A 72,089-nucleotide genomic window follows, 5' to 3' on the forward strand; every position below is an offset into this window, starting at 1 on the left:
AAAGTGAAGCTCCCTCGTGGGCAATCAGGAGGGGGGGCTGTGGATAGCAAGGCTTTTCTGGCCACAGCCAGGCTCTGGCCTCCCCAGGCCACGCACAGAGGTTCCAGCATCGAGGGGTTTTATGGACCAGGAGGTGCTACAGGGAGTTCTTTTTCCCAGTCACAAAGCAGGGACAGAGAAACATCTTCATTGCCTCTTTGCCTGGTCTGCCCAAAGCATGATGTCAATTAACGTTGGATTCTAGAGGGAATGTCCCTATGAACTCAGCCTCCTATCCTATCTCTGGAAAATGCATCTTAACTCATCTGTGTCGCAGAGTTGTTAGCGGGTGTCAGAGCAAAGCAGTGTGGCCTTGGACACTGCCCCTACATCACGTGTGCCCTGTTTCCTCATTGGCAAAATGATGGCTGGGTTAAGATAACTCTCTCCCCTAGAAGTGATACGAGTTTAGAACAGAATCCTGTGCCTGCGAAGAGTAACTGCCCATCACAGTAGAAATCCAGCCTGATGGAAGCAGGATATGAAGGACTGCCAAATACTGGACAATTTCTATGTGCTGGGCGCGTGCTCCCATGCAGTTCTCACCTACCTGGCGAGGTGGGCACCACTCCCACTCCTTTTCCAAAGCTGCCATTCCCATCGCCCCATGGCACACAACCTGAGTCAGATCGGCCACATGAGGCTGACATCAGGGCCTTCACTCCTCCCAGGACAAAGGTGCAAGACTTGGCATAACATTTTGAGGCCATGAAAAGACTAAAAATTATCCTGTAACTCCAAGAACAACAAACTCTCAAACTGCGTTTCCTAGATGTCATTCTCAATCACGAGGGTAACATGAATTCCCCGACAGTGAGGCTGTGATGACAACCACTACTATCTATTTCAGTAAGACGCTTCAATTAGAACATACTTTCAAACCGAAGATAAAATTCGGCTCAGCTTCAAGTCTGAATTTACCCAAATCACTTCCTTCCACCTCTTAATGTATCTACAAATTGAACCTAGAAAGCAAAACCTGAAAATAGCTTTTTGTATGTGCCACTCACTGCCAGAAAACACTACCTTTCCTGGGAAAACTGAGAAAATACTGCAGCTGTTATTTCAGATCATGCCAGAGAGGGGATACTCTTGACTTTTACTTGCAGCCAACCCAGGGAAGGGGTAGGTGAGGAAGAGTGAAGGCTAAGCAGAGGCGCTGGAGGGTCCACAGACAGGCACCAGCGGCTTCATGTTCTGATCAGGCCTTTCAGCATGCACTCTCCCCAGGTCCTGGCTCAAATGATGTCAATGCAATGACCAAAGCAAAATGCCAGAGCCGTGTCCGCCCCTTAAAGAGAGAACGCACACATCTGCTTACAAACTAGATAGAAACCTTTATTTCACAACTTTATCATCATTCACTTTCTAAAAAGACAGACTGGGGGGGCGCAGCTGAAAACACTGGGAGGCCAGATGCTGGCATCTTCCAGGCGGGAGCATAGCCGTGGTCACTCTGGGGCCGGTGCTCTGGGGCTCTCAGGCGTCATGGACCAGATGCATCACTACTGTCCAACCCCAGTTTTATTTAGAGCCACCTCCTTTTTTGGGGCCATTAGTCCTTATTTCATGCCAGATTTTCACTAGAGGCTCCCTGTTCTTCCAAATCAGTTCATGACCATAAGTAACATACCATCTGGAGAAAAGAAAAACAAACCAGGTCTGACATTCAAACAGTGTGACATACAAATGGTAAGCAGCATGGTGATAGATACAAAGTTGACATTTTAAAAATCGAATGCCACTCACTATGTAGCCTATTAAAACTGACTCTCGTAGAGAAATGATTGAACGTTCACATTAGACTATGTAAAAGGCAGAAGTAGGATGGGACGATGGCTGAATGCTCTGCAATGTGTAAGTACTTCACATATACTACTTTTGATTCACCACTATCTGCAAGTTAAGTACCACTTTTCCCATTGGAGATATGAGGCAACCAGGTCTGAAAGAAAGTAGCTTGTCCAAGGTGCTAATAGTTTCTAAGCGGTCAATCAAGGCTCACTCGCAGGTCAGACTGACTCGATGTTCTGAAGTGTCAGAATCAGCACTGACCCAGAATGGCTATCCCAGTTGACATGCCTCCATCATCTTCCTCCTAGCTATAGGAAGGGTGGACAGCTCATCCAAACTCTGCCCCACTTTAAGATCCATAGTTCCGATCCCCACTCTCCTATTCACACAGCCTAACTGCTAACTGCGGCCTGAAGCAATGAGCCTGGGAGGCTGACACACAGAGAAGTTTAGTAACTTCGCCTGCTCAGGCTCCACAATGAGGAATCAGCAGACTGAGATTAGAGCCCGAATCTGCTGCTGAGGCCTGCGCTGCAAGCACTGGACTTTTCTGCAGCGTGTAGGGAGTATCTCCTGTGAGCTGAGGGGCACACTGAGCTCTGGGAAGGGCCTGCCTTGAGAAGCTCCTGAGGGCACTGGGGGTGTAGAAAGGCTTCCTGGAGGATGTGTGGTGGATTTCCAATGGCAGTTAGTGAGAGCTGGCTATTGAAACCTTTATTTTTGCTCTGGCTTCCCCAAACAGATTTCATGTTCCCTGAGGCAGAGACCAGATTTTGTTATCTTGCATCTAGCTCCCAGACACCTGACCGAAAAAATGCTGTTTGACTTAGAGCAGATCAGAATAGCAGTTTAATGTTTTAATATTTTAAAAAAATGTTTTGAATGTGTATGTTTAATTATAAAGGGCTTGATTTGTACCTGAATATTAATATTCACTAAATATAGTTAAAATCTGATTATACACATTAATTAATCAGCATGTAATAAAAATTCTGTGCTTAGTCTCTGAATTTAGAACAGGAGAAAAAGGAGCACCCTAATATTCCAATGCAATTGTAAAAATTCTCCCCCAAAAAATCACTTTGTGAGAAACTCTTCATTAATAAAGTGTTTTCCAAAATCTCTTTTGTTGTTAGACAGAGTCTCGCCCTGTTGCCCAGGATGGAGTGCAGTGGCGTGAACTCGGCTCACTGTAACCTCCGCCCCTCAGGTTCAAGTGATTCTCCTGCCTCAGCCTCCGAGTAGCTGGGATTACAGGCAAGTACCATCACGCCTGGCTAATTTTTGTATTTTTAGTAGAGACGAGACAAGGTTTCACCATGTTGGTCAGGCTGGTCTTAAATACCTGACCTCAAGTGATCTATTTGCCTCAGCCTCCCAAAGTGCTGGGATTACAGGCATGAGCCACTGTGCCCGGCCACCCACATCTTTTTAACCTACTTATTTCAAGCAAAGAGTCAAATACTTTAATTTCACAGGTATACTGTCTGACTATACTCATAAATCCAAATGGAATTTTTCATTTGGCTAAACTAAAATTGGGAAATGCAAGATGACTGATTTCTAGGGCACTCTTTTCTGCAGCGGCGGCGCAAGCCAGCACTCATCTGAAACTCCAGCTCTGCAATTCTTGTGTGACCTGGATAAGTTACTTTCTTTAAGCAGTTTCTTTTTCTGTAAAATAAAATACCTCACAGGATTTTAAGAGAATTAAATCCTTAGCTTAGGCACACAGCAAATATTCAGCATATTAATATGTTAGCTATTACTACTGCAACAGTACAATGTGAATACTATAAGATTTGGTCAGAGGCAAAGTCAGGGAAATGTATAAGTGGATAATAATGGAGTCTTTACCACCAACAAAATCAGGGCACTTTAACAAAAAAAAAAAAAAATATTTTAGATTTCTAAATCTAGATTAAAGCTTTTAGAAAAGATGAATTCTGGACATGACTGAGATCCAGTAAATAAAAAGGAGTTTAAATTAGAAACAGTAAAGAGAAAGGATTCCTCTGCCTTTCAGACCCTGGACTTTAAAATGCATTTGATCCAATTATTTTCAGAATGGAAAAAGGCCATCTAATTATAGTGCAGATGAATAAAAATCTACTGGGGAGAAGACCCTTGAAGTATACATGGAAGGATCCAGATAAATTTAGAGCTCATAAAACAGAACCCCTTCATGTTTCTCATACTGTAATATCAGGTCAGTTTCTACTATTTATACTGTACTGCTGTTAGAGCTAGACCTTGCATGTACTACACACTAATCACTTAAAATGATAAATGGCATAATCACATTTAGTCCTGCCACCTACTGGGAAAAACTGCTTCACTTAGAATAGATTTTTCTTTTTAGTAAAAAAAATTTAAGTTTTCCACTGTCACGGAACACAATAAAAACCAAGTAAGGGCAAAAGGCAACATTAATGAAGACAAGACAGGCCCTGAGGGGATCCAGCTCAACAGACTCATGCAGAAGGGTCTCCCACAGTCAGATGGTTGTCAAGAGTCCCGACCGCATTTCCGTGATAGAGTTGCTACTAACTACTAGTGTAGACAAAACCCCATTGTCTGAAGCACACGTGGTCTTGTAGCCACAATGCCATTTGCCGTGACCCAAGGAAGCAGTTTAGCAACCAATTCCACATGGTGTGATGGGGGTGGAAAGGGCTTACAGAGGTGGGTTTACTGCTCTGCTCTGCTATTGAAGAGCTGTTTGGCCTGGGGAAGATAATGTCTGATCCTCAGTTTCCCATCAGTAAAATGGGAGTAGTAACAGTGTAACATAAGGGAACTAGCTTGGTGCCTGCATACAGCAGGTGCTCAGCAAGTGTCCACACTGGTTTGCAGTCACCGGCCTCTACTCCAGTCATGCAGAGTAATGGCTCCGCCAACTCAGCATGTCTGCACAGCACTGGTGAGACCGAGGTCGGGGTAACAGAGTGGGATGCCAGGCAGGGGAGAGGAGGACAGGAAAGTCTGAAGGGGAAAAAGGAGATGACAGCACAGACTGGGGGCCAGGCGACAGTCTTCTAAGAGGGGGCTGGGAATAACAGGCCAGGAGTTGGGGCAACTTAAGGTTAAGGGTAGGGTAAAGGTACAGACTGTCTCTACGAATAAGCCAGCTAGGCTGGGTAAGCCCAAAGCAAGCCATGTTGAGGTTTCCTGACCCTCCCAAGCCCACCTGCTTCTGCTTCTGTTGCATAGCTCAATGTCTCACTCTGCTGTGGGGACTGGGGGTAGGAGGAGGGCATAACCCAAGGAAGCAGTTTAGCAATCAATTACACTCAAACTTACATTCCAAAAAGAGCTCCCCCAAGATGTGCTGCATGATCAAAAAATTTCCATCCCAGGATCATTCCTGCTGTATCCATGGCGATAATGGCTTTCAGGGCCTGAAAGGCAGCAAGAAACAAGAGAAGTGGCACAACTGTGATTCCTCCAGCACTGACGTTTCTAACGTAAGGGCAAGAACCCACTCAACATAAAAACATCACCACTATCCCCAGAACTGCACTTCATAAAAATACTTACATTCCCTGCTGTGAACGTGAACATCGGAAGGAAAATAATGGCAAGCCTCCCTTCTGGGATCTTAGTGCAGACAGCTGCGAGGACCGTCATGATGGCGCCAGACTGCAAAGCAACACAGCAGGGAGAATGGGAAACGCAACATGCAGCTGCTTATGGCTACAAGGTCTAAAGAGCAGCACATTTTCTAGAAAGTTTATATGCTGCACATTTCTAGGTGAGCACAAGGCTGAGGCAGACAGATTATCTGAGGTCAGGAGTTTGAGACCAGCCTGACCAATGTGGTAAAACCCTCTCTCTACTAAAAATACAAAAAAAAAAAAAAAAAAAATAGCCAGGTATGGTGGCAGGTGCTTATAATCCCAGCTACTTAGGAGACCAAGTCCTGAGAATTGCTTGAACCCGGGAGGCAGAGGTTGCAGTGAGCCGAGATTGCACCACTGTACTCCAGCCTGGGTGAAAGAGCGAGACTCCATCTCAAAACAAAACGAACAAAAAAGACTATATGGGAGTCCCTTGTACTATTTCCTTCAACTTTCCGTAAGTTTTTAATTATTTATGAATGTTAAAAAAAAAAAAAAAAAAGACACCTAAGAGCAAAATAACTTTTAAAAGAAGCCCCTATCATTAAAAAGAAAGGTTCCTACCTTTTCATATTAAGAAGGTTATTTCTGGAAAACAGCATCTACCTCTCTTAATCAATGTTTTCTTAATGTCTTCTATGTAACAGGTTGCTTCACAATACAAGATTATCTTACATTTGGGGAATTACTAAAACTTTAAAGAAAAGTATTATGAGTCCCAGAGATCTCAGATGTCCCCAGTCCCTCATATAACTGCCAAGTGGCCTCAACAAGGAAACAAGCTCAGGTTGCAATCTTAGAAGTTAGGGTAATTTCAAGATGGAAGGACAGCATGAACATTTCTCAAAAGGAGAGCCCAAGAAGACCTGAATTTTGACCAAGCTGGCTTCTGTGCAAGAGTCTATAATTGTAGCCAGGTACAGTGTCTCACGCCTGCAATCCCAGCACTTTAGGGGGCCAAGGCAGTTGGATCACCTGAGGTCAGGAGTTCAAGACCAGCCTAGCCAACATGGTGAAACCCTGTCTCTACTAAAAATACAAAAATTAGCTGGGCGTGGTAGTGTGCACCTGTAGTCCCAGCTACTTGGGAGGCTGAGGTTGCAGTGAGCCAAGATTGCGCCACTGTACTCCAGCCTGGGTGACAGAATGAGGCTTTGTCTCAAAAAAACAACCCCAAAACAAATCAAAATTACATTTTTCCCCAAAATGAAGCAAATATAATTTGATTAGTTGATATGAAAGAGCATTAAAATTCTATGAAGTTCTGCCTGGCGCAGTGGCTCACGCCTGTAATCCCAGCACTTTGGGAGGCTGAGGTGGGCGGGTCACCTGAGGTCAGGAGTTCAAGACCAGCCTAACCAACATTAAGAAACCCCAGCTCTGCTAAAAATACAAAATTAGCTGGGCATGGTGGTGCATGCCTGTAATCCCAGCTACTCGGGATGCTGAGGCAGAAGAATCACTTGAACTCGGGACGCAGAGGTTGCGGTGAGCCGAGATCGTGCCTTTGCACTCTAGCCTGGGCAACAAGAACGAAACTCTGTCTCAAAAAATAATAATAATAATAATAATTCTATGAAGTTCTTCTAAATTACCGTTCCATAGATGATTATTCTCCATCTGTTAAAAAAAATTGTCATTATCTGTACAATTCTATGTAACACTGGTTTTTTTTTGTGATTATAACTTATTGTAATTATTGCATATTAAAGAAGCAGTTCCATCATCCTTCTAGAATTTTCTCAATGTGGCTTTTATATAAATTTAAGTATTTATACATCTGAATAAATCATAACTTGTTTTTTGACAAATGTTTGGGCTTACTCCCATGAAGAGAGATTTTTTTCACTTTTTCTAGTCAGAAAGAAGAATTTAATGAAAATGAAACCTTATCTTCTCAGAAAACGTTCACGTTCATACACAGTTTCAGTACAGTGAGTCATGAACCCTGATCCAACCAGACCTAAGAGGTGTGCGTCCATGGGAAGAGGTGAAGGTCTTTTGTTCTCCATCAGTATTTTTAGGTACACTGGTTATATACTTGTTTTTTTTTTTTTTTGTTGAGACAGAGTCTCGCTTTGTCGCCCAGGCTGGGGTGCAGTGGCCAGATCTCAGCTCACTGCAAGCTCCGCCTCCCGGGTTTACGCCATTCTCCTGCCTCACCCTCCCGAGTAGCTGGGACTACAGGCGCCCGCCACCTCGCCCGGCTAGTTTTTTGTATTTTTTAGTAGAGACGGGGTTTCACCATGTTAGCCAGGATGGTCTCGATCTCCTGACCTCGTGATCCGCCCGTCTCGGCCTCCCAAAGTGCTGGGATTACAGGCTTGAGCCACCGCGCCCGGCCTATACTTGTAATCAATATGCACATCTGATTTTTTTTACTTATTTCATAAACATATATATATTTTTTTGAGACAGAGTCTCGCTGCTGCCCAAACTGGAGTGAGGTGGCACGATCTCACTGCAACCTCCGCCTCCTGGGTTCAAGTTATTCTCCCACCTCAGCCTGCTGAGTAGTTGAGACTACAGGTACACACCACCATGCCCAACTAATTTTTGTATTTTTAGTAGAGATGAGGTTTCACCATGTTGGCCAGGCTGGTTTCGAACTCCTGGCCTCAAGTGATCCACCCACCTCGGCCTACCAAATTGCTGGGATTACAGTTGTGAGCCACTGCGCCTGCGCTCATGAACATTCTTCTATATCTACATAATCTTCAAATCTATCATACTTATGTTTTTTAACTTTTTTTGGTATTATAATTTAAGTGAATCTGTTCCCTCTGCTTACAAAAGCTAAGCAGAGCTAAAGACCCGGGGTGTTACATATGAAACAAATATAAGACGACTCTGAAAGGGAGAGGAAAGCGGACCAGCTAGGAAGCCTGAGATTCAATGAATGTTGTGGTGGTGAGTTCCCTGGGCTTTCTTTTGGCCTCATACTGATCATCCCTCAAAATGTTCTCTCTAGTCAAGGACCAAAAAAGGATAGCCTAGCAAAACAGAGATCTTGGAGACAATATTTAGAGAAACGGCTGCCCCGCAAAGGCTGAGCAGAGCCTAGACTTCCACCCTTGCCACACTGTAATGAGGCATCCCAATATGCCTAACAGGCGGTGTCAGTGGAAAGAAGCACCCTTGCTCCTCCTAGCCAAAGCGACATTAGCAGAGGTAGGACACTAGGTAGCCTGCACGCCCTGAGCTCCCATCCCTGCCCTGCAGTGACAAGAGCCCCTATCCCTCAGGAGGCAAAGGTGGCTGAGTGAGCAACCTGGATGTCTACTCCTACCCAGCAGTAATGAGTCACGGCACCCCCTCTCCTCATCGGAACAGTGTCAGAAGACGACTACTAAAACACTAGATTTCAATATGATCCAAAGTCTCATGATATCCAAAATGATTAGGCTTCAACTGAAAAATCACTCATCATATCAAGAACCAGAAAAATCTCAACCTGAATAAGAAAACACATTAGCTGGGTGCAGTGGCTCACACCAGTAATCCAAACACTTTGGGAGGCCCAGGTGGGAGGATCACTTGAGCCCAGGAGCTTGAGACTAGCCTTGGCAATACAGGGAGACCCTGTCTCTACAGAAAGGTTTAAAAATTATCCAGGATAGTACCAATATAGTAATTTACAAACATATTTGAACAGTCCATTCAACTTTTTTTCTTTTGAGATAGGGTCTCACTACATTGCCCAGGCTGGAGCACAGCAGTGTGTTCATGGCTCACAGCAGCCTCAACCTCCTGGGCTCAGGCCTTCCTCCTACCCTCCCACCCCTCCTGAGTAGGTAGGATTACAGGTGCATGCCACCATCCCCAGCTTAATTGTGAAATTTTTTGTAGAGATGAGGTCTCACTATGTTGCCCAGGCTGGTCTCAAACCTCCTGGGCTCAAGTGATCCTCCTGCCTTGACTCTCAAAGTGTTGGGCCTACAGGCTAAGCCACTGTGCCTGGTTATCCCCTTCATCTTATAACATCTCACTAAACCAAGGGGACTAACACTTTACATTTTGTAGCAACACAACTTTGTTAATGGAGTTTTCTTTTCCAGATTTCTCATTAAAAATGCCATTATACCTGGTGATTTAATTTCCTTGAATTTTAATCAGATTCATTAAGATATTTGGGGATAGTTTTATCCTACCATGGTTCTATAGGATTTTGATGACTGAACAGGAACTACCATGTCCACATTTTTTACTATGTGCTTCTTATTGTGCTAAGCACTCTAAATGAACTTGCCTTGCACATCAGAAATAGATGGTGTTATCCTCATTTTATATGGGGAAATTGAGGTTCAGAGAAGTTCAGTAATATGTTCTAGAAATCACAGGTAAGTAGCAGAACCAGGATTCACCCCCATCTACTTCCAAATACCTTACTGCCATACTTCATTAATTTTGCACTTCAGTTTCTTATCTGTAAGATGAGGACAACAGTTGTCCAAGAGCACATCAAAAGGCCCTCGCAGGTCCTTTCAGCTAATGAGAAAGGTCTCTTCACCCTCAGAGCCCCCATAGTCCTCTAGAGAATCCTCATTCCTTTCAGTGTGTATTAGATGTGTATATGCTTTTTCCCCAGCTAAATTCGAATTCTGAGTCTGTGATTCATCCCAGTGGTCTTCACTGGCTTCCTATATTAGGTGCTTAGCTGTTGAAGGAGGTAGAGAATATGATTCGAAATACATAAATTATACCAGAGCGAAATTTCATAAAGAAAACAAACATTCCACGAAGGAAAAAAAGGGGGCTTAAGAAAGCGTGTCAGTCATAGGACAGAATACAGGCCTCACTAGGAAAATTAAGTGTAAACAAATTTGGGGAACACACAAATTAGGAAATGGTTATTTTACATAAGAATTCTTTTTAAAATTGAACCTTTTTAGAGTTCCTTTAAATAGAAAACCCCCTATTTGAATGCATTTAAGTGAATTAGTATTTAAATATGTACAAACTGAATGCGTAGTTTAAAGAAATATTACATAAAGATTTCCATGTGCCTAGAAATCTGCCATTAAACTCAAAACATGCTTAAAAAATTTTTCTTTTCTTTGAGACAGGGTCTTGTTCTGTCACCCAGGCTGGAGTGCAGTAGTGCGATCTCAGCTCACTGCAACCTCCACGCCATGAGTTCAAGTAATTCTCCTGGCTTAGCCTCCCAAGTAGCTGGGATTACAAGCGTGCACAACCACACCTGGCTAATTTTTGTATTTTTAGTAGAGACAGGGTTTCACCATATTGACCAAGCTGGTCTTGAACTCCCTGACCTTAAGCGAGCTGCCCACCTCAGCCTCCCAAAGTGCTGGGATTACAGGTGTGAGCCACTGCACTCAGCCTCAAAACACTTAAAAAAAATTATTTTTTTTTGAGACAGGGTCTTGCTATGTCACGCAGGCTGGAGAGTAGTGGTGCAATCATAGCTTACTGCAGCCTCAACCTCCTAGGCTCAAGCTATCCTCCTACCTCAGCCTCCTGAGCAGCTGAGACTACAGGCATGAGCCACCACACCCAGTTAATTTTTTAAATTTTTTGTACAGATAGGATCTTGGTATGTCACCCAGGCTGGTTTCGAATTCTTGGGCTCATCCTCCCGCCTTGGCCTCCCAAAGTGCTGGGATTACAGGTGTAAACCACTGTATCCAGTCTAAGAAAAAATGTTTTAAGCATCCAGAATATAAGAGCTCTGAGGGCAGGAACCTTTGTCGTTGTTGTTGTTCCCCACTTTCTAAAACCATCACAAATAATCGTGATCATCTTGCTCACTGGCTGTATCCCCAGGCTCTAGCATAGTACCTAGCAGGCACTCCAATATTGACTGAATAGAAGGATAAAGCACCAGATTCAAACCTGTAATTAGAATTTTCCAATACTGGATTAGGCTCTTTGGTTTATGAGGATTGCATACTTACTGTTCTGAGACATACTCTATTCTGGTAAACATATATAGAGAGAGAGCCAATGGTTAAAAGCCACAGCCAGAAATTTACAGAGCTTTACAAATGTGTAACTGAAAATTAGTCAACTGTATTGTTTCAATGTTAATTTCTTGGTTTCCATGTAGGGTGAAGGACATATGAGAAGCCCTTATCAATTTTACAACATTCTTCTAATTCTAAACTTATTTCAAAGTAAACTTAAAAATTAAATTTAAAAAAATTAAATAGAAATACTTACTGCACCGAGTGATGGTCCGTATCTTCCTGTGGCAACTTTACCCACGTAACTGACAAAATTGGAAATAACACCTGAGAAACAAGTCACATTACAATAACTTAAGTGAGGTATAAAAATGGTTTGCATTTTTTTTTCTTTTTTTTTTGAGACAGAGTTTCACTCTTTCGCCCAGGCTGCTGAAGTGCAGTGGTACAATTTTGGCTCACTACAACCTCCGCCTACCAGGTTCAAGTTATTCTCATGCCCCAGCCTCCGGAGTAGCTGGGATTACAGGTGTACGGTTTTCATTTCTGACTTCCACACAGATAAACAGTGTCAGGTTTCAGTCTGGATCACTGTGAGGATACAGGCATGAATACTTATGCTACCTATCATTTCAGCGACTTTACAGGGGATGAAAAGTCTGACCTACTGCATGATCTGCTGAGTGAGGGTCACTCACTTTACTTCTCAGTTACCATTTTCCTCAACTGTAACATGAAGACTCATTCTCAGGAATATATTCTCTGGGCTGTACTCTAGACACACTAAATCAGAATATCTGGGGTAGGACAACAGACTGGATACTCCCTTAAGTCTCTTTGGCTTCACTGTCATTTGAGTCAACTTGGCTCATTTTAAAAAACTTCCTATGGAGCAGGAATTAATGTATCTGAAACAGACCCACGGTAACTACAACATAACTAGTGCTTGGGAAAGAACTACACACTTACCTTACAAGCCAAAGACAATGCTCAGCTTTTTTTGAAGGACTAGGTACACATAAGTATTCGATGAACACTAATTAAGCATCTACTCTGGGCCTTGTGGTAGATGCTTTTATTTAGTGCTTTCTTTAACCCCTTATCATGAGGAGGTAAGTATCATGAGGTTTAGTCATTTCACACAGCTGGTAGTAGAAATAGGATCTGAACCTGGGTCTATCTCCAAGCTCAGTGTTTTTCACTACAGCACAGCAAAACTGCCAGATATACTGTTTCTAAATGTAGAGATTTTAGAAATTAATTTTTATATTGTATTAAGTAAGTACATTTTACAAACAGAGAGGTAAGTAAAATCTGACCAACTGTCACATTAGCAGCATCTAGGGACCTGTCAGGCATGAGAATTTCCTAACTGAAATAAGAAAACGATACCATCTTCAAGACCATGGCTAGGAAGTGGTTCCGTGCCAACATACATTCTTGCAAAGAAAGACAGAACAAGCTCATTCTTGACAATCATATTGCATAGCTCTGATTTAAAGCTTTCTGTGAACTGAACACACCGGGGGAAATGAGCTTGCTAAAGGTTATTTAACAAAGACCCAGGAGACTGAGGCAGCCGGGAAGACTGGGAACCACTATCTATAAAATGGTAGGCCTAAACTAAAGAAATCAAGGCCCAATGAGATTTTAAAAATGACGTGCTTAATCCTAACTTAAAATTAAGCATACCCACATAATTCATATGTAAGAGGAAATCAGCAAAATGAGAAGCAGAAAAGGCACACCTCCACCAATCTGTGGCACCCTTCTCTACATACACTGTGAGAAACAAATACATTCTGAGCACTCACTACGTGTAGAATATGGCAGTAACCATTCCCTGTGTCCCTTCTGCAGATAGGTTAGAGTGCTTATACTTTCAAAGGCCCTGAGATTAAAGCATATTACCTGCAGATAGGTACAATGCCATGAACTGCTCTTGACCCAGAATATTCACTATGCTGGAAGAGAAGCTCCACAAAACGTACATATTTGCCGCCATGTGAAATAAGGAGAAATGGCTGAATGTTGACAGCAACATTGGAGAACAAAGGACTTCTACAAGAGAAAGAAAAACACGGTCTGGTAATCATGGAACACACAGCCAATAAAAATTATCTATTTTAAACTTTTAAAAGTAGGCTGGGCGTAGTGGCTCATGCCTGTAATCCCAGCACTTTGGGAGGCCAACGCAGGCAGATCACTAAGTTGGGAGTTCAAGACCAGCCTGGCCAACGTGGTCAAACCCCATCTCTATTAAAAACATAAAAATTAGCCAGGCATGGTGGCACACGCCTGTAATTCCAACTACTTGGGAGGCTAAGACGGGAGAATCACCTGGACCTGGGAGGTGGAGGTTGCAGTGAGCTGAGATTGAGCCACTGCACTCCAGCCTGGGCCACAGAGTGAGACTATCTCAAAAAAACAAAAAACAAAAAACTATGAAACAAATTAAACATGGAAAACAAAAACAGCTTTTTTCTTTCTTTTTTTTTTTTTTTGAGACGGAAACTTGCTCTGTCACCCAGGCTGGAGTGCAGTGGCGTGATCTTGGCTCATTGCAAGCTCCGCCTCCCAGGTTCACGACATTCTCCTGCCTCAGCCTCCCCAGTAGCTGGGACTACAGGTGCCCGCCACCACGCCCGGCTAATTTTTTGTATTTTTAGTAGAGACAGGGTTTCACTGTGTTAGCCAGGATGGTCTCGATCTCCTGACCTCTTGATCTGCCTGCCTCAGCCTCCCAAAGTGCTGGGATTACAGGCGTGAGCCACCGCACCTGGCATCAACAGCTATTAAGACATTTTATTTTATTTTATTTTTTTCCTGGAGACAGAGGTGTTGCTGTGTTGCCCCAGGCTGGAATGCAGTGGCATGAACTTGGCTCACTGCAGCCTCAACTTCCTGGGCTCAAGTGATCCTCCCACCTCAGCCTCCTGAGTAGTTGGGACCACAGGTACGCACTCCCATGCCCAACTAATTTTTGTATTTTTAGTAGAGATGGGGTTTCACCATGTTTCCCAGGCTGGTCTTGAACTCCTGAGCTCAAGCAGTTCACCTGCCTCAGCCTTCCCAAATGCTGGGATTATAGGTGTGAGCCACTGTGCCCAGCTTAAGACATCATTTTTAAAAGCGGTAAAAAGCTGTCTTAGTAAATCTCTTTTCTACTTCGTAAGCAACCCATAAAGACTCTCAGTTCAATTAAAGCAACTTGTCCTTATGGCAAAAGTTGATAATAAAAAAAATAAGCAGTCTGGGCAACATAGTGAGACTTCATTTGCACTAAAAACAAAAAAATTAGCTGGGCATGGTGGCATGCGCCTGTAGTCCCAGCTGCTGGGAGCTGAGGTGTGAGGATCACTTGAGCCTGAGAAGCAGAGGTTGCGGTGAGGCAAGATTGTGTCACTGCACTCCAGCCTGGGCAACAGAGCAAGACCCTGTCTCAAAAAAATAAAATAAAATAAAAAATGAAAAAGTAAATTATGTTAATTATAAAGTTGTATGTAATATTTTCCTTAAAGAATAAACTTGTCGGCTGGGCATGGCAGCTCACACCTATAATCCCAGCACTTTGGGAGGCTGAGGTGGGCGGATCATTGAGGCCACGAGTTCAAGACCAGCCTAGCCAACATGGCAAAACCCGTCTCTGCTAAAAATATAAAAATTAGCCAGGCATGGTGGCATGCGCCCATAATCCCAGCTACTCAAGAGGCTAGCGGCAAGAGAATTGCTTGAACCCAGGAGGCAGAGGTTACAATGAGACAAGATTGCCCCCACTGCACTCCAGCCTGGCGACAGAGCTAGACTCTATCTCAAAAAAAAAAGAATAGGCTCTTCTTTTTGACAAATATAATTTGTCAAAAAATATTTAGATATTTGCTATGGGTGAGGTTCATTTTAGGTATCTAGGATATTACATTGAGAGAGATGAGGCTGGGCACAGTGGCTCATGCCTGTAATCCCAGCACTTTTGGAGGCTGAGCTGGGCGGATCACCTGAGGTCGGGTGTTCAAGAACAGCCTGTCCAACATGGTGAAACCCTGTCTCTATTAAAAATACAAAAACTAGTTGGGTGTGGTGGCGGGCACCTGTAATCCCAGCTACTAGGGAGGCTAAGGCAGGAGAATCACTTGAACCTCGGAGGCGGAGGTTGCAGTGAGCTGAGATTGCACCACTGTACTCTAGCCTGGGCAACAGAGCAAGACTCTGTCTCAAAAAAAGAAAAAGAAAAAGAGAGATGAGGTCCCAGTCCTCAATGAAGGAGCTTACAGCCTGTCCTCTGCATTTTGCTTGTAGCTATCGATAGGTAACTCGTCTTTTTTACAGCACTTTCATTAACTAAAGCATATTTCTTTCATATTATTTCTACCTTAAAATAAAATCAAACAAGTCCGACTTACTTGAGGCTGGATTCGATGTGAAATATCTGATCATTGTCCGCTGCAGAGAAGGTACTCTCCATAAACAGAATACAAGGACATTTGCAGCTATAATACCTACAAAATAAATATTTATAATTTAGGGAGGTTAAAAATAAAAGCAAAAAAGTCTTATCTAAATTACCGCCTTGTAAGATCTCTTCCACAATTATGTAAGAGTACTGTATACTTGGGGGATGGGGGTGAGCTAAAAAAAACCAAGTGAAATCAATGCTTTTAAAGTATCAACACTGCCTAGGGTTGGTAAAGTCACAGAATTCCTGAGAAATCGCAAATGCTCTAGGAGCTAACTTCCTTTCCCTAGATCCGTATTTTACTTCTTTAGAACAGTTTACTCTTCTCAATAATAATCAGATCAATAATTTATTGTCTATAATAGCCAAACCAAAGACAGAAGTAATATATAAAATTAGGTTCTTTGGCCAAGAGTAGAAAAGCTAACATTACTCCTTTTTCCTCAGGGCATGGTATGCTTCTTAAACTTACTGCCGGCTTATGGAAACATATGTGAGTCATCTGTGTAGGTGAAGGTCAACATGTTTGAGAAAAATACTCATGTGACAGGAATTCAGGGATAATTTAGAAACACTCTGCAACTGCTTCTGAAGTCTGTTTACATGTGGGAGTTGGGTGACTTTCCTTTTTCTGTAAGTGTTGATGTTGTTAGTACTACTATGAAATTGAGGTTTATTTGATAATAGAATTAACTTGTTAGATTTTAGATAAGAAATTAAGTTATTCTTGAAAACTACAAACTTTAAAAAATATATTAATTTTATGAATTGCCACAACTCCTTCACATAGCAGGTATTCATCTACTTGTTGAATTAAAATAATTTAAACAATTTTATTCCTCCAGTCTCTGTAAGCAACAGGCAAGTAGCACTTTCACCTTCTTCAATGCCAGTAAGGACTGATTTCAATAACATTCTGGTAAGAGGATTTACTTTAGAAAATATTCTTTGTCTAGTCCCTGGCAGCTGCTACGTCTCGGTGTTACCTGTGGCTTCTGCACTTGCTCATTCTGTAAGGCTCTCAGCTAGCCCCTGGCATTTCTAGTCTGTCCAGTTTTTGCTCTCCCACTTGAGAGGTGGGAAAGGAAGCTACATTTTTCACAGATCTTAAGACATTTTTCTCATTTTAATATCTGAAATCAGGATGCATCTTATAATTGGTGGTATGTGATAGCTTAATTGGTAGCATTTTTTCTTTCTCTGTAGTACATTAAATAAAATTTTATTGCATTTTGTTGAACTGATTCCATCAGTTGTATCAGATGTCTCACTAGTGGGGACTGTGACAGCCATTATACCATCTTTGGTAAATAATTACCCAGAACTCTTTTAAAGATGGTGAGAGGGACAGCATTTATGCAAAGATGGGAAAAGGGATCATACACCAGGCAATGAAGAGCGAAAAGCACTGTGTGCACCTCCCAGTGTGGAGCCTGGAACCCTGGGAAGGGTAGGCAGGCAGAGCCTCCTCAGAGGGACTGGAGTCTTGGGAGGGTTATCCTGCAGGAAGAGCAGTGATTCGTGTTGCCCAGGATTCTTTAGTTTCCTCTGGGAGAGTTAATCATCTTTACTATGCAGAGTGCACGCTTAGGTCTAGGCTGTCATACTCAGTGATTAAATATCTTAGGGTAAAGAAGACCTGAGAATAGTCTGGCCATGATCATAAAGATCGAATTGCCAAGATCATGATCTGTCAGGGCTTTGGTGTTTTACTCTAATTGTGGTTCAAGGCAAAGCGAGCAAAATGGGGGCCCTGATCCTGCCTGCTAGGCTGAAAAATGGCAACGAACGACTACTCTGCTTCCACTGTCAATTCCATGGGCAACTTCCTCAAACCACTGATACACAGCACACACAGCTTCTGGAAACCACAGGTACCACAGCACTGTCAAGAGGAGGGTATGTCTCTGGATAAAGTGATTACAATAAAGGAAAATACATGAAAAAAAAAAAAATGAAAGATAAAGGCCAGGCGCGGTGGCTCACACCTGTAATCCCAGCAGCACTTTGGGAGGCTGAGGCAGACGGATCACCTGAGGTTGGGAGTTCGAGATCAGCCTGACCAGCATGGAAAAACCTCGTCTCTACTAATAATACAAAATTAGCCAGGCGTGGTGGTACATGCCTGTAGCCCCGGTTACCCAGGACGCTGAGGCAGGAGTGAACCCAGGAGGCGGAGGTTGCAGTGAGTCGAGATCACGCCATTGCACTCCAACCTGGGCAACAAGAACAAAACTCTGTCTCAAAACCAAAAAAGTGGGGGAAGATAACCAAAGACATCAAGGTTAACAGTGGACAAAGAGTTAACACTGCTAAGTTTTCAATCCAAATGCAAGAAGCTTTTCTGATAAATTATGGAGTACTGGCACTGAAACAGACTGTAGCCAAAATCCCTTACTTCATAAGCCAGTGGTCATCAAACTGCTTTCATGAGGCACCCCATTAGTAAACACCATCCATTAGTAAGAGACACATCCCATGTATGTATACTTATTAACAAATTATGTACGTGAACCACTATAAATTCATCATAAGACACATTTAACAAATTTAAAAGAAATAAGAAAAGTGAAATGCACATATTTTCTTCTTTGTAAACCCTATTCTGAAGGCCAATTATAGATGAGAAAAACTGAGGCTGTAAAAGGTTCAAGTTGCCAGTCAAATTCAGTGGCCAAGCCAGAAAATCTAGTGCTCTTTCTACTATACACCAAGACATGGGGAGCCAGGAGGATTTATTTTGACCTTGGTCACTCTAGGACTTCACACACCACATAAAAATGGCTTCCTTACTGGGAAAGAGCATATGCTAGTCCCCAGAAGCAGAGAAGAATGAGAGGATTTGTGGCAATCCTAGGCCTACTGAGGCAGTACTGCATTTTGGCTAAAAGTATGGGTGAAGGAGTCCAGCAGAAGTGACTCTGTCCTACTTACATTATAACCTCGGGAAGAGGCCTAACCTCTCAGCTTGTTTCCTCTTCTATAAAATGAGGATAATAAAATCTACCTGAAAGGGTTGAATGGGCCGGGTGTGGTGGCTCATGCCTATAATCCTAGCACTCTGGGAGGTCCAGGCAGAAGGATCCATCCCTTGAGCCTAGAAGTTTGAGACCAGCCTGGGCAACATAGTGAGACCTCCTCTTTCCAAAAAAATGAACAAAATCAGCTGGGCATGGTGGCACATGCTTGGGTCCCAGCTATTTGGGAGGCTAAGGAAACCAGGAAGTCAAGTATGCAGTGAGACAAAATTGCGCCACTGTACTCGTCTGGGCGACAGAGGGAGACCCTGTCTCAAAAATAAATAAATAAATAAAAAGGAAAAAAAAGGGTTGAGTGATGATGAAATGAGAAAACATGATTAAATGTAGCAGTCACACAGTGACGAACCAATAAATGGAAAACATGGTGAAAAGAGAATGGCCTTTTCAGGTCTGAATCCTAAGTATGTCACTTAGCAGTTTTGTGCCCTATGGCACTTTATTCCCTCATTTGTAAAATAAGGCTAATACCTCCTACCTCATAAAGGTTGTAGTGGGGCTTAAATAAGATAGTACATGCACCTAGTATGCAAATGATCAAAGAATAATGGTTTCCTCCTCTCTCCTCCTCTGAGAAATAGAAGGGCTTAAGTTTTGTATATCTCCACTTAGGAGGGATGTCATCTGCTTCTTCCTGACTCTATGGTAACTCTTGGACAAGCTTGGCACTACTGATTCAGGAAGGCTGCTGCTGTCCTAGTGCCTATCCTCACACCTGTGTAATGCACTGGACTACATCAGTGAAAAAGTAACAAAATAAGGATCTCTGAAAACTCTCCTTCATAAGAGCAATGAAAGAACTGGCAAAAAATGTCAGAATCAACTTTTTCAGAACTCTGGAAACTAATCAAAGGCTTATAGCAAACCAGGGCGTATTTACTTAAGAAAAACAGCTGAATCTCAAAACAGCTAGCTTTACAGCATTTTGCCATTCTCCTGCCTCAGCCTCCCGAGTAGCTGGAACTACAGGTGCCCGCCACCACACTTGGCTAATTTTTTGTATTTTCAGTAGAGACGGGATTTCACCATGTCAGCCAGGATGGTCTTGATCTCCTGACCTCATGATCCGCCCGCCTCGGCCTTCCAAAGCTTTGCAGCATTCTAACTTGGCCTAGTCCAATCCCCCGTTCTCTAGTTACAAGGTAGTCTTAAAAACCGAGGTAGCTGGTAGAATGGAGCTGGAGCTCTTTCAAAGCCTCATTCCCAAAGAATTGTCATTATTTGACCTGGCTGTTGATTCCATGTAAGACCCACTTTCAAGGCTGTTTAACCTGACTGGGAGTTCCCCAAGTACAAAACTTTTCACGGGCCGGGCACGGTGGCTCAAGCCTGTAATCCCAGCACTTTGGGAGGCCGAGACGGGCGGATCATGAGGTCAGGAGATCGAGACCATCCTGGCTGACACGGTGAAACCCCGTCTCTACTAAAAAATACAAAAAACTAGCCGGGCGAGGTGGCGGGCGCCTGTAGTCCCAGATACTCGGGAGGCTGAGGCAGGAGAATGGCGTGAACCCAGGATGTGGAGCTTGCAGTGAGCCGAGATCTGGCCACTGCACTCCAGCCTGGGCGGCAGAGCGAGACTCCGTCTCAAAAAAAAAAAAAAAAAAACAAACAAACAAACTTTTCACAGAGGGTGTTTGTCAAAAACAATGACAGGTAAGTGTTTTAAGTTTCAGACTGCCTGAGATGCTGGATAACACATGGAGGCAAGTAAGAGACTAATCAAAAATCTTAAGAGGAAAAGCAGGGGAATAAGATTTCCATAGAAACTTTGAAAACCTCCAACATATTCCTGGACCCTAGAAGGCCACACGCATAGTAAGATAAAATAGACCTCAAGACAAAATTCATTGCTAGAGAAAAAGAAGGATATTATACAATGATGAAAAGGTCAATTCATCAAGAAATAACAATTAGAAACATGCACCTAACAAAAGAATCTCAAAAGACATGAAGAAAAGGACAGAACTGAAGGGAAAAACAACTCAACAATAATAGCTGGAGACTTCAGAACTCCATTTACAATAATAGAGAGATTAATTAAATGATTAGCAAGGAAGTAGAAGACTTGAGCAACTCTATAAAACAACTTGACTTAACAGACACCTATAAACACACCATCCAACAAAAGCAGAATATACATTCTTCTCAAGTGCACGTGCAGCATATTCTAGGATATGTTCAGTCACAAAACAATTCTCAATAAACTTAAACTAGAACACTAAATTATACAAAGTACGCCCTCTGATCATGTGGAATGAAATTACAAATCAATACAGAAATAAACTCAGAAAATTCACCAGTATGTGGAAATTAACAAACTCCTAAATAACCAATGGTTCAAAGAAGAAATCACAAGGGCAACTAGGAAACTGAGATGAATGAAAACAAAAATACAATATGCCAAAATTTATAGGATGCAACAAAAGTGGTGCTATGAAATGTCCACATTAAAAAAGGAGATTGCAACTCAATAACCTAACTTTTCACCTTAAGAAAGTGTAAAGAGAAGAGCAAACTAAAACCAAAGCAAGGAGAAGGAAAGAATGAAGAAAATAGGTAAATGAATTTAAAAAAAAAGCAAAATTAATAAATACAAAAGTTGGATCTGTTTGAAATGATCAATAAAATTGACAAACTTTTAGCTACAGTGACAAAGAAAAAAAGACTCAAATTACTAAAGTCATGTCATACAGGTCTGAGATTTGCTAAAAAATAAAAGGAAAAATAAAAACAAATTACTAAAATCAGGAATGAAAGCAGAATGTTACTACCAACCTTACAGAAATCAGAATTACTACAAAATACAATGAACAATTATATACCAACAAATGAGAATAACTTAGATGAAATTTAAAATTCCTAGAAAGACACCAACTACTAAAACTGACTTGAAGAAATAGAAAATCTGAACAGACCAAGAATAAATACAGAGACTGAACTAGTAATTTAAAAAACTTACCACAAAGAAAAGTCCAGAGCCAGATAAGGTGTTAGGTGCCTATGTTTCTCATTGGCTTCACTAGTATTTGCGTTTCCTACAGCTGTTGTAACACAAACTTGGTGGCTTAAAACAACAAAAATCTATTCTCTTCCAGTTCTGGAAGCTAGAAGTCAGAAACCAAGGTGTGAAGTGTCAGCAGGGCCATGCTTCCTTTTGAAGGCTCTAGGGAAGTGTCCTTCCTTCCCTCTTCCTAGCTTCTGGTGGCTCCCGACAATTCTTGGCGTTGTTTGGCTTATAGGTGCATCACTCCAATCTTTGCCACCATCTCTTTGGTCTTATTTTCTGTATCTTTCTTTGTCCTCTCCTCTTCTTATAAAAACATGAGTCAATGGATTAAGGTACATCCTAATGTAATATGATCTCTCTGTAACTAATCAAATCTGCAAAGCTGCTATTTCAAGTAAAGTAACATTCTGTGGTTCTAGGTGGACACAAATTTTGGGGAAGCACACTATTCAACTTACTACAACTGGGAAATTCTACCAAATATAAAGGAGAATTAACACCAATCCTTCTCTAACTCTTTCAAAAAATAGAAGAGGAAGGAACATTTTCCAACTCATTCTATGTAGCCAGTATCACCTTCGTATCAAAACCAAAGACATCACAAAAAAACTATCAATATCCCTTTATGAAAACAGATGCAAAAATCCTCAAGAAAATTTTGGCAAACCAAATCCAGCCATATATAAAAAGGATTATAAATCATGACCAAGTGGAATTTGTCACAGGAATGCCAGTTGGGTTCAACATATGAAAAATCAACATAATATTTCACATTAACAAAGTTGGAAGACTCACAATTCATAGTTTCAGAATTTACAACACAAACCTACAGGAATAAAGACAATGTAGTACTAGAATAAGGACAGATATATAAATCAATGGACAGAACTGAGAGTCCGGAAATACACCCCATATGATTATGGTCAACTGGTTTTTCACTAAGGTTCCAAAAAAATTCAATGGTGGAAAGATTGGTCTCGTCAAAAATGGTGCTCAGAAAAGTGGATATCCATAAGCAAAAGAATGAGTTTGGACCTCTACCTCAAACCAAATACAAACATTAACTCAGAAGTAATCAAATGTCTAAATTGAAGAGCTAAAATTTTGAAGCTCTTAGAAGAAAACACAGGTACACATCTTTGTGACCTTGAATTAGGTCACAGTTTCCTTGACATGACACTTAAAAGTACAATCAACAAAGGAAAAAATAGATAAAATGAACTTCAGCAAAATTAGAATGTTTATGCTTTGGAAAACACTATGAAGAAAGTGATAAGACAACTCACAGAATGGGAAAAATACTTGTGAATCGTATCTCTTAATAAGGGTCTAGTCTCCAAAATATATAAATAACTTTTACAACTCAACAAAAAGACAAATAGCTATTTTTAAATGAGGAAAACATTTGGAGAAACAGGCATTTCTCCAAAGAAGACTAAATATACAATAAGACATGAAAAGATGTTCGTTACTCATTAAGGAAAGGCAAATCAAAACCACACTGATATCCCTTTACACTCACCAGGATGGATATAATAAAGGCAACAAAATGGAAGAAAATGTGCAAATCATATCTGATAAGGGATTAATATCCAGAATATATAAAAAGCTCAACAGCCCAATGTAAAAATGGGCAAAGGAAGTAAATAGAAAGTTCTCCAGAGAAGATATACAAATACCCAATAAGCACATGAAAAGATGCTCACCATTACTAATCACTAGCAAAATCTGTGGGGAAAAGAAAGATCAGACTGTTACTGTGTCTATATAGAAAGAAGTAGACACAAGAGACTCCATTTTGTTCTGTATCTGAGATGCTGTTAATCTGTGACCCTACCCCCAACCTTGTCCTTGCAAGAGACATGTGCTGTGGTGACTCAAGGTTTAATGGATTTTGGGCTGTGCAGGATGTGCTTTGTTAAACAAGTGCCTGAAGGCAGTATGCTGGTTAAAAGTCATCAGCATTCTCTTAATCTCAAGTACCCAGGGACACGTACACTGCTAAAGGGCGTACACTGCCAAAGGTCGCAGGGACCTCTGCCTAGGAAAGCTAGGTATTGTCCAAGGTTTCTCCTCATGTGAAATATGGCCTCGTGGGAAGAGAAAGACCTGATCATCCCCTAGCCTGACACCCGTGAAGGGTCTGTGCTGAGGAGGACTAGTGTAAGAGGAAAAGAAGCCTTGACAGCTGAGATAGAGAAAAGCATCTGTCTCCTGCCCGTCCCCGGGCAATGGAACATCTCAGTGTAAAACCCGATACCACCTTAGGGCGAAAGGTGGGACTTGCTAGCGCAATGCTGCTCTTTATGCACTAAAAAAGTTTATGAAGATGTTTGCATATGCATATCAAGGCACAGCACTTTTCCTTAAACTTATTCATGTCACAGAGCTCTTTATTCATATGTCTTACTGCTGACCCTCTCCCTACAATGATCCTATTATCTTGTCACTTCCCTTTTTCTAAGATGGTAAAGATAATTATCAATAAATACTAAGGGAACTCAGAGACCGGAGCTGGCGTGGGCCCTCTGTATGCTGAGCGCTGGTTCCCTGGGCCCACTTTTTCTTTCTCTATACTTTGTATCTGTGTCTCATTTCTTTTCTCAAGTCTCTCGTTCCACCTAACGAGAAATGCCCACATGTGTGGAGGGGCAGGCCACCCCTTCAAACATGGAAATTAAAACTATACCCATTAGGACGGCTATCATCAAATTTCAAAAAAAGGAAAACAGGCCAGCCATGGTGGCTCACACCTGTAATCCCAGCACTTTGGGAGGCTGAGGCAGGTGGATCACCTCAAGGTCAGGAGTTCGAGACCAGCCTGACCAATATGGTGAAACCTTGTCTCTACTAAAAAAATAAATAAATAAATTAGCCAGGTGTGGTGGCATGAGCCTGTAGTCCCAGCGACTTGGTAGGCTGAGACAGGAGAATTGCTTGAACCTGGGAGGTGGAGCTTGCAGTGAGCTGAGATCATGCCACTGCACTCCAGCCTGTGCAACAGAGCGAGATTCCATGTCAAAAAAAAAAAAAAAGAATTGAATGCATGGTCGGTCTCAAAGAGATATCTGCACACCCATTTTCATAGCAGCATTATTCACAATAACAAGAGGTAGAAATAACTCAAACGTCCATTAATAGGTGAATGGATAAACAAAATGTGATATACACACAAAATAAAGTATTATTCAGCCTTAAAAAAGGAAGTAAATACTGTCACGTGCTCCAACATGGATAAACCTTGTGGACATGATGCTAAGTGAAATAAGCCAGTCCAAAAAACCAAGAATTTTATGATTCTACTTGCATGAGGTATCTAAAGTAGTCAAATGCATAGAAAAAGGAAGAAGGATGGTGGTTATCAAGGGCTGAAGGGAGGAGAAAAAGGGGACATACTGTTTAATGAGTAGAGAGTTTCAGATATGCAAAATGAAGAAGTTCTAGAGATTGGTTTTACAAAAATGTGAATATACTGAACTCGATTGACCTATATGCTTAAAAATGATTAAGATGGTATATTTCATGTTATTTATTTTTTTACAATTAAGGAAAAAAAAAAGAGTTACCACATGACCCAGCAATTCCATTCCTGGCTATATACCGAGAAATGAAAACATGTGTCCACACAAAAACGTGCACATGAAAGTTCATAGCAGCATTATTAATAGCTGAAGAACGGAAACAACTCAAATGCCCATCAACTGATGAAGGAATAAACAAATGTAATATATCCATACACTGGAACATTATTTGGCCATAAAAAGAAACAGAAGTACTGATGATATATACTGCAACATGAGTGAACCTTAAAAAATTATGCTACGTGAAAGAAACAGACACCAAAGGCTACACATTATGTGACTTGATGTATATGAAATCTCCAGAACAGGAAAGTCCCTGAAGAAAGCAGCTTGATGGCTGCCTAAGGCTGAGGGGAAGGAAGGAATGGAGGAGTGACTGCTAACGGGAATGGGGTTTCTTTTTGGGATAATGAAAGGGCCCTGGGATTAGATAATGATGATAGTTGCACAGCCTTTTAAATATAATAAACACCACTGAATTTACTTTGGCTTTCTATTTTTATTTGTTATTATTTTTAGAGAGGTGTGGGAGGTCTCACCATGTTGCCCAGGCTGGTCTAGACTCAAACAATCCTCTGACCTCGGCCTCCTAAGTGGTAGAATTCCAAGTGTGAGCCACCACACTCAGCCAATTGTATACTTTAAATCAGTGGTCCCCAACCTTTTTGGCACCAAGGACCAGTTTTGTGTTAGACAATTTTTCCATAGACCAGGAGTAGGGGGATGGTTTTGGGATGATTCAGATGCATTACATTTATTCTGCACTTTATTTCTATTATATCATAATATATAATGAAGTAATTACACAACTTATCATAATGTAGAATCAGTGGGAGCCCTGAGCTTGTTGTCCTGCAACCAGATGGTCCCCTCTGGGTGTGATGACAGACAGGGACAGATCATCAGGCATTAGATTCTTATAAGGAGTACACAACCTAGATCCCAGCCTGGTCAACATGGTGAAACTCTGTCTCTACTAAAAATACAAAAGTTAGCCACATGTGGTGGCAGGTGCCGGTAATCCCAGCTACTTGGGAGGCTAAGGCAGGAGAATCACTTGAATGCGGGAGGCAGAGATCGCAGTGAGCCAAGATCGCACCACTATACTCTAGCCTGGGCAACAGAGCAAGACTCTGTCTCAAAAAAATAAACAAAAAAACAAAGGAAAAAAAACATAAATGAAGTTTCACTCGTTCCCCTGCCGCTCATCTCCTGCTGTGCAGCCCGGTTCCGGTACCAGTCCTTGGCCCAGGGTTGGGAACCCCTGCTTTAAATGGTGAATTTTATATGTGAATTATATCTTAATTTTTAAAAAGGCAGATGCACTGATTTGGAAAGCATTACTTGGTTCAATGACCTCAGGTTATTTTCCTCCTCAGCCCAAGAAAGGTAGTATAACCCCTATTTTCTCATTTTCCTATAAAGGACTTACCATACCACTTGGGGTCTAATAGCTACTCACAGATCCCCTCTGTTTCTGGGTGGGCCAAGTCACACCTCCACAGCTCCTTTATCTGAAGGGGCTACTATATCGACCCAGACCCGGCCAGTCCAGACACTGACAAGCATGTACATCCACAGCAGCCAAAGAACTGGGCTCAAGCCATCCTTACCTCAGGTTCTCTGGGAACCAGGCAGGTGTAAAGATCAACCTGTTGGCCTCACACAGTGGCTATCATTTCTTTTCCTAGGTAGTATCCACCAAACTAATTAAGGACTGGGTCCACAGCTACCTGGAATCAAGAAGAAACCCAGAGAGACTGTCCATCTTCCATCCTCCCACTGGGATAGAGACAGAAAGTTTGAAACTAATACGGGTAAACAGAAAGGGCAAATTCACAATGAGGGAGGCAAAGGCCCTTATAATTGCTAACCACAAAAAAGGGTTGTTATTTCTCTGTACTCTCCCTGCAGATGAGAATATCTAACCTTCCCGGTGGGCAACTTTTAGAAATCAATCTGACGTATTTATACTCTGTACATTGTTGGAGGACATTTAAAATGGTACACAACTTCTTTTAAGACAACTTTGCAATACACAAAATTTTAAATGTACATATTCTTTGACCCAGCAATTCTATTTCCAGTAACTTATCCTAAAAATATACTTGTACAAGGTACAGAGATCTGTATGTAAGGCAATTCACCGCAGTAATATTTCTAGAAGCAGAAGACTAAAAACCACATAAATATCTATTAATAAAAGATTTGTTAAATAATATTCAGTTACATGGAATACTATAATGTCATTAAAAAGAATATGCTGGCCAGGCACAGTGGTTCACATCTGTAATCCCAGCAATCTGGAAGGCCAACGCAGGAGGACCACTTGAGTCCAGGAGTTCAAGACCAGCCTTGGGAGGTTGAGGCTGCAGTGAGCCATGATCATGCCACTGCACTCCAGCCTTAGTGACAAGTGAGATGCTGTCTCAAAACAAACCAAAACAAACAAAAAAGCCTGGCGTGCTGGTAATTTCCATTTATCAATCCGGGTGCTGGTTACATGGATGTGCTCAGCTTGTGAAAATTAATTAGTTGAGTTGTACATTTGACATATTCACATTCTTCTGTGTATATTATACCTCAATAAAATATTAAAAAGAATGTAACAGACCTACTTGTACTGATATAGAATGTTCTTTAAAATATTAAGTGAAAAAAAAATCATGGTGCAGAAGAGTATGTATTGCATGTTACTATTTTTGTGTTAAACCACAGATAGATATAAATGCCTATACATAAATAGATGCCTTGGAAGAACACACAAGTAACTAAACATGCAATGGTTATTATGGGAAAGGGAAAGTGCAGAACTGGAAGTTGAGAGTGAGAGAAAGACTTATTTTTCACTTTATGTATCCTTTATTCCAATTTTCATCTGTTACCATGCATATTTATTCCTTTTACAATGACAAAATCTAGTCTAGGCAGTCAAAAAGGGCTCCCCTTCCTCCCTGGGTACCAGGCTGCTACTCTGGAACAATCTGCTGCAATTTGTGCTGTGAATCAGCACCCAGATACTTGACAGGGGGAGGCAGTGTGGTTTATCAGAAAGGTAATTAGTGGTGGTTTGCTATTCTAGAAAGTGAAAGGACATAATAAGCCTATACTCTGAAATATGAAGTGGATTTGATTCCCGAATCCACCCAGTTCTAGCTGTGTGATCTCAGTTATTTGACGGCTCCTTGCCCCATCTGAGAAATGAGGATACCACTAACAGGGTTCTTATGATGATTAATAATAATATAAATGCATGTAAAGCACATAGCATGATACTTGAAGTGTGGTTGGCACTCAAGGATTAATTTTGCTATTCTTCTCCAAAAATAACTTGTTTGCAGACTGGGAAGTCAGGAGTTAGGGGTTACAGAAAAACAGTGACTGATTAAAAGATAAAGATGGGCTATAAGACCAAGGAAAACGTTACCTTACCAGCAACATCAGAATAGACAAGGAGGCCTTAGTCTGGGAAGACAGTTCAAAACCTTGAAAATGTACAAGGAGAGAGAGAACCGAAATGAAAAAGAATAAGCCTGGTAGAAACAGAACAGCAAAGAAAAAAGAATAGACTTTAGAAGTTGGGGCAAGGGGTCAAAGACTAGAGAGTAGTAGCGACTAAACTTTGATGCTGACAAAAAATACACTAGTAGAGGAACTAGGGCATAGTTTTCTTGAGATCTCTCTCCCTATCCTTTTCCGTCCTCGCTCCTTCTTGATCAAAAATAATAATTTAGCTGATTCTTTCCCGTGGCTTTACCTGAATCTCAATACAGTAAAGTCAGCATTCTCTTGAACTAACAGGAAAACCTGGCAAGTGCCTCAAAGACAACCCTGAAAGCTAGAAAGGTAGGAGAAAATATTCTCTCTGGGGCTTGCCCGGGGACCTCCAGCACAGGCTTAAAAGGCTGACAGATCAGGGCAACAGAACAGAAAATTAGCTGAAATATAAAAGCACCAGGGATAACAAATCTAGCTTTGAAGAATGTCACCTTATACTCCCCATTTGCTCCACAAATACCCAGTGGGCTTATAAACACTTTTTCAGAGCAATATGAAGCCTGGGGAGATTATTTCTGTGTAATAAGAATTAAGACCAAAAAAAATCCTCAAACAAACCAAAAAATAAAAAGGATTAAAACGAGTTTCCTAGCATAGCTTTAAAAAGGGATTTGCACAGACAGATTGAGACAGAACAGTCAAAAACTACAGACTCCAAACCTGGCATCAGCTGTAAGAAAGGGAGGTTTTTGTTGTTGTTGTTTTCAGACGGAGTCTCACTCTATTGCCCAGGCTGGAGTGCAATGGCATGATCTCGGCTCACTGCAACCTCTGCCTCCCAAGTTCAAGTGATTCTCCTGCCTCAGCCTCCCTAGTAGCTGGGATTATAGGCATGTGCCACCACATCCAGCTAATTTTGTATTTTTAGTAGAGACGGGGTTTTCACCATGTTGGCCAGGCTGGTCTCCAACTCCTGACCTCAGGTGATCCATCCACCTCGGCCTCCCAAAGTGCTGGGATTACAGGCGTGAGCCACTGCACCCAGCTAGAAAGGGAGGTATTTTACCTCACCACCAGATGCCTCCTTAAGAATAAAATAAATTACAGGTATGCCTTACAATCTGACTGTTCTTATCTACACCTAGGAACCGAAGAGACATGGATAAATTTGAGATACCCATCATTATCTGAAACTCAGAAACCATGTATATTTGGATTAACACTTTACTGTCTGAACTTACTATATCCAAAATCTTTCCATCCACATTCAAGAGCTCAACAGATTCAATAGCAAGGAATACTTACATGAAGTGTTTGGTGTAGTAGTGAGACATCTTTAACCAACTAGAGCTTTCATGCTGCCGTTGTCTGGGTATGAAAACTACAAAGCAGAGAGAGCACACTGGTCTCACAAAGCTTTAAAAACTCTCTAGGTCAAACTTGTCAAGTTCTTTCAAAATATAAAATGAAACAACAACAACAACAAAAAATCCACATTCAGAAAACATCTCCAATCCAAAGAAAGAAAGTGGGACGGAGTAGACCTGTCACTCCATAAATCTATCATTGATTAAAACCAGGAGCTGAGCCAACTTCACTTTGCAGTCTACAAGAAGCAATCAGGAGTGCTCAGCAAGGAAAGCTGGACTAATTGGCACCCCAGGAAGGAGACAAGACATAATAAATAAACAGTTTATTCTTGAGAATCTCATATGTAGGTAATTGATTAAGCACCATTTACAGACATTGTAAAACTAGAATCACTACTACTAGAATAGTTATTTCCTACAAGGAAAGTCTGAGGTGACACAAAACAGTTCAAAGGGCATTTCCTGAGGTTAAAGTCACTTGGATAATCTAACAATAAAGATTTAGGACCTGAAGCATGACCATTCACATTTATCTTGTTCAAAGCAGCTTACATTCAAGTTGCAAGACAGATCACAAGCATCTCTCTCTACTGCTATGCTCTTCATGCCAAATGGCTGATTTGATTTCAAAAAAGAAAAAGACTGGGGGGAAAGAATTCTGATTTTTAATTACCTCCAGCTTCTTTGAAGAAAGTATTCACCAGCATGAGAAAAGGTTTTAAACTCTTACGCTAGGCTTCTTCACATGTTAAATGGCATAAAATCACAACCATCTTCAAAGAATGTGAGGTATCAACTAATAGTGAAATGCTTCGAAACTAGTGAAGGCAAAACCTTGCCACCCTAAAGAAATCTTAATTTCGTTCCTTTTTTTTTTTTTTTTTTTGAGACAGAGTCTTGCTCGGTCATTCAGGCTGGAGTGCAGGGGCGCAATATCAGCTCACTGCAACCTCTGCCTTCCGGGTTCAAGCGATTCTCCTGCCTCAGCCTCCCTAGTAGCTGGGATTAACAGGCGTGCACCACCACGCCCAGTAATTTTTTGTGTTTTTAATAGAGATGGGATTTCACCATGTTGGCTAGGCTGACCTAACCTCAGGTGATCTGCCCACCTTGGCCTCCCAAAGTGCTGGGATTACAGGCATAAGCCACTGCACCCAGTTTCGTTACTTTCATAAAAGAAGCAAGGAAACAAAGTACATTAATCTAGTGGAAACAGATGTGCTACTAAAGAACTATCTTTCAAGTAATCAATTTAAGATGTCATTGACCTATCAATTCTACAGTCTTAGTTACGGCAACACTGAAAAATCTCAACCCCTTGGTTAAGATTCCATTCAACATTCATTCACTCAACAGATTTTAACTGAGTGCCCTTACTGTGTACATGATATATGCTAGGTGCTGTCACAAAATTAAAGATGTCATTGTTGTCCTCCAGATGCTTACACTGCTCTCAAGGATGTTACACATACAATTATATAAGGCACACTGTATTATCAAAGATAAAAACTGCAATGAGTTCAGGAAAAAAAGAAAGCACTTCCTAAAGGAAGCAATGTCTGAACCATAAGCCTGAAAGCTGGATCGGGTTCCAATAAAGTCAGAAAAATTAAGACCTCCAGAGAGAATAAACAGTTTGAATGAAGAAAGATAAACATCCTTTCTCCACTTATGTTAAGTACAGAAAATTAAGAGTACCAAATAAGTCTAATGAAATTTGAGCAAAAGTAGTATTTTGCAATTCTCTAGAAATAATTGTTTCCTATCTACACAATCGTTAAAAAACTTTAAAAAAAAAATTTTTTTTTTGAGTCTCCTCTGTCACCCAGGTTGGAGTGTAACAGTGTGATCACAGCTCACTGCAACCTCTGCCTCCCAGGTTCAAGCAATTCTCCTGCTTTAGCCTCCCAAGTAGCTGGGACCACAGGCATGCACCACCAAACCCAGCTAATTTTTTGTATTTTTGGTACAGATGGGGTTTCGTCATGTTGCCCAAGCTGGCCTTGAACTCCTGAGCTCAAGGGATCCACCCACCTTGGCCTCTTGGCCTCCCAAAGTTCTGGGATTACAGGTGTGAGCCACTGTTCCTGGCAAAAATCTATTTTCAAGTTTCTCAAACAACTAAGTCCATAAAATACTGCAGAGGTATTAACTTGAAAAGCCAGATCTGTCTTTCCAGAACAATTTACAAAGAAAAAAAGTTATCATGGTGACATGCATGTCATGCTTACATTTAAACAGGGTTTTACAAATAGCATGGGGGAGAAGAGCGAAAACTGGTTTTAGAATGAGACAGACTTGGGTTTTGAAACTCAGCTCTACTGCTTACTAGCGGTTTGACTTTCAAAAGTTCCTTCTCTGAAAGCCAGTGTCCTTATCTGTAAAAAGGGAGACAACTACTCTGTAAGCAACTCCGCGTAGGGACAGAATGTGTATTACAGCATTCTTAATATAGAAGGTACTTAATGTTTCCATTAGTTTCTTTAATAAGGGAAGTAATAATTAATAATAAGCTATTCCACAAGCTGGAATTCTACAACAAAACTGATCATTCAATCAGTATCATACTAGATCAAAATTAGAAAGTAACTGACCCAGAGTATCATGTAAACCTTTATACCTCACCACTTTATATATTATTACATTAGCCTATAGGTACAGAGACTGTCTTCTAAACCACTGGTGAGCATGGTACAAAAGCCATTGCCTGTGACATACTGTACCTTTTGGTTTGATTTCTCTTCCCTTGAATGGTTAAAACGTGTAAGCTAACACAAACCTGTCACAGTCCGCTGGCCATCACTTAGGTTATTCCACCACTTGTTAATCTAAAACAGACGGAAAATTGCGTATCACCATATGGGAGAAACTTCAGGCTACAAAAATGAAAAACCAGAAGAAAATGCCTTACACATAAAAGAGGAATTCCTCTTCTGTAAAAATAAATACGTGGTAGAATGGAAAAGGCATGTGTTTTATAGTCAGGGAGCCCACATTCTCCACAAAGAACCACTGGATAGCTCTGGAACCTCAGACAATTATTTCTAAACTTCAGTTTCCTGACACATGAAATGGGACAATAATAGGTACCTAGCAGTGTCATCACAAGGAATAACAATAATGTAAAGCCCCTAGCACACTTGCAGATACAGACAGGTACCAAGGAAGTGATTATTCATACCAAAGTCCTATGTTTTAAAATTCTGAGAATATTGTCTGCTAAACTGTACGTTTTTAAAGATGCAGTAATGGTACTGGAGTTTAATAAATAGAGGAGGATCCTAATTTTTCAGGGATATATGTTGAAAGTTTTATGGATGAAATATGCCTAGAATTTGCTTTACAATAATACAAGGGTGGAAAGGGAAGGGGAAAAAAAGGGAAATAGATGAAAAAAAAATTGGCCCTGTGTTGGGGAACACTGAAAGTGGATGATGATTCATCATACTATTCTCTCTACAATTGTATCTGCTTGAAATTTTCCATGATTAAAGTTTTAAAATAAAAATATATTCTAACTATGAAATTAAACCAGAATCTGTTATTTTAAAAAAATCCAAGGTGAAAGAAACTACAGATTAGTATGTATAATTCCATTTCTTTTCTTTTTAAGAGACAGGGTCCCCCTATGTTGCCAACGCCGGTCTTGAACTCCTGGGCTGAAGCAATCCTCCCATCTCGGCCTCCCAAAGTGCTGGGATTACAAAGCTGCCGCACCCAGCCAATTCCATTTCTATAATTATAATTACACTGTGTATGAGCTCCCAGATCTTACTTCATATATAGTGGCATGAAAGGGGTTCCCAGGACTTTCATGTTTCCATGTTAAATTTATTTATTGTTTAACTTCTTTAATGGGCATAGGTTTTATACATTAAACCTATCATTTAATTCTATTATAAACAAATCAATCTTTAAATGAAGATTATGTATACTGTTTGCATCATTTTTCACCATTCTCAAGAACCATTTGGGTGCATTTGGATATCAAAACTTCATGTGCAGACATGTGCTGAAAACCTATAGCTTTGTAAGAGATCCAGGATAATGGAATAGGTCAGTTTTACTATCTTCTCAAATACAAAGTTATTGTCATTTTCACCTGCAAATATTATCCACCGTTCTGGCATGAAGCCTAACACAGAAAGGGCTCATGCTTCTTGAATGTGCCCATGGAAAAACAAGGAGGAATGAATCCCTTTCCCTACTTAGAGAAAACTCAAAACATCATTAGTAAAAAGAAAATGCAAGGCTTCCTTCTCAGGCCCTTGCTGGCCGGGATCACATTGTTCCGAGGAAGGGGAAAAGTAAAGGAGATATCAACCCACTCGCCTGATTGGAAGGGCAATGAGTCATAAAAAACAAAAGTGCTTGAAAACCAAATGGGCCTGAAAACACTTATTAACTAAAATCGCAGTGTTCAATATGTATTGACGAGTAAAAGAAATAAAATATTTATATGTTTTATCTGAAAGCAAACATTTTTAAGAAATCAGTTAAGAAGAAAGAGAGCCATCAACTTGCATATAAAGTAAATAAAAAGCTCTAAAAGCTCCATATTTTTTTTTTCACATTTCATCTCGAACAGACACTAAATAGCAGGTATTTACCACAGGTGTGTAAATATCATGTCACTGAGAAACGTTTAAAACTTCTCTTGGGGCCAGGCACAGTGGCTGACGCTTGTGAAATTCCAGCACTTTGGGAGGCCAAGGTGGGAGGATCACTTGAGGCCAGGAGTTTGAGATCAGCCTGGGTAACAAAGTGAGACTCTTGTCTCCACAAAAAATGAAATAACTGGCCCAGCGTGGTGGCACATGCCTGTAGTCCCAGCTACTCAGGAGACAGACGGAAGGACTGCTCAGGCCCAGGAGTTTGAGGCTTCAGTGAGCTGTGATCCCATTACTGCACTAAAGCCTAGGTGACAGAGTGAGACCCTGTCTCTTAGAAAAAAAAAAAAAAAAAAATCACTTGCTAGCTCTATCCCTAAGGCATATATATTTTGAAAAATTCCCTGCAGTTCAAACACATACTCTAAAGTCGGGGTCCCCAACACCCCGGCTGCTGACCACTAGTGGTCCGTAGCCTGTTAGAAACTGGGCCACATAGCAGGAGGTGAGCAGTGGGAGAGCATTACCACCAGAGCTCTGCCTCCTGTCAGATCAGTGGCTGCATTAGAGTCTCACAGGAACGCAAACCCCACTGTGAGCTGCACATGTGAGGGATCTAGGTTGCACGCTCCTTATGACAATCTAATGCCTAATGATCTGAGGTGGAACAGTTTCATCCGATAACCATCTGCCCCTCTGCAACCCTGATCTGTGGAAAAATTTTCTTGCACGAAACCAGTCCCTGGTGCCAAAAAGTTTGGGGACTGCTGCTCTAAAGCAATCCATCAAGGTGATCCAAGTAAAACAGTGGCCTTTAAACTTTAGTAGAGCTGAGATCCACTGAGATCCTTAAACTTTAGTAGAGCTGAGACATCCTCCACACAGAAACATTAACAACTACTAACATTAATTTCTTTTTTTTTTTTTTTTTTTTGGAGATGAAGTCTTGCTCTGTCGCCCAAGCTGGAGTGCAGTGGCACAATCTCATCTCACTGCAACCTCTGCCTCTTGGGTTCAGGCAATGCTCCTGCCTCAGCTTCCTGAGTAACTGGGGCCACAGGTGTGTACCACCACGTCTGGCTAATTTTTGTATTTTAGTAGAGATGAGATTTCACTATGTTGGCCAGGCTGGTCTCGAGCTCCTGACTGCCTTGGCCTCCCAAAGTGCTGGGATTATAGACTTGAGCCACTGCGTCCGGCCAATATTAACTTTTTACAATTTTTTATTTATCTTTTTTGAGACGGAGTCTCATTCTGTCACCCAGGCTGGAGTGCAGTGATGTGATCTCGGCTCATTGCAAGCTCTGCCTCCTGGGTCCAAGCAATTCTCCTGCCTCAGCCTCCTGAGTAGCTGGGACTACAGGCGCCCGCCGCCATGCCTGGCTAATTTTTTGTATTTTTAGTGGAGACAGGGTTTCACCATGTTACCCAGGATCTTCTCGATCTCCTGACCTTGTGATCTGCCCGCTTTGGCCTCCCAAAGTGCTGGGATTATAGGCGTGAGCCACCGCGCCCGGCCAACATTAACATTTTTAACAACTATCTGTGGCGATTTTTGATGCATGTGGGTAGAGGAACAGAATTCTGGAACACTGTTAAGTACAACACCAGACATATAAAACAGTAATAAATACTTACTGTGAAGAATTAGGTGCACTGATTTGACATCTATAAATCTGATGTTGCCATTAACTAAAAGCAGTTCATAAATAACCAGGCTTCAAAATGTGGGATTATTACCAGTAGAGTAACTATAGTAAACTATAACCTATAGTGTATTTCAAAATATCTAGTGGAGAACAATTCAAATATACCTAGCATAAAGATAAATGTTTAAGGTGAGAGATACTCAATTACACAGATTTAATTATTACACATTATGTGAATGCACCATGTACACTGGAAACATGTACATCTATTAAGTTTCAGTTTTTTAAAACTGTGATTAACTAGAAGAAAGAAAGCAGTGTTTATCTTTACCTCCTTTCTGAAGTCTCCTTCTTTTTGTGGTCTTATGCTATCCAACCAATCAGCTTTAATACCATCAAAATAACTCTGGACCCTGGATTTCAGTGATTCATATTGCCAAATAGCAGCTGATCCAAATGCACAGCCTGTAAACTATATAAAATTAGATATGTTACAAAATAGATTTAAGAGGGAAATAGATCTATACATATTTCCAAGGACAATACTTCATTGCCATTGCTTTTTACAAACCAACAGAAGGGAATACCTGGCACAGGGAAATCTAGTAAGTGAAAAGGGCTTTTTTTTTTCTTTTTTTTTTTTTGAGATGGAGTTTCACTCGTCTCCAAGGCTACACTTCAATGGTGCAACCTGGGCTCATCGCAACCTCTGCCTCCCAGGTTCAAGTGATTCTCCTGCCTCAGCCTCTCGAGTAGCTGGGATTACAGGTACCTGCCCCTAGGCCTGGCTAATTTTTTTATTTTTAGTAGAGATGGGGTTTCACCATGTTGGCCAGAGAGGTCTCAAACTCCTGACCTCAGGTGATCCACCCACCTCAGCCTCTCGAAGTGCTGGGATTACAAGCATGAGCCACCGTGCCCAGCCAAAAAAGACATTTTAATGTTTCTCATTTTATTAACTTCACAATACCCTGGGGCCTGTTTCCAGCTATAAATCCTCAAATAAAACTGAAAATACCAACTTAGCACTGCTTGAAATGCTGTACCAAATAAGGCCCATAAATTTATTCTCTAGGGCTTATATAAGTAAGCCAGAATTTAATAATAAAAGCAATTATTAAATTCAGACTCTAGGCCGGGTGCAGTGGCCCACTCCTGTAATCCCAGCACTTTGGGAGGCTGAGGCAGGTGGATCACGAAGTCAGGAGATCGAGACCATCCTGGCTAACATGGTGAAACCCCGTCTCTACTAAAAATACAAAAAATTAGCCGGGCGTGGTGGCGGGTGCCTGGAGTACCAGCTACTCAGGAAGCTGAGGCAGGAGAATGGTGTGAACCCGGGAGGCAGAGCTTGCAGTGAGCCGATATCGCGCCATGGCACTCCAGCCTGGGTGACAGAGCGAGACTCCGTCTCAAAAAAAAAAAAAAAAAAAAAAAAAATTCAGACTCTATAATCAGACTTCATGAGCCCAGCTCCTTCTCAGGCCCCCTCCACCTGTCCTTACTTTAAGGGAGCCCAAATGGGACAAAGTACTTTAACACTGCATTTGTAGCAAGCGAGGTAACTCCTAGCAAAGTGAGCTCTTACCCCAACAGTAAAAAACAAAGGTTTTATGAGACTCCTTATAGGATAGGGAGACGGATAAAAGACTGTTTCTTCCACAGGAGGAATCAAAGCACTTCTCCTGTATGCTTCACCACTTGTCCCTGTGTCTGATCTTCGAGGTTCAACCTTCCTGGGTGCTTTTCTGAATCCGCATTTTTGCTGAATAAAGAAGTTAAACCTATGGGGCAAAAATAACAGATGAGAAACACAGTGGCATCTTGCAAACATCGACTTCTATGAACCTCCACTTGGCCTGCATCATCACCATCTCAGTTTCTCACTCTACAGTCCAAAAACAGCCAAGACTCCTATTCTCAGACAGAAATCAAAGTCACAAAATTCAACCTTTCTGGAAAAGGTGACACACAAACTACAGCAACTTCAGAGATACTACTTTGGGCTATTACTTTATATCAGTCAGCAAAATAATTTGTATCCATCCTCCACACAGAAAGAATCTGAAGAACTGGTAAAAATCTAGAGAACTCTAAATTGTCCGTTTCTTTTTCTTTTCCTCTTTTTTTTGAGACAGGGTCTCCCCCCTTCTGTCACTCAGGCTAGAGTACAATTACTCCCTCCCTCTGTTGCCCAGTGGTACGATCATGGTTCACTGCAGCCTCCACGTCTCAGGTTCAACCGATCCTCCTGCCTCAGCCTCCCAAGTAGCTGGTACTATAAGTGTGGGCTACCACACTGTTAATTTTTGTACATTTTGTAGAGTCAGGGTTCTGCCATGTTGCCCAAGCTAGTCTCAAACTCCTGGGCTCATGCAATCCTTCTGCTGTGGCCTCCCAAGGTGCCAGGACTACAGGCATGAGCCATGGCGCCCCACCAGTTGTCAGTTTCAATCAGAATGACTTCTGGTTTTTTTGTTTAAAGTTTGGCCAATTTCTGGAACAAATATTTAAACGTATTGTCCTTGAAGCCATTCCAAATTCAAATAATTATTTTATTTCATAAGTATTGACCATTATAAATTAATACACTCCTCCCACCTCTCGCCTTCTTTATTTCACTGTTTTGGGGACATCCACCAAATTATTTGTGAGTTGTTACCCCAGCAGTAAAAAAAAATTTGTTGTTTGAGTCTTTACAGCTTGACCTCCTCAAAACATCTGACACTACTGATGATGCCTCCTAATCCTAGCTTCTAAACAGCATTTCCTACTCTTCGAATTCATCTTTAACTCCCGGTATCTTCCCCTTTTCCTCTACCCTAGTTCCTCTACCCCATTCAAACTCAACACATATAAATTCTTCGAACAGTCTTCTTTTTCTTTTGTAAAACTGTAACTCTCGCAGGTCACAAAGCAAAGATCCCTTTCTGTTTGTACCCTGAACATATTATCCCTTCTTCTTCTTACTTTGAGACAGAGTCTTATTCTGTCACCCAGGCTGGAGTAAAGTGACATAGTCTTGGCTCACTGCAACCTCTGCCTCCAGATGCAAGTGGATTCTCCTGCCTCAGCCTCCCTAGTAGCTGGGATTATAGGCACACACCACCACACCTGGCTAATTTTTGTATTTTTAGTAGAGATGGGGTTTCACCACGTTGGTCAGGCTGGTCTCGAACTCCTGACCTCAGGTGATCTACCCGCATTGGCCTCCCGAAGTGCTGGGATTACAGGCATGAGCCACCACGTGCCTGGCTATCCCTTATTATTATAAGGGATAATAATGCATATTATTATGTAAAGGAGTAAGGGATATTATAATATCCCTTCTAGAAGGGATAGTATGTTGAAGGATATTATATATAAAATACAACGAATAATATTCAGTGAGGAGTATCATAACATATTATCTCTTCTGCTAGCCTCAAAGCTCCTCAAAAGCAGAGTTCAGGCAGGTCTTTTGTCTTTGTATCCCAGCCCCTAACACAAGCTATTTGGTTGAATTTTTGTGGCCTCAATGACTTCTAAGCAGGTAAATGATTCACATTTATTTTAGTCCTAACCTCAACTTTCTACTCTGGTATTTCCAACTCTATATTGAATAATGCTACTTGGATATGCTCCCCATTACTTTAAAACCAACATACTCAAAATAGAACTAACTCATTCTCCTGTATAAACCCTTTCATTTTCTGACATACTCTTTCAGTAGGACCAGAGTTCTCTCAGTTACTGAGGTTAAAAATCTACGCTGGGGGCCAGGCACAGTGGCTCACGCCTGTAATCCCAGTACTTTGGGAGGTCGAGGCAGGTGGATAAGGAGGTCAGGAGTTTGAGACCAGCCTGGCTAATATGGTGAAACCTCATCTCTACTAAAAACACAAAAGTTAGCCGGGTGTAGTGGCACACACCTGTAGTCCTAGCTACTTGGGAGGCTGGGGCAGAAGAATTGTGTGAACCTGGGAGGCAGAGGTTGCAGTAGCCGAGATTGTACCATTGCTCTCCAGCCTGGGTGACAAAGCGAGACTTCATCTCAAAAAAAAAAAAAAAAATCTAGGCTGGGCACGGCGACTCACACCTGTAATCCCAGCATTCTGGGAGGCCAAGGCAGGCAAATCACTTAAGGTCAGGAGTTCAAGACCAGCCTGGCAAACACTGGGAAACCCCATCTCTACTAAGAATACAAAAATTAGCTGGGCATGATGGTGTGCACCTGTAATCTCAACTACTCAAGAGGCTGAGGCACAAGAAGTGCTTGAATCTGGGAGGCGGAGGTTACAGGGAGACAAGATCACATTACTGTACTCCAGCCTGGGTGACAGAGTAAGACCCTGTCTCAAAAGAAAAAAAATTATATATATATATAAACACATGTCATTTTGGAGTTATCTTTCCTTTATTCATATTCAATTAAAAGCCAACTCTACCAAAAATACTTTTAAAATTCCTGGTCTAGTCCCTTATCTCCTGCCTGGATCATGGCAACAGTTTCCTTTACTTCAAATACTTGAACCTGTTGCATGTTCTTCTAACCTCACATTGCTTTTCCTCAACATTCAATAGTTTCTCAAATGAACTTTTAGAAGGCCAAAAATCTCTTCCTAATTCTAATGCAACTCCTTAGTTCATCCCTTCTGGCCTGGAATACGCCACAATTTCCTAGCAGATCTCCTTGCTTCCAGTACTGCCCCACTTCAAGTGCATCCTTCACACTGTATTAAGAACAAATGTAACGTTCCCTGCAATAACTTTTCATCACCCCATCAAACTCAGCACACATCCCTTAAATCTGACCCCTTCCTCTCTCTTGCCACTTTCTCCCTCCACCACCTCAAATTCTCTCTATACCTGTTATACTGACTTTCTTGCAGTTCCTGTGATCTGCTTTGCTCTCTTACCTATGATAATGCTACTCATATTTTGGTATACATTTCCCTTTAACTTTTTTGGGCCCTTCAGATTTCAGTTAATATATCTCTTCCTCCAGGAAGTCTTCCCTAGCTGCCCCGGGCTGGGTACATCTCTCCTCTGCACTTCTAGAGTTCCAAAGCAGTTTTTAAATACTTATCTCCATTACTGCCCATGCCTCCATTAGATTATAGTTTTATATTCATTATATCTCTACCACCAAGTCTAGTCCCTAACAAAATAATTGTTAGAATAAAAAAGGGATCCAAAAATGACTTAGTTTTATTCTGAATAACTCAAAGTAAGATGGTACCATACTCAAAGTAAGGTGGTACTACACTCAAAGGTGGTACTACACTCAAAGTAAGGTAGTACTATTCAATAAGATAAGGAAAATTGGAAACCCCAAAATAGGCAACTGGGAGATAAGAGATGAACAATTCCATCTGGGGTACTGCTTAAAATGCTTGCAGTCATGGCAGCTTTATTCTTCTAGCTAAAAACTGAAACTTAAATTTCCATTAACAGGAGAAATTCTGTGGTATATTCATATAATGGAGTACTACACTTGGCCAAAAAAAAAAGGGGGGGTGGGGAGAACTAATAATACATCATGGATAACTCCAAAAACACTTTTGGCAAAAGAAGTCAAACACAAAAGAGTGCATAATATGTGATTCTGTGATTTCCATTGCTAAGAAGTTGACAGACACAGTGACCTGTAATGACAAATATCAGATGAGCGATTGCTGGAATGAGTGGGGCTTGACAGGAAAGGAGCAAGAGGAAACTTTCTGGGATGATGGCAATCTATCTTGATTTAGGTGATAGTCACACAGGTGTATACATTTATCAGAATGCACTGGCTGTGCATTTAATACTTATACATTTTACTATATGTAAATTACATCTCAATAAAGTATTTTAAAGATGCTCATAGGACATCCAGGTGGAGGTATCTTAATAAGCATTTTGGAAACAAATGTAACTGCTGCTACTACTATTACTTGCCTAGAATGCCTTTTTTTTAATTTTTTTTTTTTTTTTTTTTTTTTGAGACGGAATTTCGCTCTTGTTGCCCAGGCTGGTGTGTAATGGTGCGATCTCGGCTCACTGCAACCTCCACTTCCCAGGTACAAGCGATTCTCCTGTCTCAGCCTCCCAAGTAGCTCGGATTACAGGCATGCACCACCACACCTGGCTAATTTTTTTGTATTTAGTAGAGACGAGGTTTCACTATGTTGGCCAGGCTGGTCTCGAACTACTGACCTCAGGTAATCCACCCATCTCCGCCTCCCAAAGTGCTGGGATTACAGGTGTGTGCCACCATGTCCTGCCTAAGAATGCCCTTTCTTTTCAACACAGAGTCCACTCCTCAATTCAACTCAGAAATCACATAGTGAGGTAAGTGTTGATAAAGCAATTTGACTTGAGATTTTAAATTCAGTAAGTGATATTCCTTTCAAAGAAACCTATTACAGAAAAAGCAGAAAAGGTTTGAATAAGTTCATCTATCTTGGAAAGTTATGAACTTATTCAACCAATGGTACTGTTGCTCTAAATAGCTCTTAACTCCCTTCAGAGCCTGTTACTAGTCTTATAATGAATATCCTTTAGCAAACTCTGTTGAATAGCTAATCCCAAATCTATTTCCAACGCTTTCCCTTTGCCTGCTTTTTCTGTAATAGGAAATATCTTCACTTTTCCAGCCTCCCCTATAGCTAGTGGTAACCATATCACACAGAATTATGGCCAAATGAAACATAAGAATTTTTCAGGAGCCTCTTGCAAAGGTTTTGCTCACCTGATAAAAATGGACACGTCACTGATGTCAAGCACACCCCCTTCTTCCTGCCTTAAATAAGGACATAATGCCTAGAGATGGAGCAGTCATCTCAAATGCCAAGAGAAAGGCCAAGAGATTCAGACACTAACCATTGACATTTTTGAGCCACTGAGCAAAGACACTACCCACTTACCTCCCATCATCCTATATTTGGTAAATAACTCTCCCTCTTATTTAAACCACCACCAGTTTATTTACTTCCAAATGTATTCCTGGTATAATTTTTAAATTTTTAAAGTGGCAGATGTTAACCTTCTGCAACCAGATTTGATTTTTTATTAAAGATCCCAAAGTTACTTGGAGATAGGTCTTGTAAGTAAAGTTGCAATTAATTAATCAAAACAAGTAATGTCATTTTGGGGCAAAACAAAGGTATATCATAAAGTAATAGGAATATATTTACCATAAACAGGACAAGTTAACAGCCAGGCATGGTAGCTCACACCTGTAATCCCTGTAATCCCAGCACTTTGGGAGGCTGAGGCGGGAGGATCACCTGAGATCAGGAGTTTGAGACCAGCCTGGCCAACATGGTGAAACTCCACCTCTACTAAAAATATAAAACTTAGCTGGGTGTGGTGGTGCACGCCTGTAATCCAAGCTGAGGCAGGGGAATCTCTAGAACCTGGGAGGCGGAGGTTGCAGTGAGCCGAGATCGCGCCACTGCACTCCAGTTTGACAGAGCTCCTGGGCAACACAGCAAGACTCTGCCTCAAAAAATAAATAAATTCATTAATTAACTAAAGATGGCAAGTTGTAACCCAGTAATGTTGGTTCCTAGCATTGGTCATGTACTGGACCAAGAAATACAGAGAATAAGAATCCTCTGTATTTCCAACAGCTGAATACTACACAAATAAATCTAATAAAAAATTATTTCTGTCACCAATTCACTTAAAATTTTGAAGCACAAGTTTTAAAAGGAACATAAACACACTAGGTTGGGAATCTGGACTTGAAGCAAAGTCAGATCTTTTTGCCTAAAATATTTACCTCGAGGATCTCACCAGAAATGTGTGTCAAGCTGAGGACACTAAGAGTACATTACACAAGCTGGCCCCAGGGTTAAGTTATCAGATGCAGTATACACATACTGAATACATCACACACAGGCATACCTCGATTTACTGTATTTCACAGATATCTCAAGTGTGTTACAAAAATTGAAGGTCTGTGGCAACCATACATCTCGCTTGTCTTTTGGCACCATTTTTCCAACACCATGTGCTCACTTGGGGGCTCTGTGTCACATTTTGGTAATTCTCCCAACACTTTAATTTTTTCTTCTCTGTTACGGTGATTTGTGATCAGTGACCTTTGATGTTACCACTGAAATTGTTTTTCATGACCATATGAAACACTGAACTTAATAATGCTGCAGAGGTTCTGACTGCTCTACAAACCAGCCATTGCCCATCTTTCCCTCTCCTTGGATCTCCCCATTCCTTGGAACACAACAATATTGAAATTGGGTCAATTAATAACCCTATAGTCACCGCTAAGTGTTCAAGTGAAAGGAACAGTCCCATGTCTCTCGCTTGAAATCACCAGAAATCTTTTTTTTTTTTTTTTTTTGAGATGAAGTTTCGCCTATCACCCAGGCTGGAGTGCAGTGGCATGATCTCGGCTCACTGCAACCTCCGCCTCCCGGGTTCAAGCAATTCTCCTACCTCAGTCTCCCAAGTAGCTGGAATTACAAGCACCCACCACCACATCCAGCTAATTTTTGTATTTTTAGTAGAGACGGGGTTTTGCCATGTTGACCAGGCTGGTCTTGAACTCCTGACCTCAGGTGATCCGCCCGCCTCAGCCTCCCAAAGTGCTGGGATTACAGGCGCGAGCCACCACACCCGGCCAACAAGAAATAATTAAGCTTAGTGAAGAAGTCATGTCAAAAGCTGAGATGGGCCAAAAGCTAAGACTCTGGCACAAATAGCCAACTTGTAAATACAAAGAAACAATTCTTGCCAGGCATGGTAGCTCATAGCTGTAACCCCAGCACTTTGGGAAGCTGAGGCAGGAAGATCACTTGAGTTCAGGAGTTTGAAACCAACCTAGGCACCATAGTGAGAGCCTGTCTCTACAAAAAATTTAAAAATTAGCCAAGTGTGGTGGCTTGCACCTATAGTACTAGCTACTTGGGAGGTTGAGGTGGGAAGACTGCTTCAGCTCAGGAGGTCAAGGTTGCAGTGAGCTACAAATGCACTACTGCACTCCAACCTGGGTGACAGAACTGGACTCTGTCTCAACAACAACAGCAAAACTACTGAAGAAAATTTTAAGTGCTACTCCTGAGAAGAGAAAAATAGTAGGTCGGGTGTGGTGGCTCACACTTGTAATCCTAGAACTTTGGAAGGCAGAGACAGGCGGATCACCTGAGGTCAGGAGTTCAAGACCAGACTGGACAACAATGTGACACCCCATCTCTACTAAAAATACAAAAATTAGCCGGGTGTGACGGCGGGCACCTGTAATCCCAGCTACTGCAGAGGCTGAGGCAGGAGAATCGCTTGAACGTGGGAGGTGGGGGCTGCAGTGAGCTGAGACTGTGCCACTGTACTCCAGCCTGGGTGACAGAGCAAGACTCCATCTACCCCCACCTCCCCGCCCTACACACAAAAAGATAAACAGTAAGAAAGCAAAACAGCCTTTTTGCCAACATGGAGAAAATTACAGTGGTCTGAATAGAAGATCAAATCAGCCACAACATTCCCTTAAGCCACAGCCAACCCAGAGCACGACTAACTCTCTCAATTCTATGAAGGCTGAGAGAATTGAGGAAGCTGCAGGAAAAGTCTGAAGCTAGCAGAGGTTGGTTCATGAGGTTTAAGGAAAGAAGCTGTCTCTATAACATACAAGAGCAACTTGAAGCAGCAAGTGCTAATGTAGAAACCATAGCAACTTATCAAGAAGATCCTAAGATGAAGGTGGCTATACTAAACAGATTTGCAAAGTAGACAGAACATCCATCTATTGGAAGAAGATGCCATCTAAGACTTTCATAGCTATAGAGAAGAGGCAATGCCTGGCTTCAAAGCTTCAAAGGACAGGCTGACTTCATTAGACACTAATGCCATTGGTGACTAAGTTGAAGCCAATGCTCATTTACCATTCTGAGAATCCTAGAACCCTTAAGAATGATAGTAAACTACTCTGCCCATGCTCTATTAGTCGAACAACAAAACCTAGATTACAGCACACCTGTTTACAGCATGGTTTATGGAATACTTTTTGTCTATTTTTACTTTTTGAGATGGAGTCTCACTCTGTCACCCAGGCCGGAAGTGCAGTGGCGCAATCTCAGCTCACTAAAACCTCCACCTCCCAGGTTCAAGTGATTCTCCTGCCTCAACCCTCCGAGCAGCTGGGATTACAGGCATCTGCCACCACGTCCAGCTAATTTTTGTGTTTTTAGTAGAGACGGGGTTTCACCATGTTGGCCAGGCTGGTCTTGAACTCCTGACCTCAGGCGATCCACCCACCTTGGCCTCCCAAAGTGCTGGGATTACAGGAGCGAGCCACCGTGCCCAAACGGTTTACCAAATATTTTAAGCCCAATGTTGAGGCCACATGCTGAGAAAAAAAATTCCTTTCAAAATATTACTGTTCATTGACAGTGTGTCTGGTCACCCAAGAGCTCAGATGCACAGGTACAAGAAGATGAATGTTGTTTTCATGCCTGCTAACACAACATCCATTCTGCATCCACACACATCAAGGAGTAATTTCAACTTTCAAGTCATATTATTTAAGATTTAAGAAATACAGTTTGTTTCCCCCCCCCCCATGAAATACATTTTGTAAAAAAAAAAAAAAAAAGAAAGAAAGAAAGAAAGAGAAATGCATTTTGTAAGACAAGAGCCACAGAGTGATTCTTCTGATGGATCTGGGCAAGGTAAACTGAAAAGGTTCTGGAAAGGATCTACCATTCTGGATGTCATCGGGAACATTCATGATTCATGAGAGGAGGTCAAAATATCAACATTAACAGGAGTTTAGAAGAAGTTGATTACAACACTCAATTATGACTTTGAGGGGCTCAAGACTTCAGTGGAGGAAGTAACTGCAGATACGGTAGAAATAGAAACGGAACTAAGGGCTGGGTGCAGTCGCTCATGCCTGTAATCCCAGTACCTTGGGAGGCCGACGTGGGCAGATCACCTGAGGTCAAGAGTTCAAGACCAGCCTGGACAACATGGTGAAACCCCGTCTCTATTAAAAATACAAAAAAATTAACCGGGCATGGTGGTGGGTGCCTGTAATCCCAGCTACTCAGGAGGCTGAGGCAAGAGAATCGCCTGAACCAGGGAGGCAGAGGTTGCAATGAACCAAGATTGCACCACTGCACTCCAGCCTGGGCGACAGGAGTGAAACTCCATCTCAAAAAAAAAGAAATTGGCCGGGCACAGTGGCTCAAGCCTGTAATCCCAGCACTTTGGGAGGCCCAGGCGGGCAGATCACAAGGTCAGGAGATCGAGATCATCCTGGCTAACATGGTGAAACCCCGTCTCTACTAAAAAATACAAAAAACACTAGCCGGGCGAGGTGGCGGGTGCCTGTAGTCCCAGCTACTCGGGAGGCTGAGGCAGGAGAATGGCGTAAACCTGGGAGGCGGAGCTTGCAGTGAGCCGAGATCCGGCCACTGCACTGCAGCCTGGGCGACAGAGTGAGACTCTGTCTCAAAAAAAAAAAAAGAAATAGCAAGAGAACTAGAATTAGAAGTGGAGCCTGAAGATGTGACTGAATTGCTGCAATCTCATGATCAAACTTGAACAGATGAGAAGTTGCTTCTTATGGATGAACAAAGAAAGTGGTTTCTTGAGATAGAATCTACTCCTGTTGAAGATGCTGTGAACACTGTTGAAAGGACAACAAAGGATTTAGATTATTACATAAACCAAGTTGATAAAGCAGTAGCACGGTTTGAGAGGATTTACTCCTACTTTGAAAGAAGTTCTACTGTGGATAAAATGCTATCAGACAGCATCACATGCTACTGAGAAATCTTTTGTGAAAGGAGGAGTCAATTAACATGGCAAACTTCATGTTGTCTTATTTTAAGAAATTGCCACCACTACTCCAAACTTCAGTAACCACCACTCTGATCAGTCCGCAGCCATCAACAGAGGCAAGACCCTCCACCAGCAAAAAGATTACGGCTCACTGAAGGCTCAGATTATCATTAGAATTTTTTAGTAATAAAGCATTTTTAAATTAAGGTCTTAACAAACCACTTCTTAACAAACCACTCTAAAATGCACTGGCTTAAAACCATAATTTATTACTTTTTTTTTTTTTTTTTGAGACAGTGTCACCCAGGCTGGAGTGCAGTGGCATGCTCTCGGCTCACTGCAACCTCCACCTCCCAGGTACAAGCAATTCTCCTGCCTTAGCCTCCCGAGTAGCTGGGACTACAGGTATATGCCACCACATCTGGCTAATTTTTGTATTTTTAGTAGGGATGGGGTTTCACCATATTGGTCAGGCTCGTCTCAAACTCCTAAGCTCAAGTGATCCATCTGCCTCGGCCTCCCAAAGTTCTGGGATTACAGATGTGAGTCACCACACTCAGCCTACTTTTTCTTGTTTTTAAAGAGATGGGTTCTTGCTATGATGACCAGGCTGGTCTGGAACTCCTGGCTTCAAGTGATCCTCCCATCTTGGCCTCCCAAAGTGCTAGGGTTATAGGCATGAGCCACCATGCCTGGCCTAAAACTGTAATTTATTATTTCTCATGATTCTCTAGGTTAGCTGCCCCCAACTGGGGACCGATTCCACTAGTCTCACCTGGATCACTCAATGCAGCCAGTACTCTTGACTGCTTAATCAGAGCTGGAGAGTCTAAGATGGCCTCACTCGTACCTGGAGCCTTAGTGCTGGTTGTCTGCGGGCTCTTTCTCCACCCAGTCCTTGGTGTTCAGTAGTCTAGCGGGGGCTTCTACCATGACAAAGGGAGTGTTCCAAGTGGGCAAAGGCAAAAGCTGCAAGGTCTTCTGAGGCTGCCTCTGGACCTTGCACAATATTACTTCCACCACATGCTACCAGTCAAACAAAGCCACAAGTCCAACCCAGCTCCAAGGAATGGGGAAGCTGACTCCAACTTTGGATGAGAAGACCTACAAAATATTGTGGCCGTAGTTTTTTAACTACCACACTAGATGTGGCAGAGGCAGTCATGCTTCCTAGTCTAGAGCAGTAATTCTCAATTCTGGCTATACATTAGAACTGCCAGGTGAGCTCTTAAAAGTCCTACACCATGGTTCTATCTCATATCAATTAAATTAGAATCTCTAGGACTGGGCCCAAGGCCTCAGTAGTTGTAAGACCTCCCCGGGTGATTCTCATGTGCCGCCAGAGTCGAGATCTATTCATACCACAGGTTTGGGGAAACTTTAGTCTACATACAGATCACCTGGAAGTCTCATTAAAAACATTCTAATTTAGTAGGTCTGGGGCAAGGTCAGTCTGAAATTTTGCATATCTAAACAAGCACCTAAATTAGGGGTTGTCAAACTATGGCCTATAGAGTGGATTTGAGCCTCCAACTAAAAATGGTTTTTACATGTTTAAAGGGTTGTTTAAAAGGAAAGCAGAAGAATATGTGACAAAGACCACATGCGGTCATATTTTCTATCCGACCTTTTACAAACTAAGTTTACCAAATCCCTGTCCTAGATGATGCCCAAACTGCTAGTTCATGAACCACTTGGAATAGCAAGGAGCTAGAACCCGATTCCTCACTCTTCCAACAATACTTGTACTTAAATTAGAATGGTTTGTTGTCCCACAGATTAATCCTATGTAGGTAATAAAACAAAGAATTCCAATACAAATGCTTCACTAGGACTGGCTCCCAGCACCTATGCCCTCTTCTCCCTTTCCAAACCATACCCTAGAATTTCCAGCCACTTCGTTTGATTAGATACACCAAGCCCACGATTGACTTAAGCCAACTTTCACATCCCATTCCCTGGCAACTCCAAGGGATTCAAGCATGGGCACCTGTCCCAAGTTAGGCCAATCTGGTCCAATGAAATTCAATTTCAAGATTTTGTTTGTGGTAACAGAGAAGACAACTTTTTTTCTGCTAGATTTGCACCTAAAAATGTAGAGCCCCAAGAGCTGCTGGCAGCCATCTTATAACCACAAGGAGACAGCATGCTGAGAGAACAAAGCCAACATTTAGGAAGCAGAGACAAGCCATGGAGAAAATCGTGTCTGGTGACAATTGGAGACACTGGACTTAACTCACTAGAAGCCAGTCCTACCTCTACATTTTTGACCTGCATAAACCAATAAATTCCTCTAATAATTTAGGTCAGTTCGAGTTTGGTTTTCTATTGGCATAAGGATGCTTTTAGATATAGTATGTTTATTACATATTATATAAGGTACATTTTCTTTTTGGTGAGCTTTCATTTTAAATTTCCTTTTTTATGCAGGGCGGGGGGGTTGGTCCTCACTCTGTCACCCAGGCTGGAGTGCAGTGGCACTATCACAACTCACTGCAACCTCTGCCTCTCGAATTCAAGTGATTCTCCTGCCTCAGCCTCCCAAGTAGCTGGGATTACAGATGGCTGCCATCAGGACCGGCTTTTTCTTTCTTTTTTTTTTTTTTTTGTATTTTTAGTAGAGATGAGGTTTCACCATATTGGCCAGGCTAGTCTCAAACTCCTGACATCAGGTGATCTGCCTGCCTCGGCCTCCCAATGTGTCGCCCAAAGTGCTGCCAAAGGATTACAGGCGTGAGCCACTGCACCCGGCCTTAAATTTCTTAAAGTGTGAAACAAGGAAAAGCATAATATCTCTAATTGCAAATGTCTGCGATCTTATTCACAGGTTTAGGTTATTCACCTCTTCCCAATCGGATGGGTATGTAAGATTGGAAAAATAAATTACCTACCAGAATAAGTTGGAAAACAAAGTGAAGTGCTGCAATAAAATGGATGGGAATGGGAAAGAGGGTCCCTTGAGGCATATACCAACTCACGAAGGCAGGCCTGCCTTGACCCTGCTGCTTTGGTCCTTCTGCCAGTAGCTGGTGATTTGTGGAAGCAATCAAATGTGTTCAAAGTGGGAGGATGTCATGAATACCTAAGTTGCCACCAGCCACACAGTTATGGTTCAGTTTTTTTTGTTGTTTCTTTCTGTTTTTAAGACAGAGTTTTGCTCCTGTTGCCAGGTTGGAGTACAATGGCGTGATCTCGACTCACTGCATCCTCCGCTTCCTGGGTTCAAGCGATTCTCCTTCCTCCACCTCCTAAGTAGCTGGGATTACAGGCGCCCGCCACCACGCCCAGGCTAATTTTTGTGTTTTTAGTAGAGAGGGGGTTTCACCACATTGGCCAGGCTGGTCTTGAACCCCTGACCTCAGGTGACCCGCCCACCTCGGCCTCCCAAAGTGCTGGGATTACAGGCATAGGCCACCACACCCAGCCAGTTCAGATTTTTTTTAAAAAATACAATCCTATAACTTTTAAGTAGAAAAAGTTATACCAATATATTTGTTGACCTAATGGTGAGTGATAACAGTCTCATAAATGTTTTGGTTGTTTTGTTTTTTGGGTTTTTTGAGACAGGGCGCGATCTCAGCTCACTGCAACCTCCGTCTCCTGGGTTCAAGCAATTCTCCTGCCTCGGCCCCACCGAGTAGCTGGGATTACAGGCGCCTGCCACCATGCCTGGCTAATTTTTGTATTTTTAGTAGAGACGGGGTTTCACCATGTTGGCCGGGTTGGTCTAGCAGTCTTGACCTCAGGTGATTCATCCGCCTCAGCCTCCCAAAGTGCTGGGATTATAGGTGTGAGCCACCGTGCCCGGCCTGTGCATTGTTTTTAAGAGTGCAAGGGTAAAGACGATATAACTTAAATATACAGGTCAGCGCTAATGCTTATGTTACTTAAGATTTGTATGAACAAATTAAGTAGAAATGGCCTAATGTTTAAATGGAGACAAAATGTGTCTAAGCATACACAACTGATTAGATTCATTCTACTTAAAACAAAATAGAGCCCGAGGCATGGTAGTGCGTACCCGTAGTACTTGCTACAAGGGAGGCTGATGAGGGGGGGATCCCTTGAACCCAGCAGTCTGGGGATGCAGTGAGCTATGATAGTGCCAATGCACTTCAGCCTAGGTGACAGAACTCACCTCTTAAAAATACAAAAGATATTGGGTGGGAGGTTGGATTCTACATAAACTCTGGCATACCGAAATTATTTTCTTGACCCCATCTTGAGTTAATAGATGATCAGTTAAAACAAAATACAACATACACGATTGACTAATATGTCAAGTATCTTACTTAAAGATATTTTGAGGCTAGGCACGGTGACGGAAGCCTGTAATCCCAACACTTTGGGAGGCCGAGGCAGGCAGATCACTTGAGACCAGGAGTTCGAGACCAGCCTGGCCAACATAGCAAAACCCCATCTACAAAAAGCACAAAACTTAGCCAGGCATCATGGTGGTGCATGCCTGTAATCCCAGCTACTTGGGAAGCTGAGGCAGGAGAATCGCTTGAACCTGGGAGGCAGAAGTTGCAGTGAGCTGAGATCGTGCCACTGCACTCCAGCCTGGGCAACAGAGCAAGAGTCTGCCTTTAAAAATTAAAAAAAAAAAAAAAAATATATATATATATATATATATATATACACACACACACACACACAGAGAGAGAGAGAGAGAGAGAAAGGGAGACACTATATCTCAATATAAACTTTCCATCCAAATGGCAAGCTTTTTAAAAATATAAAATGTTAAGTATTACAATTCAACTACTTTCTTCCTTTGGATAGTTTCATACAATTGGCAAATTAAGCAGGTTTCCACTTTCAAGCCTCAAACCTTGGTAACAGTAAAGTTTACAAAGAGCCCAAATGAGATTTTTTTTTCCCTTTCGTGTGAAAGGCCAGATAGAAGGTATTTTGGTCTTTGTGGACTACTGAAATCTGTCACATACTACTATTTTTGTTTTACAATCCTTTAAAAATATAAACCATTCTTGGCTGGTGGGCCGCCTTGGGCCTGCAGTAGTTTTCAGACCCTAGTATCTCCACCTAGAGTGCTTGTAAAATGCAAATTCCTGGCCCCACTTCCGGCCTATTATTAATACATCAAATGACATGGATTGGGTCATTCTTCTGCACGCTAATTTCAGAACCGTAAGAACTCAACATACAGCTAATAAAGGTTATATACAAGGTAACTGATACGCTGTTAACTTTAAGAACTTATTTCCAGAGGCAAATGCTCTATTTCAGGCCTACACTCTCATGTATATTTTTTATGCAACCACGAAAATGTCATTTTCAAACTTTCTATACAAATAGCAAGCTTTTCAGGCATTAAATACTAATCTTCAACATTTCATGTGTTTCTTCTTCACTGTTTCAAATGGTCTTCGTGCTCAGTTTTTACTAGAGGCTCATTAGTTTTCCTTTGCTTCCCCTTCCTAAAACCAGCACGGTGATGTGCACATAAATCTTAAATGTTTCACACACTTCCTGTTGCTTCCTAATACACGTACAGTATTTATTTTAGATGGAGTCTCACTCTGTTGTTCAAGCTGGAGTGCAATGGCATGATCTCGGCTCACTGCAACCTCCACCTCCCGGGTTCAAGCCATTCTCCTGCCTCAGCCTCCAGAGTAGCTGGGATTACAGGCGCCCGCCACCATGCCCCGCTAGTTTCTTGTATTTTTAGTAGAGACAGGGTTTTGCAATGTTGGCCAGGCTAGTCTTGAACTCCTGACTCCAGGCGATCCATCTGCCTCAGCCTCCCAAAGTGCTAGGAATACAGGCGAGTGAGTCCACCACGCCCGGCCAATATTAATCGTTTCTTCCCCCCTTAAACTATGCAATCTGAAACGGGATTACCACCTCCACCTGTCCTCACTTTCCATCTCCCCAAGAGTTCAAGATTAGTGCCTGACAGATCCATGTTACAGTGTATGAAGATACAATGTATGTAAGGTTTTCACAAGTCCCTGATAAAACTCACCTTTAATGCTTGTGGGACATACAGGTTCTTCCACTCCACCCACCCCCTCCTGATTGTGATTTGATAGGACTGGGGTGAGGCCTGGGACATAAAAACACCATACAAACTCTCCAGGTGATCCTTGTCCGCCACATTAGAGCCTCGATTATTTATCATTGACTATCCCACGTGTTGATAAACAATGTTTCTTATTACCAGCAATCAGGTGGATTCGAGGCACCCATCTAACCAAGTCAGAAATTGGGAGGAGTGAAGTTTTGAACAAAAGAGGAGGAAAATTTTCAAAGCCAAATGCACACCAGATTCTTAAACAGGTGAGGAATTTCTCTCTTCTCTCTCAAATTAGACATGAATTACCGTGATGCAAAAATCAGCAATACTGATAGACCATACACTTCACACTTCTACTCGGAAGGTTCGGTAGTTTTCTTTCCGAATCAACCGGATACCAAATCTTCCACTGTCTCAATTCAACAGTAAAGCCTCTCCTACGACTTTGCCAGACACAAAGTGATACCCTCCCTCAGACTTCGTCCTCCCTCAGCTCACTACAAGCTAAAGGCGGCGACTGGTTGTAATGGAACATAACCCTTAAAATTAGATGGAAAAAGAATAAAACCCGCCATTCTACCAGCTGTACTAACTGCTTCACTTAGAAACTGGCTCAACAGTTTTCTCTCGGGATTATGAAGTGTGGCACGCATGAACCTTCAGCTTAGTTCCCCTTCCAGTCACGTCCTTCCCAATGGGAAAGGAGAAAGCGCAGGCTCGTGGAGGGCTAGGCTAGGATGGGCAAGGGGAGCGAGAAGCGAGGACTGGACGGAGGCGAGAGAGGAGAGAGAAGGGGCAAGTAAGGTGAAGGGGGTGAGCTGGGGGCAGCACAAGAGACCCAGACGGCCTCCGCCCCCTGAGGATACACTGCCAGAGCTCAGGGACCAAGAAGCGAAACCAGAGCAGCTGCCATTACCTGCGTCCGAGCAGCCGCTGCGGGGCTAGGGCCGCAGTGAGCTCCTCGCAGCTGCGGCCGTCCACCAACACAGCCCATGCCTGGCCACAGCCCCAGCCTCTCTGCGCCCAGCCTCGCCACGCCATCTTCCCAACCTCTGCCCCACCATGGCCTGACCTTACCCACCCCAGCTGCGCAACTACTTCCGGGGCGAAGGAAACACCATAGAGCGCGAGGAGCAGTCTAGAGCGTCCCCGCGCGGCTGAGAGGCCGCCGAACGCGCCACGGTGCCGGGACGAGTGGCTGGCGCACTTCTCCACCACCGCTTCCCCTCCGACCGCTCAGTCGGCTCCCGGAGCGACCTGCGAGAGTGGCCCGGACTCCCCGCATTTGCAGATGAGGAGGATGAGGCCAGAGCGAAGAGGGACAACTGACATTTTTTTTGAGTAACGGCACATACCAGGCGCTTTCCCTAAGATCGCATTTAATTGTCACAGCACTGCTAGAGGTAGATGTCATCACTGTTTCACTTTGCCTCAGGTCAGAGGGGACAGGACTTGGCCAGAGTTGCAGGGATGGTTCCTAGAGGAACCAACGTCGCAAGCCAAGTTTTCTTAAATTACTACTCTTTTTTTTCTGTATTTCTAACCACTTCGTGTTATTCTGTATGCCTTTAACAAAGTCCAAGCCTATTGGGTGGGATGGCTCACCCCTGTAATCCCAGCACTTTGGGAGGCCGAGGCCGTCGGATCACCTGAGGTCAGGAGTTCGATACCAGCCCGGCCAACATGGTGAAACCCCGTCTCTACTAAAAATACAAAAATTAGCCGGACATGGTGGCACGTGCCTGTAATCCCAGCTACTCAGTTGGCCGAGGCAGGAGAATTGCTTGAACCTGGGAGGCGGAGGTTGCAGTGAGCTGAGATTGTTGTGCCAGCCTGGGCAACATAGTGAGACCCTGTCTCATAAATAAATAAATAAACACAAAATCCAAGCCTGAAATGAAAAGCAGGCTTTCACTTTTTCATAATCCATCCCTAACCTACCTGTCAGTCAGCTTGATTCCCTGCCACTCCATTCCCTCCAACCCTAGCTGCAGTACTGTCATTGGCCATTACTCAAAGGCAGCATCCGAGTTCCCACTGCTGAGCATTCACGCTACCGTTCTCACCACTTGAAATACCTAACCAACTTGTCCTTCAGGTCAGCCTCAAGTGTCACCTCTTCCAGGAGGCCTTTCCCAGACTTCCACTCCGATTTAGATTCCCTTCTTTTGTACTCACATACCGCTTTATGCATATCTCTGCAATGGCACTTCCTTCATTCCATAAGCACTTATTAAGCGCTTACAGTGTGTCAGGTGATGTGTTAAACCTGGAGATACAATTGAGAAGACACTATATCTGACCTCACAAACATCCTAGTGTATTGGGGGAGAAGGCTCTGTAGGAGTCTTGAGAGAGGGAATATAGCCCAGTTGAAGGAAGGGGCATGGGAGGCTCAGGGAGAAGGCTTCCCAGAGAAACTGAGAGAGGTCACCAAGAGAAGAGGATTGAAGTGTTCCTCAGAGATAATAGCATTTGTGATGTCTCCCAGCACATGACTTGTTTAAAAAACTAAAATAAATTCACGCCTTTTCCACACAACGCAGAGAGGGGCCCATTCGGCATTGTTCTAGATTCCCGTTGTAACTTAAAGGGAAACTTTCACAATATCTGGAGCTTTTGATGTCCTGCAAATGAAGGAGGAGGATGTCCTTAAGTTCCTTGCAGCAGGAACCCACTTAGGTGGTACCAAGCTTGACTTCAAATGGAGTAGTACATCTGTAAGAAGAAAAGTGGTGGCCAGGCGCGGTGGCTCACGCCTGTAATCCCAGCACTTTGGGAGGCCAAGGCGGGCGGATCACAAGGTCAGGAGATCCAGACCATCCTGGCTAACACGATGAAACCCCGTCTCTACTAAAAATACAAAAATTAGCCGGGCGTGGTGGCGGGTGCCTGTAGTCCCAGCTACTCGGGAGGCTGAGGCGGGAGAATGGCGTGAACCCGGGAGGCGGAGCTTGCAGTGAGCCAAGATCACGCCACTGCACTCCAGCCTGGGCAAGAGAGCAAGACTCCGTCTCAAAAAAAAAAAAAAAAAAAAGAAGAAGAAAAGTAATGGCGTCTACATTCTACATCTGAAGAGGACCTGGGAGAAGCTTCTGCTGGCAGCTCATGCCATTGCTGCCTTTAAAAACCCTGCTGATGTCAGTGTCATGTCCTGTAAGAATACTGGCCAGAGGGCTGGGCTGAAGTTTGCTGCTGCCACTGGAGCCACTCCAATTGCTGGCCACTTCACTCCTGGAACCTTCGCTAACCAGATCCAGGCAGCCTGCAGGGGGAGTCAGCTTCTAGTGGTTGCTGATCCCTGGGCTGACCACCAGCCTCTCGCAGAGACATTTTATATTAACCTACCTACCATTGCTGTATGTCACACTGGTTTTCCTCTGTGCGATGTGGACATTGCCATCACCTGCAACAACAAGGGAGCTCCCTCAGTGGGTCTGAGGTGGTGGATGCTGGCCCTGGAAGTTCTGCGCGTGTGTGGCACCATTTCCCTCGAACACCCATGGGAGGTGGGAGAAGCCTGATCTCTACTTCTACAGAGATCCTGAAGAGCTTGGAAAAGAGCAGGCTGCTGCTGAAAAGACTGTGACCAAGAAGGAATTTTAGGGCGAATGGACAGCTCCAGCTCCTGAGTTCACTGCTACTCAGCCTGAGGTTGGAGACTGGTCCGATGGCATGCAGGTGCCCTCTGTGCCTACTCCTCAGGTCCCTACTGAAGACTGGAGTGTTCAGCCTGCCACGGGAGACTGGTCTGCAGCTCCCACAGCTCAGGCCACTGAATGGGTAGAAACAACTACTTAATGGTCTTCAACTGTTCCTGCACGGGTTCTTAAGCAACATGGAAATAACATTGATGGAAAATACACATCAGTTTCTAAAAAATAAATTTACTTTGGTTATATCAGAGGTGTTAAGTCTGGGATTTGATTTTACCCTATATGCAAGCTAAAAGATTGGATGTTGGCAAAAGACAGGAGACTCCTGGGTCAGAAACAAAACACTTTATATTACCACTGCATGTTCTCCAAGTCCCATGGTGGCAATGCCATGAGCCAGATGGGTGCTAAACATGCAGCGGATTTGCATCTCAACTGAAGAACAGTGAGCCTGGAGGACCTACTGTTTAATAGTAAGTTTTTATAGTAAACAAGTCAACAATCTTGGAAGGTAGAGATGTTTTCCTCAAGAGCAAAGGGCAGTTGACTTATGACCTTAGAAGAAAGATAGTATCACCCTAGAGAGTGCAGGCTTGTGTGCTGCCCATCGTAAAAGGTTCTGATTCCATGGCACGGCGTGGGGGCTCACGCCTGCAATCCCAGTACTTCGGGAGGCCGAGGTGGGCGGATCACTTGATGCCAGGGATTCAACACCAGCCTGGCCAACATGGTAAAACCCTGTCTCTACTAAAAATAGAAAAATTAGCCGGGCGTGGTGGCACACGTCTGTAATCCCAGCTACTCGGGAGGCTGAGACATGAGAATTGCTTGAAACTGGGAGGCGGACGTTGCAGTGAGCCAAGACTGTTGCCACTGCACTCCAGCCTGGGGGACACAGCGAGACTTTGTTTCAAAAATAATAATAATAAAATAAATAAAAGATTCTGATTCAGCCAGGCACGGTGGCTCTAGCACTTTGGGAGACTGAGGTGGGTGGATCACCTGAGGTCAGGAGTTTGAGACCACCCTGGCCAACATGGTAAAACCCTGTCTCTGCTAAAAATACAAAAATTAGCTGGGTGTGGTGGTGCATGCCTGTAATCCCAGGTACCCGGGAGGTCGAGGCAGGAGAATCGCTGGAACCATGGAGGCGAAGTCTGCAGTGAGCTGAGATCACGCTATTATACTCCAGCCTAGGCAACAGAGCAAGACTCTGTCTCAAAATAAATAAATAGAAGATTCTACTTCAGTTCAGCATTCCTCTCCTATAATGCAACCCACTGAGTGTGCAGGTACAGTCCAGACCTCTTCATGTTGCTCCATGGGAATTGGGACTCAAGGAACCAGCATAAAAATTCTAATAGTCAGTCTGGCTAATACTATTGCTGTGGGTAATAAATTGTCCTTCATTTCTGACCCAGGAGTCTTGTGCCAGCACCCATAAAACTAGACCAGGTTAACTTGTTAGTTTTCAAGTAGGGTAAAATATTAGACCCTTCACGGTTCTCTATAGGGATCTGTGAATTGACCATTTCAGAGGGTGAGAGCTTCTCTTAGGGGCTGACAAGAACTTGGGTATGGCCATAGGGCTGATGGCGGAAGAGGAATGAGCTGAAAATCACTAAAGATGAGGGAGCCCAGAAACGGAGAGGTCCTGGATGTCGACTGCGTTGCTCACATGAACTTGGGGTCTTCAGGGTGACGGCAGGACTTGGAATGAAATCCTAACATTTCAGTGAAGAAGAGGATGACTAGAAGGTGATGAATAGTGCTGAAGAGGCGCTGGAGATAAAGGAGACAGTTTCAGCAGAGGAGATATTTGTGCTCAAGGTGGTCTTTGGGCAAGTAACCTGGAAGAATTATGAGGGCATGACGAGGATGCTCACCTCCGGAACCCAAGGGGCCCGAGGCTGGGGTGTGCTGAATATCCTCTGTTTGCCCCTCCAGCTCACTCTCACATGCTGTTCCAGGCTGCTGGAGGCTGACCTTTTTTTTTTTTTTTTTTTTTTTAAGATGCTCTCTCGTCCAGGCTGGAGCGCAGTGGTGCGATCTCTGCTCACTGCAACCTCTGTCTCCCAGGTTCAAGTGATTATCCTGCCTCAGCCTCCCCAGTAGCTGGGATTACGGGCACCCGCTACCACGCCTGGCTAATTTTTGTATTTTTTTTTTTTTTTTAAGACAGAGTTTCACTGTGTCGCCAGGCTGGAGTTCAGTGGCATGATCTCGGCTCACTGCAACCTCTGCTTCTCAGGTTCAAGCGCTTCTCCTGCCTCAGCCTTCTGAGTATCTGGGATTACAGGCACAAGCAACCACGCCTAGCTAATTTTTGTATTTTTAGTAGAGATGGAGTTTCACCATGTTGGCCAGGATGGTCTCGATCTCTTGACCTCGTGATCCGCCCACCTCGGCCTCCCAAAACGGGATTACAGGCGTGAGCTACCGCGCCCGGCCTAATTTTTGTATTTTTGGTAGAGACAGGGTTTCACCATATTGGTCAGGCTGGTCTTGAACTCTGGACCTCAGGTGATCCACTCACCTCGGCCTCCCAAAGTGCTGGGATTATAGTTATGAGCCACTGCTCCTGGCCGCATTATTATATTTAATGTTAATATCAATCAAATGAGTTAGCATTATTATCTCCACTTTGCAGATGAGGGAACTGAGGCTTACTGATATTTTGACACTTTCTAACTAATTCACTGGCGAGCTCCTGATTTTCATTCCTATCAATTCAGGCTGGCCCGGTGGCTCACACCTGTGATCCCAGCACTTTGGGAGGCCAAGGTGGCAGATCACATGAGGTCAGGAGTTTGAAACCAGCCTGGCCAACCTGGTAAAACCCTGTCTCTACTAAAAATACAAAAATTAACCAGGGGTGGTGCGCGCCTATAATCCCAGCTACCTAGGAGCCTGAGGCAGTAGAATCGCTTGAACCTAGGAGGCTGGGGTTGCAGTGAGCCAAGATCACTGAACTCTAGCCTGGGCAACAGAGTGAGACTCCATCTCAAAAATTAATTAATTTGGCCAGGCACAGTGGCTCACGTCTGTAATCCCAGCACTTTGGGAGGCCGAGGCAAGTGGATCACGAGGTCAGGAGATCGAGACCATCCTGGCTAACACAGTGAAACCCCGTCTCTACTAAAAATACAAAAAGAAATTAGACAGGCATGGTGGCACGCGCACCTGTAGTCCCAGCTACTGGGGAGGCTGAGGCAGGAGAATGGCGTGAACCCGGGAGGTGGAGCTTGCAGTGAGCTGAGATCGTGCCACTGCACTCTAGCCTGGGCAACAGAACAAGACTCTGTCTCAAAAAAAAAAAAAAAAATTAATTAATTAATTCAGATAATTATATCTACCTTGTCACTTTGGTATTTAAATAACTTCATCTATGTTAGGTGCCCAGTGCACTTCCTGGCACACAGTTGGCAATCCACACATGGCAGCTATGGTCATATCATCATGAGGATATGGAAGCTGAAAGGGAAGCCTATCCACGGGGGGAGGGCTCCCTGCAGCGTCATCATCTTAGAGCTAAAAACAAAGGTGCGAGTGCTTTTGGATGCTGTCTAGGGGAAGGAGAGCCCTGCCAACATAAACAGATCATTCATCACCCGCCAGGCCCTGTGCTGGGCATTGTCACTCCCAACAATCCTAAAGGAAGCCTCCATTTGTCATATGAGGAAACCGAAGCACACAAGGACTGAATTATTGAGAGCACAACTGGGATTTCAACCAAGGCCAAAGCCCAAGTTAGGGAAAGCTTCCTGGAGGAGTTGGCCTTTGAATGGAATAGCATGCAGAGGGCTGGAGAGGATCAAAGATGGGAGGCTGGATGGTGGAGGGGGTGGGTGTTAGAAGGGGCTGCAAGCTCCAGACAGGGGCTCTAACAGAGAGAGGGTTAGGAAAGTGAGGCAGGAAGCAGGTGAATTAGAGCCCGACTTTGTTTTCTCCGCCTCAGAGCCTGCCTGGATCACAGACAGCTGCCAGCTCAGGGTGGGACCTCCCAGGCCTGAGAACCCCAAGCTGTCTCCTGTTGTCTGGGACCCCACTTGCCTGGTGCTTCCCAGTCTGGACTCCCGAGGTCCTGGATATGGCACCACACAGAAAATAGGGTATCTATGAGAAAGCTCCAGGATGTCACAAAGCCTAGAGGAACATCTGAAGAAAGGCCAGAGGCTAATTCATACATCATGGTTTCTGTTTTTTGTTTTGTTTTGTTTTTTTGAGACAAGGTCTCACTCTGTCAGCCAGGCTGGAGTGCAGTGGCGCGATCTCTGCTCACTGCAACCTCCGCCTCCTGGGTTCAAGTGATTCTCCTGCCTCAGGCACCCAAGTAGCTGGGACTATGGTGTGCACCACCACACCTGGCTAATTTTTGTATTTTTAGTAGAGATGGGGTTTAACCATGTTGCCCAGGCTGGTCTTGAACTCCTGGCCTCAAGTGATCCACTCACCTCAGCCTCCCAAAGTGCTGGGATTACAAGTGCAAGCCATTGAACCTGGCCAATACGTCATGTTTTCTTATTTCTGGCTAGACTCCTTTCAGGCTGGTGTAGCAGTAGTGATTGATCTCCTACTAATTAGAAACACTGGTCCATTCATATGTACATCCTTTAAATAACACGAAAGAGAGCGGTAAGGCAATTCCTTTTTTTTTTTTTTTTTTTGAGATGGAGTCTCACTCTGTCTCCCAGGCTGGAGTGCAGTGGCACAATCTCTGCTCATTACAACCTCCGCCTCCCAGGTTCAAGCAATCCTCCTGCCTCAGCCTCCTGAGTAACTGGGATTACAGGCACACGCCACTACACCTGGCTAACTTTTTTGTATTTTTAGTAGACAGGGCTTTACCGTGTTTGCCAGGCTGGTCTTGAACTCCTGACCTCGGGTGATCTGCCCGCCTTGGCCTCTCAAAGTGCTAGGATTACTGGTGTGAGCCACCGTGTCCAGCCCGAGGCATTTCCTTTTTAAAGCTCAGATTTGTTGAGGCATGGTTTATATGCAATAACACTCTTTTAAGTGTACAGTTGTATGAGTTTTGACAAACACATACAGTTGTGTAACCATCACCACAATCAAGATACAGAACATTTCTATTACCCCAGAAAGTTCCCTCATGTCTTTTTACAGTCAAGCTGTAACCCTACTCCTGAATCCTGGCAGCCACTTATCTACCAAATATTTTCTGTCCCTATAGGTTTGCCTTTTAAAGAATATCACAGAAATTGAATCATATAATATGCATTTGTGTGAACATATATTTTCATTTCTTTTGGGTAATACCTAGGAGTGGGACTGCTGGGTTGTGTGGTGTAATGTTTAATTTTACAAGAAATTGCCAAACTGTTTTCCAATGTAGTTGTACCATTTTACATTTCCATCTGCAGGGTACAAGAATTCCATTTGCTTCACATCTTTTCCAGTACTTGGGATTGTCAGGGTTTCCTTTTTAGCAATTCTAATAGGTATGTAATGGTATTTCATTTTATTTTAGTTTGCATTTCCTTAATGCAAGTCAGTCTTTTTTTTTTTTTTCCTGAGACGGAGTCTCACTCTGTCCCTGAGGCTGGAGTGTAGTGGTGCAATCTCTGCTCACTGCAACCTCTGCCTCCTGGAACTCACAAGCCATTTTTTTTTTTTTTTTTTTTTTTGAGACAGAATTTCACTCTTGGCACCCAGGCTGGAGTGCAATGGTGCGATCTTGGCTCACTGCAACCTCCACCTTCTGGGTTCAAGCGATTCTCCTGCCTCAGCCTCCCGAGTAGCTGGGATTACAGGCGCCCACCACCATGCCCGGCTAATTTTTGTATTTTTAGTAGAGATGGGGTTTCCCCATGTTTGCCAGGCTGGTCTTGAACCCCTGACCTCAAGTGATCCACCTGCCTCGGCCTCCCAAAGTACTGGGATGACAGGCGTGAGCCACTATGCCCAGCCACATGTCATTCTTTTTTAATAAACAAAGCTTGTCTGGAGACACAATGATTCAAAATTTAGGGACCCTTGTGTGGAAACTAAAGTGGGTCTTTGGTGAAGAATTTACTGGGAACAGTTATATGGTCTGCTGGCTTTGCTGGATTGAGATGGTGAGATCTTTCTCTGCCATAGGTCTGCAGAGAACTGCAGTTCTTCCTTCTGGTCAGCAGAGGGCAGGAGAGGGCAGAAAATAAGCTGCCCCCGCTTCACTTTTTTTTTGGCTTACCTGTCCCCAGCATCAAGTATTTGCATTTGCGTGCATTATTATATTTATAATTATGCTCGAAAGTTTGCCTTTTCCTCTGAACCTAGTTAGCTGCTGCCTTGTGGGGCTTGATTTCCCAAAATTAACTTTGTGGACTGATTTAATGCCAAACTTAACCAATCTTATAAAATCTTTCCCTGCCAAAGCATAACTAACCTAATCTAAGGACTGAACTACCCAAACTGCGCTACCTCTGTAGAATCCTTGCTAAGTCTACTCTCCAGTGTCACCCCACAGAGCTTGTGTTAGGGGTAACCGTGAGCAGCTGAGCTGCATGAACCCCTGGTCCTCCTCTTCTCTAACTTTGAGAAACCAAGACACTGAGGAAGGACTTCATGGGGGACAGGCCTCCAGAACCCCCGTGGCTACAGGCCATCCTCCCTAGGACCAGGGCTGGGGCTGTTCAGGCGGGGCACTGCACAGATCTCCTGGGGCTGAGGTTGCAAAGTGCCCCCAAAGATGTACTCCAGCTTGAGCCCCGGGCTCCCTTCTGGCAGTTGGAACCGAAAGGTCCTAAGGAGGGTGGCAAACATCAGGAAGAGCTCCATTCGAGCCAGCTGGTCCCCTGGGCACACACAATGCCCTGGAAATAGAGAGAAAAGTCAGAGGTGGCAGCTGTCTCTGTGTCTGTCCCACCATAGCCCCACCCACTACCCAGGATCCAGCTCTGTGCCTAGTACCTGCAGAGAATGGCAGGAAGGCCTCATTGGCCACAAAGTTTCCATCCTTGTCCAAGAAGTGGCCAGGGTTGAACTGTGGAGGGGTCTCCCAGCACTCAGGGTCGTAGAGCACAGAGCCTCTACATAAGGGTAAGATGATGGTGCCCTACAGAGAGATGCTGGTGTGGATCAGGGAGCCTCAGATGGTGCCCAGTACCCAGCCCTGACACTGAGCCACAGTGAGCTTGGAGAATACCCACTGTGCTGGTGGGAGTAGTCCAGGGGCCTCGAGGAGACTCAGCAGCCGGCCCTCAGGCTGCCCTTCCTCCAGGCTTGCATCAGTGCAGTAGCCAAGCAGGATACCCTCCTGGCTAAGGACTGTCCAGCTTTGTCCTGAAGACTCCCAGCCACGTCTGGGGACATGAAGCGGTTGCCTCCTACAGAGAAGGCCAGCAGCTGGTGGCATGTCTGGAAGGGGCCAAGGACAGCCCAGGACAACACACACCGGGGCAGGGGGTATGTGTGCGCGTGGGTGTTAGAGGAAGAGACAGAGTGAGGAGAAACAGAATGGCAAACAGGCAGAGAAAAAGGAACTGAGCAATGGAAAGACAGAGAGGAGACAGAAAGCTTCACTCTTTAGGATTGGGAAGAGAAAAACATGAACCGTAAGCCCAACTCTAACCCTCAACCTAACCCTAACCCTCACGTTCCCCCAAACCCAAACCAAATTTTTCCTCTCACCCTCATCCCAGCCCTCACTCTACTCAAAGGAGAAGTGAGCGATTAGAAAGAGAATCAGACCAAGCAGATGGGAGCAGGGTGACATCTGCTCTTTACCATGTGGGCTGACTGGAAACAACATAAGGAAGTCAAAGTGGAGCCAGGATGGGGTCGGTTATGGTCCCCTGCCCCAGGACACTCAGCTCTGGGATTCTGGGGAAGGCCTCATACCCCAGGGCTCATTTGCCAAATACCACAAAATTAAACCAGCTACCCCTGTAGAGACCAGAGGGCTGACTACAGAATTCTTGATTTTGACCAAAAAAAGGCTTGAAATTAAAAAAAAAAAGCTCAGTGAATTTAAAGCCTGCATTCCAAACAGAAGCCAATAAAGAATGCAGAAATTGAGCAGATGTTGGCCGGTCGCGGTGGCTCACGCCTGTAATCCCAGCACTTTGGGAGGCTAAGGGGGGTGGAACACTCAAGATCAGGAGTTGGAGACTAGCCTGGCCAATATGGTGAAACCCCATCTCTACTAAAGTTACAAAAATTAGCCAGGCATGGTGGTGCATGCCTGTAATCCCAGCTACTCAAGAGCCTGAGGCAGGAGAATCACTTGCTTGAACCCAAGAGGCAGAGGTTGCAGTGAGCCGAGATGGCGCCACTGCACTCCAGCCTGGGCGACAGAGCAAGACTCTGTCTCGAAAACAACAACAACAGCAACAACAACAACAACAACCCCCCCCCAAAAAAAAAACCAGAATGCAGAAATTGTTTTCAGGGAGAATTGTTGTTTTTTGCTGCTGTTGCAGTACGGTGGGCTTAGGCAAGGTGCCTCGTCCTAGCCACGTGTACCAGTAGGGCACCCAGACTTGCTCACTCTGTGGCTTTAAGCAGAGGAGCTAGAGAGGCCTGTGTGCTTGCTGCTGCCTGAGTGAGCGATAGATTTCCCAGTTCTAGTCATGGGAATTCCCCCATTTTCTCTGCCCGGGATTAAATAACCCTCTGCATTGCAGCAGTTTTTACTAATCACCTTCAGAAGAGGAGGCTCCTAGCAAGATGCTCTTTTCCCTCCAGAATTATTTGTGTCCTTTTCTGGGTGATGTTCTGGCCTCCTCGCAAAGTGACTGACTGATCTTAGCTCATGGACCAGGTTCAGAGCACAGCCTCTCCAGTATGCAAAAAGGATAGTCCCCCCCCACCACCAACCACCCTCCACTTCCCCAGACTGTAAAACCATCTGCCTGCTGGGTACCTCCCGGGGTCTCTGTGCCAGCTTCTGCCCAGTAAATGGCAGTTTGGAATTCACAATCAAATAGAATGTCTGAGAAGAGAGACAGGCTGGAAGTGCAACCATCGTATCAGGGACTATTGCTGTTGTCACGATCACTCAACTGATGAAATGGTTAGGAACAGTTTAAGAATATCTGTAACATTTAATGATCTCCTGTCAGGTTTTGATTCCACTTTCAGCAGACATCTCTCGCCCAAGCTGTAAAAGCTCAATATTGATTTCAGCTCATTAATGGGCCCCTGGAGCCTTTATCACAGAACAACTCATAGAATCAAATTGGCAGGAATGAGCTCTTAATAAGGAAATTTCTAATCCCAAATGGCATAACACAGAGCGGAACCCTGGCCCCCTCTTTTTAACTTGACTTAAGTTGGCACAGCTTCTAGACAACCTGGGCCTGGTCCTCTTGCCAGGCCAGCAGCAGGATGACTTGATGCCCTGGTCCTATCCACGTTCCCAGAGACCCTTGACAAACCTGTAAACTTGCTGGCCAATTTCTGCCGAGGACAGAGTGACAATGCAAAACACCTCCATTTAGCACATTGTTTCACTTTCCTAGAGTGGCATTTTCGTAGAAATACAGTAGGGCGTATGGTAGGAAAAGAAAACACTTTAGAGTCAGAGCGACATGTGTTTGAAACTCAGCTAAGTAAGTCACTTACTAGTTGTGTTTGGGCAGTTTCTTGAGCTCTCTACGGTGAAGTTTCTCTATCTATGGAAAAGAAACAGCAACAAAGCATCCGAAGGATAGGGCTGCTGTGAAGAAAAACATGTGTGGAGGAGGGAACCTCAAGTCTGGGCAAATTAATAATAAGTTAATAATGAGGCCAGGCACAGTGGCTCATGCCTGTATTCCCAGCACTTTGGGAGGTGGAGGCAGGTGGATTACTTGAGGTCAGGAGTTCAAGACAAGCCTGGCCAACCTGGCGAAACCCCGTCTTTACTAAAAATAAATAAAAAATAATAACAAAAATTAGCCGGGTGGAGTGGCACGTGCCTGTAATACCAGCTACTTGGGAGGATAAGGTGGGAGAATTGCTTGAGCCCTGGAGGTGGAGGCTGCAGTGAGCTAAGATCACACCACTGTACTCCCGGGCAGTACTCAGGGCAGAGTTAAAGCTTTCCGAGGAACGTCTCAGGGCTCCCGCCACCACCTCTATGTACAGAGGCATCACCCTGCACCAGGGCACCAAGACGGGCCACTCTGTTTCGTTTTCATTAAAATGGCAACCTCACCACCTACACATGTTGCTATGTTACCCCAATGAGCCTTGACTCCCAGGATACACACATTTGTGTAATCCCCTCCCCTTGAGGATAGGATGGATTTAGTAACTCACTTCTAACAAATAGAAAATGGGCCAGATGCAGTGGCTTACGCCTGGAATCCTAGCACTCTGGAAGGTCAAGGTGGGAGGATCACTTGAGCCCAGGAATTTGAGAAGAACCTAGGAAACATGGTGAAACCCCATCTCTACCAAGAATTTAAAAATTAGCCCATTGTGGTGGCACATGCCTGTAGTTCCAGCTACTCAGGAGGCTGAGGTGGAAGGATCACCCAAGCCAGGGAGGTCGAGGCTGCAGTGAGCCATTATTGTGTCACTTCACTCCAACCCAGGCAACAGAGGGAGACAGTGTCTCAAACAACAACAGCAGCAACAAACCCAATCAATAGATTATGGCAAAAGCGGCCAGGCGCAGTGGCTCACACCCGTAATCCCAGCACTTTGGGAGGCTGAGGCAGGTCGATCACTTGAGGTCAGGAGTTCAAGACCAGCCTGGCCAACATGGCAAAAACCCATCTCTACTAAAATGTAAAAAAATTAGCCAGGCATGGTGGCACATACCTGTGATCCCAGCTACTCGGTAGGTTGAGGCAGGAGAATTGTTTAAGCCCGGGAAGCATTGGTTGCAATGAGCTGAGATTGTACCACTGCACTCCAGCCTGGGGTGACAGAGCGAGATTCTGTCTCAAAAAAAAAAAAAAAAAAGAAGGTTATGGCAAAAGCAATGGGATATCACATCTAAGATTAGGTTACAAAAAGACCGTTGCTTCCATTTTGGGTGCCCTCTTGGTTGCTGTCTCTGATGGGGGTCAGCTGCCATGTTTTGAGCTGTCCAATGCAGAGGCTCATGTGTCAAGGAACTGAAGGTCTCCAGCCAACAGTTCATGAGCAACTGGGTCCTGAAGACCTCTGTGTAAGTGAGCTTGAAGTGGAGCCTCCCTTAGGGGAGTCTTCAGGTGACACTGTAGCCCCAGCAACAACTTGATGGTAACCTCATGAGAGATCTTGAGTCAGAGGCATCCATCTGAGCCGCACCCATTTTCCCGACCCTCAGAAACTGTGACATGATAAATGCTGTTGTTCTAAAGTCACTAAGTTTTGGGGTAATTTGTTACACCGTAAGATAGGTAAGTAACTCAACATCTGTCATCTAGGATCTGCATGGCTCCGTCAACAATACAGAGCACCATTGTATCAAATGACGCCGCGGGCACAAAGCTCTCAGCATGCAGCAAGCCTGGGCAAAGAGCAGGTGTCATCACGTTATTGTCCAGCTCGTGTCAAAAATCTGCGCGGAAACCTGTTTCAAGCTGGATCACCAGAGAGCTGTCATCTTCAACTGTGCTGGAGACCAACCTGGGCAACATGGTGAAACTGCATCTCTACAAAAAATAAAACAACAACAAAAACCATGAAAATTAGCCAGGCATGGGGGCTCATGCCTGTAGTCCTAGCTACTCAGGAGGGTGAGGTGGGAAGATTGATTGAGCCGGGAGGTGGAGGCTGTAGTGAGCCATGATCATGCCACTGCACTCCAGCCTGGGCCACAGAGCAAGACTCTGTCTCAAAAATAAATAAATATTGGCTGGACGTGGTGGCTCACGCCTGTAATCCCAGCACTTTGGGAGGCCGAGGCAGGCAGATCACTTGAGGTCAGGAGTTCTAGACAAGCCTGGCCAACATGATGAAACCCCATCTCTACTAAAAATACAAAAAAATTAGTTGCTTGTGGTGGCACGCACCTGTCATCCCAGCTACTCGGGAGGCTGAGGCAGGAGAGTCACTTGAACCCGGGAGATAGAGGTTGCAGTGAGCCAAGATCATGCTACTGCCCTCCAGCCTGGGCAACAGAGCAAGATGCTGTCTAAAAAAAAAAAAAAGCATTGTTATGGAGGGGGGACTGTTGTCTCCATTTTACAGATGGAGAAACTGAGGCTGTAACAGGACAGGTACTTTTGCCCAAGGTCACGAAACTTGTGGCACCAGATTTGAATTCAGGTCATGGTCAGTTTGTCCTTGAGAGAAATCCAGTTACATTTTCCCCTTCACAGTTGTGATCTTGAGGTGGACATCAGCACAGGGCCTGGCACTTAGTAGGTGCTGAATCATTACTGAATGAGTAGAATAGTGTTGTCCATTGTACACTGGGTCTGAGAGGTGGAATGACTTGCCCAGCATTACACAGTAAGCAACAGGGTGGGAACTGAAGCCCCTCCTGTCTGACTCAAAGTCATGAACACTTCCTGTACCACAGCGGCGAGAGCAGGACCACCCCGGGGCCACAGAGCAAGGAGAGTGATGGGGGCAATGTTCATGGCCCAGGAGCCCCACGCATGAGGCGGTCAGCCAGGGCGTGACCAAGGGCCCCTCACCCTGGACAGCTCCGTGCTGGATCATGTAGACGAGTGCCCAGCGCTGGGTGGTGGCCGTGGTGTTGGTGCCTCCCAGAAACAGGTCGATCACCACCTGGACCAGGTTCTCCTCGTGGAATGTGGAGACAGGCTCATCCATGGCCTGGCGAGTGGGGGATGGGTGAGTGGGGGGTGCAGCTCCAGGTCTAAAGTTCTCTCCTGACAGAGCCCTGGGGTTTCCTTGAAGCCTGATCTGAGACCTGTGCGGCCAGAACTTGAGGTTCCAACCCCTCGAGAGGGCCTGACTCTCAGGACTGCACTGATGTTGATGGGGGGCTGCCCTGGCGTTCTGGCCCTGACATCAGCCAGGTCTTCTGCTTCCCACCCTACCCATGCCTGCAGAAGCCAGCCCTGCCCTGGGAAAAGGCAGGGAGGAAAACCCTGTTTTAACTCAAGCTTTCAGGGTGCTTTGGAAGTTTGTAGACAGAGCCAAAGATGAGAAACTGAGACCATGGTTTAGAAACGAGGTGCAGCCAAAAAAGATGGCCCCTCCTTTCCCGAGCAGCTGTTCCAGGCTCACCTTGGAGATCTGGGCCAGGGAGCAATTGATGAAGTCCTTGAGAGCCTCCAGTGCTTTGAGTTTGCGCCCGGTGATCTCCCGGTGGGTGAAGCTCCGCACGACCCCTTGGTACCTAAATATCTCCCGGTGGGGTCCTGGGAGGTGGCAGAGGGCCCGGGGAAACACGTCGTGCAGCTGTGGAGAGAGAGGCCCACCCAGGGCCTCCTCAGGAGCCAGCCCCTGAGTCGGGGGGGCTCCAAAATGGGCTGGGGCCTTTGACTTGAGTAACCCAGGGCTGCCTCTCATCTGGAGACCCCCAAAATAATCTGGACAGAAATGAGAGCTGTGGTCAGAGCAGTTGTGCTTAGGGCTTCACTTGGATGTTGCAGGTCCAGAAAGCTGTATTTCTGAGGATATAACCAGCCTCTGATTCCTTGCCCATGCATTCATGCTGAACCACAACAAAGATTTGAAGCTCTGAATGTGTCAGCTACCAGGCAGAAGCCACGGTCTCCCTCCTGCCCACCTTGCACCCTCCCTGCCAGGCCCTGGCTAAGGCCCCTGTCTGCCTTTGGCCCCCAGTCTAATGGCCTGCACACCTGCCTCCCTAGATGCCAATTACCCAGTGCCACACAGTTCTGACCAAGGCCAGGCCAAAGTCAATGGCTTGAGTCAGTTCCTGGAAGATGGGATCCTCTGAGAGGAAGTGGTGGCCAAACACAAGGGCCCCGATGACTCTGACTGTGGACCTGACAATGGATACCTGAGGGTCGAAGGATCTACCTGAGGGCAGAGGGGCAGGGCTCAGGACAAGGAGGCACAAGAAGCACTGCCCTGAACACCCATCTGATCTTGTATATAGTCGCTCATTTACTAACTGGGTCCTCCATTCCTATTCCTCACTCACGCGCTCAGCAAATGCTTACCGGCTGAGCAT

General features: G+C 43.8%; 1 protein-coding gene across 11 annotated transcripts; it reads right to left on the minus strand.

Moving 5' to 3' along the window:
• Window positions 1-1,356: 1,356 nt before the first annotated feature.
• Window positions 1,357-55,461, minus strand: PARL (presenilin associated rhomboid like). 11 transcript variants are annotated; one of them, XR_012430901.1, is made up of 12 exons: window positions 55,309-55,461; window positions 38,175-38,370; window positions 36,918-37,058; window positions 33,107-33,155; window positions 30,263-30,338; window positions 21,831-22,178; window positions 15,778-15,873; window positions 13,289-13,438; window positions 11,634-11,704; window positions 5,374-5,475; window positions 5,137-5,234; window positions 1,357-1,675 (listed from the first exon to the last, which is right to left on the minus strand). XR_012430901.1 is itself a non-coding variant. In XM_045386535.2 (10 exons), exons 1-10 carry the CDS (start codon window positions 55,431-55,433, stop codon window positions 1,564-1,566), a joined length of 1,140 nt encoding a protein of 379 aa, XP_045242470.1. In that variant the 5' UTR covers window positions 55,434-55,461; the 3' UTR covers window positions 1,357-1,563. The 11 variants fall into 11 exon arrangements, 9 of the variants coding, with proteins under 9 accessions (XP_045242470.1, XP_073887603.1, XP_073887604.1 ...); XR_012430902.1 differs by lacking the exon at window positions 13,289-13,438; XM_045386535.2 differs by lacking the exons at window positions 21,831-22,178; window positions 30,263-30,338.
• Between the last annotated feature and the right edge of the window lie 16,628 nt (window positions 55,462-72,089).

The sequence above is a fragment of the Macaca fascicularis genome, chromosome 2 (assembly GCF_037993035.2).
Source record: "Macaca fascicularis isolate 582-1 chromosome 2, T2T-MFA8v1.1".
Classification (NCBI taxonomy): domain Eukaryota; kingdom Metazoa; phylum Chordata; class Mammalia; order Primates; family Cercopithecidae; genus Macaca; species Macaca fascicularis.

What these genes read in the sequence shown, in the direction of transcription:
- PARL (XM_045386535.2), bottom strand. Translation starts at nt 55,433, where the DNA reads ATGGCGTGGCGAGGCTGGGCGCAGAGAGGCTGGGGCTGTGGCCAGGCA. An exon ending in CTTTGTTTTTTACTGTTGGG is followed by an intron (nt 37,059 to 38,174) that starts GTAAGAGCTCAC and finishes AATTTTATATAG; the next exon opens with TTTACAGGCTGTGCATTTGG. An exon ending in GGGGGAGCTCTTTTTGGAAT is followed by an intron (nt 1,676 to 5,136) that starts GTAAGTTTGAGT and finishes TCTTTTCTCCAG; the next exon opens with ATGGTATGTTACTTATGGTC.